The sequence below is a fragment of the Lactuca saligna genome, chromosome 3, assembly GCF_052625555.1.
Source record: "Lactuca saligna cultivar CGN05327 chromosome 3, ASM5262555v1, whole genome shotgun sequence".
Lineage (NCBI taxonomy): Eukaryota > Viridiplantae > Streptophyta > Magnoliopsida > Asterales > Asteraceae > Lactuca > Lactuca saligna.
The window spans coordinates 10,318,810-10,390,898 of record NC_136419.1 but is presented as its reverse complement, the minus strand read 5'-3'; the positions used below and the strand labels follow the sequence as shown (position 1 = coordinate 10,390,898).

The following is a 72,089-nucleotide window of genomic DNA, read 5'->3' as shown; positions in this document are numbered from 1 at the left end:
TCATAACACATTTCTACAACCCTATGAATCCTCACTTACCTCTAAGATCATATTTCAATCAGACTACCGGAACTTGCTATTTATAGCAAGTTTTGGAGCACGTGATGTGCGTCGTGCAGCGTACGATGTGTGTGTGGCTCTATTAGGGAGCTGCCACATGTCCTCTATACATTGTGCCACACCACCATTATCCTGACAGATCTAGACGTCAGAAATGTGCATCGTGCGAGATGTGCAACAGTGTGTCATGCATGAATCTTCATCGTGCATCACCATGGTTTAGAAAGTTATGTCTTCTGTGACTCAATCGTCGAGGTTGTAGCTAGCAACCGCAAGTAGGGTTGTATGTAATATATAGATTTATACATATCTTTCCTGCTCACTTAAGATTTAACGATTATAGGTCGGGTTAACTAAATGTTATTTAGATAAAGGATGAATGATGTCTCATTTAACAACGGTTGATGTGTAATCGTGTTGATAATTTCGCTTTACATGTTTCACTAGTTGTACTTGACCTCTCTCTCTCTCTCTCTCTCTATATATATATATATATATATATATATATATATATATATATATATATATATATAGTGGTTACTATGCTCGATTATCCTACCAAAACAAACTGTCTATATATATATATATATATATATATATATATATATATATATATATATATATATATACAGACAGTTTGTTTTGGTAGGATATTCGAGCATAGTAACCACTAGGTACAATGTTATCCTAAAAGTTTGGCCAGGGTAAAAGCTAGGTATAATGTTTCCTAGAAACTTGGCTAACATGACAACTAGGTACGCTGTTATCACTAAAGGTTGGTCAATGTAATGATTAGGCATAATATTATTTTTAAAAGTTGGCTAGAGTATCTACCAAACATAATACTATCATAACATTCTATGCATAGCTATATCACTAATAATTATACAATTAGCAATACTTATAAATAATGTAGTATTATAACATGTATTCCCCTCATAAAAGATTTGAATAGTGTAAATGTGGGGCCGCGAACTCACCTTGAAGCGTGCTTGACTACCTGGTGTGTGGCATTGGATCGCCGAAAGCTCAGGGGTCGTTCGGGAGACAGGAAGGCTCAAGACTCAAGAAAAAAGTGATTTTGTGATGGTGCGCAAAAATGATCTGTTGGCACATCCTATTTATAGAAGTTTTGGAGCGTGCGTCGTGCACCACTCCATGTGTGTTGTGTATGTCGCTCCACCATCGAGTTGCCAGATGTATTCCTTACATTGTGCCACATCACCCGTATCTTGACAGATCTAGACATCAGAAATGCGCACCACGCGTGAGGTGTAGTCGTACGCGTGTGATGATAATTCAGTTTTCTAAATTTCATAACTCTTGCACACGAGCTTGTCTTCCAACATTCATTATATCACTGCTTAGGCATCGATGTGTACTACAACTTTCTTTTTGTTCGTTTCGGTTAATTCTTACTTCCATTTTCAGCCTGCATTTTCTACTCGCAATGATTTTGCAAAATCACAACTCTCTCAGGCGACATCTATTTTTGACGTTCTTACTCTTAAAATTCCTATTTTAAGGATTATTACATTTTTCCTTTTGGTGACTTATGCTAGTAGTCAACCGTTTTTTCTGTAAATTTTGAGATTTAAATCTTTTGTGTGGTTAGTTGTAACATTTTGTTTCAAGAAGTTTCTTATTCTAGGATTATGGACAATAAATGGAACAATTAAACGTCTCAGGCTTCAAGGGAATGGGGTTTAAACCTTATTGGTTGATGATAATGTTGGATAAGTGATTAAAGCTTTGGTTTGTGTCATGGAGTCAAAGGGTAAAATCGAAAAAGTGATGTTTTAGACTTCTTTCATGAATTCAGGATTTTATTTTGGTGTGTTTTAAGTCAAAAGTAATTAGATAGGGATGTAGGGACTTTCAATACCTTTCCTTGCATATAATGAATGTCAAAAACAGAGTTGAAACGAAGAAGTTATAATTGTTTGAAGTTGGAGTGAAATTTGGTGAAAACTCGTTCTTAGTGGGTAAGAAGTAGTTCTCATGACATGAAAGTCCTCATGAGGTGAAAATATATTCTCACGACATGAGAACTATGTAGCCCAAAGCCCACAAATGTTTTAGGGTTTTTGAAGGTATTTAAAGGTAAGGATTCATGTTTTCGGGTATTATCTTAGCCTCCATCATATCTAGAACCTCTTAGGAGAATCCCTAGCCTCTATTTTCAAGATTTGAGCCTCCCCTCTCATCTCTCATCCATTTTTGGAGTTTTGGTGGTTTTAGAGCAATGTTTTCATGCAATATTGATCCTTGAAGCTTGGAAATTGAAGATCTCAACTTTCATCTACCTTTTAGACCTCTGTAGGTTATAATGTTCCAAGCTTGACTACATTTCATCTTTGGATCTAAGTGTATTTAGTATTTTGGTCCATTTAGTGAGTTTTGAGTGAAAGTCAGGAATAAAGTTTGCATCTTTATTACTCTCCAAGGTCCCTATAATATTTTATGTTTTAGATCTGGACTCCAATACCCTTTGATCAATTTAGAATGTTTTCTTGGACCTCATGGACTAGGAAAGTTTTGATCTTTTGCCTTCCCTTTCATCCATGCAAGTTATTTTGGTCATTTAGGCCATTCTAGTATATTAAAGTTTAGATATTGAAAGATTTAGACATTATTATCGAAGTTAGAAACGTTATCCATGTAAACATCATGTCGATTCAGATATGAAGGTTAGAGACTTTGACTTAATGGATTTAGCCGAGAAAGATGCATTATTGGTCCCTTTTAGACTTAAATACTAGATCTTGGTTGTTTGGACCATTCTAATGTATAAAGTTAGAATGTTTATCCTTTATGAAGCTATTTAAGAACTAGATCTGAGATTATGGGCCTTGGTCTGAAGAGATTAAGAACTTAATGACGATTTTGGCCTTCTGATCAGAAGCCACGATGTGACATAGAATGTGTCACGACGTGACGGTGTCTAAAATTGCGATTGTTTTGTCATTACATTCTCACAATGTGACCAAGGAATGGTCACGGCATGACATTGACTTTGACTAAGCTGACCGTTAAGTTTTTGACCAGTTTGACTTTTGGTCAAACATGGGTAGAATTGAGTATTTGACTAAGGATTGGTCTCAGTTTGGTTTTAAGAAGTTTGGGTTGGCTATTCTTATGTTGAGGTAGTTGTTGGGCTTCTGTTGAGTAATTCAGGTGAGTCTCTTCACTATACTCGTGGGTTGAAGGCAGCAATGCGTGTCCACTAGAGTATATCTATAGGATGCTAGTTGTCTGTGTGATACTTGCATGTTATGTATGTTGGGCGGGGCACGTGTTACAGGTTTAGCCGAGGCCCGTTATACTCCTTGGACAGGGCATGTTATGCAAGTTAGGGCGAGGCCCGTTATACTCCTTGGGCGGGGCCTGTTATGCGATTTAGAGAGAGGCTTGTTATACTCCTTTGGCGGGGCCTGTTATGAGAGTTATGGTAAGGCTCGTTATAATGATTATGTGGGGCCTATTATGCGAGTTAGGGAAAGACCCGTTATACTCATTGGACGGGGCCCATTGCTTGTATGGTATGTGGTATTTTGGGGAACTGAATAATGCTTTGTGCTTACGTTTTATGTTTAAAATGTTTTCAAGTACTTATGGTTTCAAAAGAAAGGCCCGACTTTATCCCACCGCATCCCCTGGAGAATTATTCCGCTTTGACCGTTAATGATTTTACTCGGATGTTTTGAGAATACTTTGACTTTGATCGTCTTTTGGAATAATGAATGAATGGTTTTGAATTATTTTAAATAAACTTTTCTCGGTATTTTTGGGACATTACATTGATTTTTATATATTATAAAAATCATATCTCCTTCATGCTAGGGCGAAGTTTTACGAATTTTATATTTTTGGAATAGCATTGAAGCGTACATTCCAAAGGTGTTAACCTGCTCATACGATGACATGACTTTTTGCACACTTATTTCCAAGCCTATTAGTCGAATAATCGTATTTGTTAAGGGAATAATCAAATATATTTATTAATATATCGAATTATTACATTATGGCCCTATTATATTTATTTGTCTACGTCGTTTCTAACGACGATCAATGATGTTTTTGTCTCAGTTGTCTCTGAAGCCATCTTTTTGAAGTTTAAAGTAAGGAGAAGCTTATCTTGTGGTTTGTTAGCTTGATTCCAGTCTCAACATGGATCCTTGTTTCTCTAGATCTTATTCTAGGTCTTTTATGATATTTTTAGTCCCAATCTTCTTTTCCTTGGAGTTTAAGTGTACTCCAGAGCCTTTGGTTGCATATTTTGGCTTCTAGACCATGGTGTTGGTTGAAAAGTGGTCTTGCGTGAATCATTTTGATGTTTATGCCTTTGGTGCAACAATTACGAATTTTGGATTGGAGATCTTGACTTATCGAGATGGCTTAATGGATAAAATTGGAAACTTTATCCATCAGGACCTTGTGAAGATTCAGATATGAGCTTTAGAGCTCTCGGGTTTAGGAGTTAAGAGCTTAACATGTTAAGTTGTCCATGTATAGTTTCCACGACATGGCGACTTGCTTGCCACCACGTGGATATTGTTCCGGTCGTTACTATGTTGTTTGGATTCTGCCACAACGTAGTAGCATGTCTTCCATGATGTAGTAAGTGGTTTTTTTTATCGAGATCAAGTTGAATGACCACGATGTGGCCATTGGCTAGCCACGACGTGGAAGGCAGTTCGAGTTGACTTTGATCATTGCTTTTGATTTGGTTTGACGTTTTGTCAAATGAATAGTTTTAGAAGTTAAACTAAGAGTTTATCATGTATGATTCATTAGGAGGTGTGTAGCATCCATATTTTGATCGTGTGAGCCTGTTAGTTGTTGATTGCGTTCATGAGGTGAGTCTTTTCACTATACTATGTAGGATGCTAATTGTCTTTGTGACAATTGCATGCAAGACCAGGGTTTAGGCCTTGTCATTTGTATGAAAGACTAGCGTTTGGCCCCTGAAATTTGCATGGCGAACCAGGATTTGGCCCCTAGCAGTTGTATGGAAGACCAGTATCTGGCCCCTGACACTTATACAAGTAAAGACCATGATTTGGCCCATGGCAGGAAGTGATGGTAAGACTATGATTTGGCCCATAGAATTCACTTCAGTTGAAATGAAACTATTATGTTATGTATGGTATGTGGTATTTTGAGGAACTCACTTTGATTTGTTCTTACTGTTTATGTTTAAAACCAAGGGAAAAGGTTCATCTTGATCATATTGCATCCCCCAAAAATTTATTCTGCACTATCTATTTGATACACTCTAATGTTTATGAGAATTTTATATACATTAGTTGGTTTTGATTAAATTATTGTATGACTTAGTGATTTAAAAATTTAAAATTTTTACTTAGTATTTTTGGGACGTTACACTATATCTAGTTTATAATAAAGTTAATAAAAACATATAAACTATAATAACTTTATATAAATTATTTTTAAGTGATATATCTACAACTAGTTTATATAAGACATAAACTGCACAACATAAAATGACATATCTTTAGTGACAAGTAGTTATAGAACTTGAACTTCAAACGTTAATATTACGAAAATGTAAATTATGTATCATAAACAAAAAATATAAACATGAATATAACGTAAATGTTAATAAAAACGTAAATAAACATAAATACAATGTAAATGTTAATGATAACGTAAATAAACGTAAATATAAATGTAAATGATAATGAGATCGTAAATAAGTGTAAATATAAAATGTAAACGTAAACGTAAAATGAATAATGCATGTATCATCCCCCAAAATCTTAAAAAGTATAAAACGAGCCATAGAACACACCCTAGATGTGTGAAAGTTGATATCTCGAGAATCAAGACTCAATTCGTATGTTATTGGATTTTGCTCGGGGGACTTATTGGACAAACCAACTTCACATGCTTACTAATCTACTCAACGGGATCCCATAAAAGTAACTTTCACAACCAACAGAGTTTCCGGAGTTAGCCATAACAGTCGTCAGAAAGTTACCAGGCAAAGTGGCATATGACTGCTCTCGTCGCTGGTTTGCGACAGGGGAAATGATTTTGTCGGCTGGAACACATCGGTGAAGCAGCATCTTGGACAACAGGGGAGCAGGAGGTAGTTTCGAGGCTAAGAACGACGACATGAGGCTTGTAGAGGGCAATAGTGGTGAGCCTCCTCGACTGTTTTCTTCATTGCTGGAGAGTTGTGTTCATCAAAAAGGGGGAAGACATTCAATCAGCAAGGTGGAAAGGGGGTGTTTGCAAGGTGGAGTAAGGTGGAGGTCTAAGTGGGTGACGGAGGGGGTTGTCTCGGTTATCTGGTGGATGGAAGTGCCTCACCGTCGATGGTTCAATTCCTGGGGACTAGAGAGAAAGAGAGGGAGGTAGAGTGAGAGGTGTGTGAACTGATTTCATGGTTGATCTTAGCTATATTTTAAAGCCAAAATCTCACCAAATGTGTAGTCTTCAATGTTATGTGTCACCTCGGGAAACGCACGCCAGATTTTGGTTTCGTAAATTTTTTCCAAATATGCTAGATGATTATACCGAGTGTGCTGAGTTCAAATATGTAAAATTATTTCTTGAACAATAGACGATACTATGCCTAATTTGCATTTAAATTTTCAATTCGGTAACATTTATAGTTTTCTTGCTACGGCTGTTTTTACGAAGTTTCAGAATTTAAAGCTACAAATATTCCGAATATATATTCAAATAATAGCTTACAGCCTTCAAAAAGTATGTTAAAAATATCCCAACGAAGGGATACAATGTTCGTTCTCAGGAAAATCAGTTAAATATTGATTTTATGACCGTAAAAATGGCACAACTTCTTCATACGATCTCTGTTTTCGACGTTCTTTATATCCACGTAGTCGTAAGAACATATTCTATGCAATTTTATCATCAATTTCTTCCAAGTATAATCAATGCATAAATTTTATTTTGTCACATTAAATAGTACTTATTTGTATGAATTGTGTTTCGTTCTTTAGCGTTTGACATAAATTATAGACAAAAAGAGTATTACAAATTCAATTATGAGTATAATGATTTTAATTGCATTTAAAAGTAAAGAAAACTATACAATAGGTCCTGTTTTAAGAAGCATCACAGTTCCTTGACCGGCAAACGTTGACCTATTTTTACCGTTTGTTACAAAATACAACTGATAAAATTTAAATAATAAATCTTTTTTTTTGTTTCACTTTAATGTTTTAAGTTGTGATTTGATGCATTTAAAATAAAAAGTGCTTACAATCTTCACAGGGAAATAATTTTTTTTTTACTAAAAAGAAAATAAAATAGACTAAAGAAATTGATAAGGATAACCCTCAAGTAATTCAAAATGTGCGACACATCTCTGTGTATGTGCGCCACATGTTTCAAGTTAGATAAAAAAATCTCTATATAGACCATCCCCTTTAACCTAAATAAGGAGTCAGATTCCCTATCTTAGACGATAAGAAACCTCAAAGTTTCGGTTTTGAGAGCATAGAAGGTTATTTGAAGGCTGAAAAGGTGACATAGAGTGTGAATCTGAAGGATCGAGAGCAAAATCATTACATCATCACATAGTTTTCTTTATTGACTATATTTAGCACACTATATTAATTACTTTATGTTTTTTATTCTAGTTTAGGGCATAAAAACTCTTTTCTTTTGTTTTGAAGAAGATAAACTATAATCAAGTCATTTTTTCATAATCGTTTCTCAGTTTGATTTAGTTTAAACACAATTCCTCTTTTGTTTTCTTTAGTTCAACTCATAGTCATATTTTCTGAACTAAATCATACTCATGCCCCTAGATTTTAACACCCCTTCTTAGCAATTTTATATTGCTATACAAATAGGTGCACTTGCCCAGTTGTGTAATAGTTCCCAATTCTGGTAACATCGATTATGAATTTAAGACTAGATTTATACATCATGTTTTTGGATTGGTTTGTGCACATCAACAACTTAACAGTTGATGTACACCTAACATATATGAGTGATTAAGTTAAAAACTAGGTGACATGATCAATGATTTATTTGGTAATTCCCACTAAGTAGGAAATGGCAGCAAATTCACTATCTCAGTTCAGAATGCAACTCGATACACTATATAAGTTAACTTAACATGAACCATTTGGTGAATGTCTACATAGTAAAAGCATTCATAGGGCCTCTATAACATAGTCATAAGGTATACCATTTTTCCAATTTCCCATATCTAAAAATCCTATGGTTGAGATGTACCAATCCGATGCAAAAAAAACCCACGACTTCAAATATATCGTTAAAGATGTGTCTTGTCTTTTAGGTTTCATATTTTTACATGATCCTTTCAATCACCGTCCCAATATAAGGGATGAGATCACCATAAAGCTCCCATCTACAAAAACATTTGGATATCATCATTTAACACTTAAAATTAGTTACATATCCATCAGAATGATAATAAGTTTATAAATATTTTGTTACCTCCAACGTCACTACGTTGAATATCTGTACACTTGTTGAATCACCTCACGACTAACCTTAATGATTGTCGTTATAGGTAAATCCTTTCTACCGATTGGTAACATTTTCACAATAATTTGAGTTTACATTGAAATGAACTTTAAGGAAATAGGCCAATGCCCATATTATAGTACCACTATTGTAAAGAAAAACAAGTTCAACGTGGTTAACTATATTGTAGAAAGAATTTTAAAGTCTATACAAACACAAGTAAAATTCAGACATTTTATATGTGTTCCATGTCTGCCTATTAGATGCATTTTATATGCATCTATTAGCACATTTTTGTCACTATCTTCTTTTAAAATGCTAACTATTTCCCTTGTTTTGTTATAAATTGTGTGTTCCTCATTATGTTTGTAGAAGACCCGTACTACTCAAATATTTTTTATTACGACACATAGCGGATGTATTGATGGAGCTTTGGAGCTTGGAACTAGCAGAGGATGCTGAGGAATGTTTGCAAGCTGATTTAATCGAGGAAAAATTGACGTTTCGGACAAAATTCAAGAAATTCAATCAAATTATTCAGAAAATTGATCGAATTATTCAGACATTTGATTAAATAAATGTTTCGAGGATTTATCAGTTCATTTTCATTCGGATAAAAATGAAAGCAGAAAAATTCGATCAAATTTTCCAAGAAATTCGATCGAATTAAGTCTTCGAAGTCAGAATTTCAAAAAAGTCAGAAAATGTGAAATTCGAGTAAAAGTTCAATCCGAGCAAAAAAAATCGATCGTGCCAAAAAAATTCGATCAAATTTATAACCCGAATCTTCCAGGCGGTACAAATAAGCCTCCTTAACATTCCTACAACCCTAAATTTTGATCATTGGTGATTCCAGACAACTGAGAGGCGATTTTCAGAGAATTGTAACAACTTTCTTTACTATGTATTCAACTGTTACGATACTACATGAAGTCATCCATGTAACGCCCGGGTTTTCAGGGCTAAGCATTTTTGTCAATGTAATAGTCTAGATCAACTATTGTAATTCTTTTTGAAGTAATAAATATGAAATATTTGAGTATTATGTGAATTATGTGTGTTTATGTGTTTATTATTTAATTATAAATGTATAATTAATAAAAAATAAAAATGAGCGTCAAAATTAAAGTGTGAGATAATCACGATATCTCTACATAAAGTTGTAGAATATGTCTCAAGGTTTCCGTACATATAAAGAATGCCGAAATCCGAGCTATAACGAAGAAGTTATGGCCCGCCGAAGTTTTACGGCAAAACCGGCACGACACGAGGAGACGTAAATAGTGAATTTATGATAGAAGACTTTTTAGCCTTAGAAATCTAAACAAAAGTCGTAGAATATGTTAAACTAAGAACATCGATAAAAAGAACGCCCAAATCTGACTTCGTATGAAGAAGTTATGATTTTTCTAAGATTCGGCTTAGCAGTGCACGGCCTGAAACTCGAATTTTAGTTCGAGCGGTTTTTGGCTTACGCAACGTAAATGAGAGTTGAAGATCTCATTAATAGGAAATCAACGGTAAAAAGACAGACAAAAACAGAGTCCGTATGCAGAAGTTATTAATTTTACGCAGACATTTAACAATATAATCTCCTTGTACTGTTAAATTTAAGATCGATCGAGAATTAGCTGACGGTGTCAAAATGAAAGTTGTAGATCTTATTATTACCTACGCGTGGATATAAAGAACGTCAAAAACGGTGGTCGTATGTGAAAGTTACGGATTTTAGAAGTCGGAAGTGTGCTGTGCGAAAATGGGTGATGTGGCACAATCTTGGCCATTGCTTTCTCCCCAAGGCTTGCCACCAGATGGTGACATGTGGCACCAAGTTCAGCCACATTTCACCCTATAAATACCACCTCTCCCACCCTCATTTTCTTCACACCTTTCCCATTCTTTCTTCTCTTTACTCTCTCTCTCTCTCTAGAACCTCTCTCTAGCCCCGAAATCCCCCGAAAAGCCTAGGGAACCTCCCTAGCACGAGGCGAAAGCCCCGGAGTGCTCGAAGGCTTTGAGAATAAGAGCTTTTCGGCTCGGGAACGCTGCTCCAAGCAAAGCCCGGTTTTCTATAAAACCCGCTGTAAGTGAGCTACGCCTACGCTATTTTTAATATAACTTTTATTTAATTATAGTAACGTTATTAGGAACTTATAATAAATGCTTGGGCTATTATTATGGGTTATATAAGTATTTTTTTGACGCTTATATAATAATAATAATAATAATAATAGTTAGACTATTAATTAGTCTCGACGAATAATAAACTAAACTCTAGTGGTAATAATACTAGGTTTCGTCGAAGAAAAAATTCTTTTTAAGAAGCGAAGCGCTGTCTGAGTTCGGAATCACCACCTTTTCCGGTGAGTGCATAGTTACTTTCAGCTTACACATATATATGAAGTATTTTATATAAATTACGTGCTATGTGTGCATATTATCTAAATACTTGCTATCTGCGTTAGATGAACGTTGTTATACATGTTTTCAATGATTTAAACTGTATATGTATTTTATATCTACGAAAATGTTGGGGTAAAACATGGGTAGATGTAATAGGTGATGTGTGATAAAATGATGAGAGGCCTCGATGTTGTTGTTGTTGATCCAGTCATCTAGCGGAGTATAGATGACGACCACGGACTCTTCTAGACAGTCCAGTGGAACACTAGCAGGCTCGCAACCTGTAGGTGTTGTGAACGATGTGTTCACCGGTGTACTCCATCCCCCACATGGTTGCCTATTAGGACATTTATTGCTGAGGAATCCCCTTAGCAGTAGTGTTCATCCCGATGATGATCCTTAGGCTAGGTCCCTTATGATAGGTGTTTAGGGACGTAAAGTGAGGATAACGGGTAATCGGGTTATTGTTGATTGATGAAATTAATAAACTTATTTATTGTGGGTTGAAAACCCTATGTGCTCACCAGGCTCCCAAGCCTGACCCACTCAGTTTTATGCATTACAGGTAGTGGCGAATGAGCATAGGTGTGATGTTTTGGACGAGGGATTACGGATATAGGCCTGTAGATATAAATTAATGTAGTAAGGCTTATATTGTACTATTTATACTTTTGATCTGTACGAACATGACATCCCGAGTCTTTTAATGAAATACATTTCTATGGAAATGCTTTTGATAAATCTTTATCATATTATTGTTTTGGGACAAATTCCGCAACCATTTTATTAAAAGATAACTCTGATTTTGAAGTAAAGTATAAACAAAACCGGTCTTTTCTGGCCGTGATTTTGGGGATGTCACAATCCACCCTCGAACGATTCTGCCATTCTGGTTTGGGGGTGTGACAGAAATGAATATATGAAGCAAATCCGTTAGGACATGCTTAGCTAGAAGTTCAACATGTTCAATCACATTCTTAGAGAATTGTAACAACGAAATTTTTAAACAAAAATTTCATTTTAAAATCGCATACTTTTCATAACATATTGTATAAAAATCTCGTTTATTCAAATTACAAAACACACCTCCATTAATATTCCAGGATCCTCGAACATAACTCTTTCTCTGGTGTGTACAATCAAGCCGGTGCCGTCCCGCGATCTTGAGAAACCTGAAACACATAACGCATAACACGGTAAGCGCAAAGCTTAGTGAGTTCCCCAAAATACCACAATCAATCCCTATATATTTAATTAGTCTCTTTTGACCACAAAATTAATTCCAAATTAATTATTGATCGATACCAATTAAATAATATGATTTCATATTAATATATTATAACTTATAATATATTAATAAATCATACATATCCTTTTCTCAAAGACCAAATTGTTCCGGTGAAGTGCAACTCAAATGGACCATGCTAAACCGGGTCAAATACATACAAAATATAGTTATGGACTTAGACACCTTATCCAGCATGTACATCATCGAGAATACACTTCCATAGATTTTCATTGATACAGTTTAAGTAATCTTTCATCCTATCTGCCCACTGATCATAATCCTCAGAAATCAGTATCGGAATTTTCGTAGATGAACCAAGGAGATGAGAATAAGATGTCATAGTATTCATGTTAAAGTTCATCATTGATGTACAAACAATTCTTGAGAAAAGCTTGAATTTAAATGAGATCAAATAGCTAAAACACTTGTAATTCACCAATCGAACACTCGATTTAGCAACTAGAATGCAGAATCAAATCATAACAAAAATCAAATATGATTTTATGACGCAAAAGAGCGGAAAATTGAAATTTAGAACAAGACTCAAAACTTTTGCAAAATATCAAAAAACATATCAAATTTGTGTGATACCAAATATAGTTGTAATGAAATCGAGAATGAATAATAAGATCAAAGTAAAGTATGATCGATGAGCACAAGATGTAAATAATATCTCTTTGGCTCAAATTAGCTTTCAATGGAGTACAAAGTGTTTAGACAAGATTACAATGATAAGCTCAGCAAAAAGTTCTTATCTACTCAAGTATACTTCCCTATTTATAGGAAAGATGAAAGCGAATAGAAAATACAAAGGACTAGACATTCTCAGTTTCGAAATATAAATGCCCTTGTAATAAAGTTACAAATTAACGAAACATGATAATGACAATCGACACCTCACAACTAAATTTGTTATCTACAGTTTATGAAATAGAAAATAACATCCTCACTAAAAAATCAAAAAAAAAAAATATCACTTGTCCTTTTCTCCTTCATTTAGACACATGTTATTTTCTAAAATTTTTGAATTTTCTATTTTCCACTTATCATTTTATTGTATTTTTTATTTTATTAGATTAAAATTCCACATTTAATATGTAAGATAATATATATGTAAGGTATTTAATAGAAATGATTTATATATATAATGTATTAAATGTATTAAAGTCTCATTAATTTTAATAATTAAATTTTTTTTTTCATTTTTCTTATAAATTCAAAATTCTCAAATTGTTAAATTTTCATATTAAATTTTTTTTTAATAAAACTCATATAATACATGAGTCTCACACCTAATAAAAATAATAAATGATAGATATATTGGTCATTTTCCCTCAGACTTAATGTTTGATTTTTTTTAATGAGTTATCATGAAGAATCATTGGTGCAAGATGTAAGAAAGCTGGCTTGAAAAACCATTGATACAAGATTGAAAACCACATAAACATAACCTCTGGTTTTTTTTAAAAAAAAAAAACTCAACCTACACCTCCAATTAAACCATAAGATCCATTTCTATAATTTACTCTTAAAATTATACAAAATTAAATAAAAGATACACATGCAAAAGAAAACGAAAGCATGGGAAGGAAAAAGGTGTAAAGGGAAAAGTTGGATAGTTTGACTTTTGAATTTCACATGGAAGATGGACCACCTCTACCCAAACCCCATCCCTATCCCCTATGTCCCACTCTACTTTTTGAATTTAATGTAGCTTATCTTCATCTTCTATTAATTTCATTTATTCGTATCTTATATATTTCAATCTTATTTATCTAATTTATTTAAAACGTCCTTGCAAAAAATTAACATTTTTTATTTAAAGTAGCAAAAACATACACCAACTAAGCATACTCTTAATGCTAAAACTTGTGTCCATGAAGATACTTAAACCTTCTGCCACTTAGAAGAACGACACATTTTCGATACCCTTAATACCGCTAGGCTATAAGACATTTTGCTCTAAAAAAAAAAAAAAAAAAAAAAAAAAAAAAAAACATTGTATAAAATGGTTAACATTTAAAAGAAGCACAAAAACAAATTCCTTTTAAAGATATAATAACAACTCATAAGAACGTGTTCAATTTACAACCACATGAACAACACAATTTTAAAACAATTGCACTTGAATTGAATCGTCTAATCTTTTTGTCACGTCGAGGTTTTGTCACAAAAGCCAAACTTCTTATACCTCTTGGAAACCTATCAAAGTAATAAGACTTTAGAGGTTTGATTTTCAAACTTCTTAATAGCTCATGTTTCAACATTTTTGTGAAAGTTGAAGGTATGATTGGTTATTAGCAACCATGAACATGAACATGAACATGGGTGTTGAAAATACATGACTTGCTAAACAATACCATGCTTTAAGGTTTGGTTTAGCTTTTGAAACTTAGCTCCAATACCATGTGTTCTGTCGAAATCACTTATCTGCTTATTTTATATAATTTTATATAATTTCTTCAAAAATATACCCAACATATGTGACGTACAAGATAATCGACAACACATATAAATCGACGTACGCGTTGCATCAAAAGGACTGAATCATCATCTATAAATGATGCAGGGCTAAATTGTACCTCAAGCATTTAGACTTGTACGTTGATCGAAGCCCTAATTTCAATTCTTTACATTTAATATCGTCAGCTTTATATATATATAAAAAAAAAAGATGGATGAAAAAAGGAGTGGAAGCAAATTTCTCCTGAACAAGACCCATACCACCCTATGATAAAAGCAAAATGGAGACCACAAACACGCGTGGCACTCTTCGGATTGATTGACCTTTTAATATTAGTAGTTAACATTTAACAAGGGACAAAAGGTTAACTTTTTTGCACAACTAAAAAGGTGCCCATTTCAGACTCAAAATGTAAACCAAAAGATCGCCTTGCTTTTGACCTTGAGATCATCATATTTCGTAAAGTCAGTAACTTTTTTTCTCAAGGATTACAAAGACTCAAACTCATAATAACTATTACAGAAGATGTTTGCATGATATGTTATGTTAGAGACAAATGATAAACAAATACAGATTATATAGGGCTTATTAACCTTGTAAAACGACAAATGTAGTATTCTTTTTTTATTATCTTACAAAAATAGGCTTTTTGTTATGAAAAATCCAGTATTTCTATAGACACTAATACCCTCTTGGGTTTTGAATGGCAATCATGTATACCAAGGGCGAGATGGTCATTTCCCCTAAAAGGACCGTCGATAATATTTAACATTTGCAGCTATAAATAGACCAACAGGAAACCAAATGAGCAGAGATTTGGGATTTCAAACTTGGACTTTTTCCTTCGTTCCATTTTCCCACAAGAGTCAAAAGCTCCCAGTATTCTTCTTCTTATTCTGGCAGGAAATTCGATTCCAAAAACCCTTTTGTTAGATTCACATCTAAAACTAGTAAATCCATCGAGAATCGAAGCCAGCAATTCTCCTGTTTCCTTTGTTTTTTTTTTTTTTTTTTCACTCTGTTCTTGATTATTCCTCTGTAACATCAATTGCACATCATGCAACAAAATAGTCAATATAATGACATCGGGTCATCTCTTTCTAATCTAATTTTAAGCGGTGGAAATGGCAGCAACACCCTAGATTCAATCTTCACTCACTGTTCATCATCTGTGCCTTCGAACTCAATTCATCGACCACTAGGGTCCTCAGTTTACCTGAAACAGAGAGATTTGCTCCAGAAATTCTCCGAGCAAAATTTCGGGAAAAAAAGTCTGTCGAATTTATCTACAACGATCCCAATCGGGTACCCACGGCGTTTAGATTATTCCATCAATCCATACAAAAAGAAGCTTTACAGAGGAGTGAGGCAGAGGCATTGGGGTAAATGGGTGGCGGAGATCAGACTACCTCAAAACAGAATGCGAATCTGGTTGGGGACGTACGAGACAGCTGAAACAGCGGCGTATGCTTATGATCGGGCGGCATATAAGCTACGAGGTGAATATGCGCGATTGAATTTCCCAAATGTCCAGGATCCGAGTCAATTAGGGTTAATCGGAGATGGGCAGAGGTTAAATGCTCTTAAAAGTGCGGTTGATGCCAAGATTCAGGCCATTTGTCAGAAATTAAGGAGAGAGAAAGCCAACAGGAAGAAGAACAAGAACAAGAAGAAGAGCGAGAGTGAGGATGATGAAAGAGAAAGAGAAAGAGAAAAAAATATGAAAATAGAATATTCTTCTTCGATTTCTTGTGTTGGGGATGAATTAATGTCGTCAACAAGTATGTCTGAAGATGGGTTTTGGAAGGGAGAGAGTTCACAGTGTTCAGGGTCCGGCGAGTCAAAGGTGGTGGCAGTAGGTGGTGGTGAGTCGGAGTTTGAAGGATGCTCTCTTGCTCGCTTGCCTTCTTATGATCCAGAGTTGATTTGGGAAGTTTTAGCAAATTGAGAACATCTGACTAGTTTAGGCCAAAAATTATTCGAATCGTTATTTAAAAGATGCACTAATTTTGGATATTACTGTGTCCCCATGTAAAATGCAGACTTGATGATGATGATGATGATGATGATGAGCTAATATTATTATTACGTATTTGTTTTTTCAGTAAAAGGTGAAAAGTGTAATATATTGGGGGAATTCTCAGCCACATATCTTGACTTGAGTTATCCCTTTTTAGTCTTGGAAATGTAGAACATTACTTACATATGAATATGATGACGACATTGTGGTCCTGGTGTGGTATGGGAATGTCTAATATCCACAGGCAAAAATGATTTGGATCTTTACAAATGTGCCCATGCCAACAGATTTCCAGCTGTTCATCGTTGGAAAGATAAAAAATTTCGCTTTCTGAATATGCATATCAATACAAATTTTCCCTAAAGTAGTTAATTGTAAGATCTAAGAACTGTTAATGGATGATTATCTGATTATGATCCTTCACAAATATCAATTTCCAAACACCCCTACAAAGACAATACAATTATCATACTCGTATGACGTTAATTTGTTGTGCATATATATGTAACCACTAACCTTACAACCCAGAAACAAGATTATACAGTATAGGAATGCATACTGAAATAGCCTCGAACTCAAACATGATCCGAAGCCAAACTGAACGTGAACATGAAAATGGAGACAAATATGGTGAAACGGCGAAACCTGAGATTTTTCGTCGGAAACCCATTGCCGGAAATGCACCGAAGTCAAGCAGGGAGAGGTTACAGATTTTATTAGGATGATAATGGCGCGAACAAATGGGCCTTCAGCCCATTAAGAGTTGGGCTACTTGTAATTTGCAAAAGTTGGGATTGGTCCGGTTATGGATCATTTGTGGCCTCCCTCATCGTCTTATCTATCCAGAGAGAAAACCTAGTCGTGTTGTGGTGCTTTCTTGAGTGTGTGTAACCCTTGGAGAGTAAATCTTGTGCTTTTTGGAAGGAAACTTAAAGGTTGAAGAGATTGGAGTGAGGAGGGGGCTTTGGATCCGACATCTACCTATTGTTAGCATCCATGTGGAGGTAAAAAGTTGCTACCTTGATCTCTATTTGCTTAGATCTCATCTTATGGAAGAATATGGTCACTTTTGGTGCAAAAATGGTGTCATGCTCGGATTTGGACTTGTCGTGAGTTTGTTAGGCGATTTGATTTGGAGTTTGCACCACCTATTGATATGAGCATATTTAGTTATAAAATTCATGCATTATCTTAATACTTTATGTTGATTTTATCTTATTTAATGAACAAAAGGTTCTTAATTAGTTTAGAATTTCATTTTTCAGCAACAATGACATGCTCGGATGGAAAAGGAAGCAGAACTAGCGTTTGGAAGCTTGGATCTTGGATTTTGAAGAAAGAAGAATGTTGTTGGATAGCTTGACCCCTCGTCAGTGTTTTGGCCATATCTCATGAATCGTAACTCTAATCGATGATATTAAAAATGTTCTGAAAATTAGACACAATTTCGGACGACTTTCGTGTTTTGAAAAAATGTTGATTCCAAATGGACTCGATGAGTTGGCCATCAACTCGACGAGTTGATCAGAAAGTTCGCGATCTTGACGCTGACTTGCCATACACAGGATTTTAATGACCAACTCGACGAATTGGTTCACAAACTTGTCGATCGGACCTGTTTTCAAAATTTATATATAGAAACGCTTCTTATTCGAACCCAAATTAATTGGGGAAGCTTTGGATGATTTTTGGAGGCCAGAAGGGTTCTTAGAGCTGTGGTTTTCGAGATTTCGACTTAGATATCAATTTGGAAGAAGATCAAAGGCAATAACACATTAATTTTATCTTAATCTTTTGCATGAACCATGTTTCAATCAGTAGATTTCATTTTTAGTTTGTTATTTGTTGTGGATATGAGCTAACCACTCATAACTTCTGTTTAGAGTAGATGAATTTATGAGTATGGTTTGATTTTGTGGTTGGATTAATTTAATTTGGTGAAATTTGTTTGGTTAAGCTTGTTAAAGATCATTATGTGTTGACATATTTTCTATTAATTATCAAGTATATTAAGTTGCATGAATATCCTCTTAATTGCTTATCTCATATAATTTATGTGAAAACAATATTATATGCCTAATATTAGTGAACATGAACCTAGGGATTAACTAGAAAATAGGTAAGTTAATGTGTGAGCTTGTATGACAAACAACCACACAAGAAGTTAATTGAATTAGTAATTTAATTAGCAAAATTACTAGTCTTATTTAACCCGAATCAATAAACTAGGAAACGTATTAGTTTAATCAACTGATCACTGCTTGAATTATTTTGTTTTCTAAGGATGAGTAATAGTGAACATGCACCTGATCACATTAATCGGTAGCCAATGACAAATTATTCCATTGCACTTGCTATAAAATCAACCATAGAAATAAGTTAGTCAAACCTGAACAGAAGTCTCTTTTATTATTGAATCTAGTTATCTTCTGTTCTCTTTAGTTGTTAAATTCCTTCGTTTAAGCGTTATTTGATTGCGTAAGTTTCTAGTCTTGCAAAACTAGAGAAAACCCCATTTCCATTACTTATTTTATTTATATAATATTAACATTTATTTTAATTGTTTACCATTCCTTGTGTTCGATACCCTACTTGCTTGAACTATCTTACTAATCGATAAGTACACTGCCTTTCGTGTGTTTATTTTGTATATAAGTTAGTAGGATTAAAACTAGTGCAGTTTACACACATCACCTATCGAGGTGCAACGACTAGTGAGGGAGTTTCATGAGCTACAGCAAACCAACGAGACTGTGGCGGAGATCACCACCAAGTTTCAGGTTCGAGCACTCTTGATCCCACAGTATGCTATAGACAAGGATATCAGGCAGACGAGGTATCATTCCATGCTGAGGGATGATATCCGAGAGTTTGTGAGTTTTAGAGGGTGCAAAACTCTGAATGAGATGGTGGAGATTAGGGCTGACAATTCTCGACATGACCGGCGACACGACACGAAATAAATGGGTTTGGGTTGAGTTTTTCAACCCGCCAACCTACCAACCCGTTTATTAAACGGTTAATATATAGGTTTCTCAAAAAAATAAATGGGTTGACCCGCCAACCCGTTTATATTTTTAATATATATATATATATATATATATATATATATATATATATATATATATTAGTTTTAAATATACTTATGTATCAAGTATTAATATTTAATAAGTATTATATAATAAGTATTATCTATGTTTGTATTAATGTTTAGTTTGAACATGTTATGAATGTTTTTAATTTTCATTTGGATGTTTAAGACTTAAGTAGTTAAGTGTCTAAAATTTGGATATGTTTGCATCAACCATCAAGAGTTTATTCATGTCTAATTGTCAATTTTATTTATGGAATCTGACCCACGAACCCAAATCTGAACCACGAACCTGCCAACCTGTGAACCCATATAAATAAATGGGTTGGCGGGTCATATATGAGTTTATGTTCCAAACCCGCCAACCCGTGACTTGTATATTTAAATGGGTCATGTGTGGGTTGGCATATTTTGACCCGCCAACCCGCAACACGCCAACCCGAACACGACACGATTGCCAGACCTAGTGGAGAAGGCCCGTGAGCAGGAGATGGAGTTGGACTTCCGCACCAAGCGAAAGCCTGATCAGGCACAAACAGCAGTAGGTCAGGCTAAAAAGCCTAAGTCCTCGGATTCTTCTAGTAGGGGCCAGTAGGGCCAGGTGTATGTTGGAATAGTATCTAAGGCTGCAACCATATTAGGCAAGTACTTGATCCGGTTGTGCATGGTCCTTTTGGGTTGTCTTCACCAAAGCAACTTGATTGGAGAAATAAATAGAGAAAGAGGTTATTATGATTTATTAATATGTTATAAGAATAATATATTAAAGGAGAAATCATATTTGTTTAATTAGTATTGGTCAATAATTAATTAGGAATTAATTTTGTGATCAAGTGTAATTAATTAAACTAGAGGGGTTGAATTGTAATTATGTGATAGTTGCAAAATAGGGAAATGGTTATCCTTGTTTAAGGATGGACGAATTCAAGGATAAGGATATCCTTAAAATCGTCCAAGGTCCAAGAGATAAGGGTTTTCAAGGCTTATCTTGTGGTTGCTTGGTGGGCAAGTAACTGGATAAGGATAAGGACTGAAACCCTAATCTAAACCCTATATAAAGACCCCTAGGCATTGGGAATTCGTGTACATGCTTCTAAGAAGTCCCAAGGACGATTTCCACCTCCTCCCTTCTCTCTCTATAGCCTCTCCAATTGCTTGTGGTGTTTGTGAGCCATTAGAGGCACTACACTTGTAGTGCTTGCTTTCAACACTTAGGGTTTGAAGATTTAAGTTGTTATTGCAATATAACAACAAGGGGTATGTAATCTAACCTTGTATATTAATTTCGAAAATAACATTTTTCTTTAGGGTTTTATTCTTGTGTTCATAATGTTGTGTATCTAATAGCAAAACATAGATCCAAATCTAGGGTTGCATGCACACATAGGTTGTTTATATAAAACCCATCAGTGGTATCAGAGCCTTTGGTTAACTTGTTTTCAATTAGTATTATTCAATTGTATGAACTTGAAAAATTAGTGTTTATAGCCAATAAACCCTAGGAGGCCATAGATTTCGAGATTAGGGTTTCCTAACCCTAATTTGCGAAAATCTTGAAAGGGTTTTTGAATCCTTTCCTTTTAATCCAATATTTCGAAATCTAGGGTTTGCAAACCCTTAGATTTCGAGATTTGCCTCCTTCCCCAAGCTAAGATCCTAAATTTTAGGGATTTGGATAATCTCATATCTTGTAATTATCTTTTAATGGTTAAATATGGTAATTAAAGATTTTGAATTATCCCATCCCATTATTTTCAAAATTTAGAGGGATAAAAGGGATTATGATAAGTTAATTGTTTAAATGGTAATTATCCTCATGATTTAGATAATCCCTTATGATTTAATAATTTAAATTAATAGTTTAATTTGTGATAATTATTAAATCAAGAGTTTTAATATTGAAAATTTTAATTTAAATGGTATTAAATTTCGAAAATTTTAAATTGGAGATTAAAAACCTAGTATTTTTGAAATGTTTAAAATACACCCTATACTATTATATTACAAGTTTAATATATATATATATATATATATATATATATATATATATTATTAAATCAACCCTGAAATCGCTACTTCGGCTGAAATGACAGCTTTTGAAACTCATGAGCGTGATGCAACGAAGGTTCATTGCATCATGATAGCCACTATGAACTCCGAATTCCAAAAGTCCTACGAGGACATGTATCCATAGGAAATGCACTAAGACTTGTTAAAGAGATACCACCAAAACGCGAGGCAAGAGCGTTAGGAGATTTCCACTAACATGATTTCCGCCAAAATGGGTCATGGAGAATCTCTTACCGTGCACCTGCAAAAGATGCAAAGGTATGTCGATCGACTTCGCAAGTTAAATGTTCACTTTGGGGAAGACTTGGCGATCGACATGGTGCTTCACTCTTTACCGCCGTGTTACAATCAATTTAGGATGACCTACCACATGAATAAGGAAGAGGTCACCCTAAGCAAGCTCCAAGGTCTCCTTAGGGTTGCTGAGAGCAATCTCAAGGACAAGTCCGTTGCACCTACTCCCAATCCACCCGTTGCTCCTGTTTTGGTCATTGGGCAAGGAAGAGGCAAGAAGAGGAAGGCTCCGTCTAAGAGCTACTGCAAGGGAAATTCCCGAGATGGTTCCTCATCTAGTGGGACAAAAGTTGATCCCACCAAGCCTACTTCTAACCCAAAGGAGGCAGAGTGCCACCATTGCCACAAAATAGGGAATTAGAAGAGAAGTTGCCCATAGTACCTGCAAGCCATCAAGGAAGGAAAGATCAAGCCGTCTTTCGCAGGTATATACACAATTAAATCTAACTATTCATCTCATGCTATTTCTTGGGTTCTTGATACCGGTTGTGGTTACCACATTTGTTCTAATGTGCAGGGACTAAGAAGAAATAGGGATGTGGAGCATGGAAGGATAAATCTAATCATGGGGAACAGAAGATCGTCGCCTGTGACCAAGATTGGAGTGTAGGTTAAACACAACTTGGTACCCATCAGTCTCGACTATTTTGGAAAGTATAAAGAAAGCTCAAAGTGAAGCTTCTGAGAAGAATGACCGAAAGGAGGAACGTTTGGGCAAAACGTTGGTGTTCGGTGTAAACAGTCATGGACTGAAGGTGTTCCAAGATCGGATTTGGATACCTAAGACAGGAGGAATCAGAGATCTTCTGATGGAAGAAGCTCACAAAACCATGTACTCGATTCATCCCGGTAGCACTAAAATGTATAGGGACCTAAAACCCTACTATTGGTGGCCGACGATGAAGCTTGATGTTGCAAAGTATGTGGCTGAGTGTGTGACTTGTGCAAGAGTAAAGACACAACATCAGAAACTGTACGGGAGTTTAGAACCATTGTCTGTGCCTATGGGTAAGTGGGAAGACATTGTTATGGATTTTGTCACTAAACTGCCCAGAACAAAGAATGGTCACGACATGATATGGGTGGTCGTTGATCGATTCACTAAGAGTGCGCATTTCATAGCAGCCAAGGAGAAATGGTCTATGGAGAAGCTTGCAAATTCTTACGTGAAGGAAATTGTGAGGCTTCACGGTGTTCCGTTAACGATTGTATCGGATCGTGATAGCCGTTTCACCTTGAGGTTTTGGAAAAGTCTACAAGAGGAAATGGGTACCAAGTTGTGTTTAAGTACAGCTTACCATCCGCAGACTGATGGCCAGAGCGAACGAACGATACAAACGCTTGAAGATATGCTAAGAGCATGTACCTTAGAATTCCAAGGTAACTGGGATGAACATTTACCTTTGGTAGAATTTTCCTACAATAATAGTTTCCACTCGAGCATTAAGATGGCACCTTACCAAGCTTTGTATGGAAAAAAGTATCGTACGCCATCTTGTTGGCTTGAGGCTGGGGAAAAGCAGTTTATGGGACCGGAGATGGTTCATCAAACTGCTGAAAAGTTGAAAATAATTAGGGTAAGAATGTTAGCAACTCAGGATCGTCAAAAGAGCTATGCTGACAAAAAGCGAAGACCGATGACTTTTGAAGTTGGGGATTCGGTTTTGCTTAAAGTCTCGCCGTGGAAGAAACTTATAAGATTTGGAAAAAGGGGAAAATTAAGTCCATGGTTTGTTGGACCGTTTAAAGTTCTTCAGAGGAGTGGGAACCAAGCTTACAAGCTCGAACTACCAGAAGAACTGAATAGAATTCATAACACTTTTCATGTGTGTTATTTACGGAAGTTCACGGGGGAAGTTCCTGACATGATTCCACTTTCGGAGTTGAGAATCGATGAGAACAAAAGGTTGATTGAAGAACCAGAGGCAATCGTTGACCGAAAGACTAAGAAGTTGCGACGCAAGATGGTCGAGTTAGTGCTTGTCCGATGGAAACACACGAATGGGCCGAATCTCACCTGGGAGACGGAGAGTGACATCATGGGTCGCTATCCGCATTTGTTTGTTGATGTGTGATTCCGGGGACGGAATCATTCTAAGGTGGAGAGAATTGTAACGCCTGTGTTTCTGGGCCTGTCATTAATGATGATATAATAGTCTTCGTTAACCTTTGTAACCCGTTTTAAAATAATAGAAGTGTATTATTTGAGTATTATGTGTTTTGTGCTTAATTGCTTAATTATGTGGTTTGATTAATTAAGAATAAAAAAATAAGCGTCAAAATTTAAGTGTAAAATAAACTTGATATTATTGGATAATGTTGTAGTAGTTGAAACGAGGTTTCCGAAGATATAAAGAATGCCGAAATCCGAGTTATAACGAAGAAGTTATGACCTGTCGAAGTTTCGCGACAGAACCGGCAACGTTGAATGATGTAAAAAGTGAAATTTACGTTAGAGCGATATTTAGCCTTAGTGATCTAAACGAGAGTCGAAGATCTCGTTGTTGGTATCGAAGCGATAAAAAGTTAGGCGAGAACGGACGTCAAACGAAGAAGTTATGAATTTATAACGAAATTTTCTGTCCCGGCCCATTAAAAATAAATAATAGAAATAAAGTCAAAATTAGCCTACGGAGTCTAAACAAAAGTTTTAGAGCGTAGTCTCACCTTCGCGTGGATATAAAGAACGTCGAAAACGGAGTTCGTATGAAGAAGATATGAATTTCCGAAGTTTATTAAATAATTTGTATTTAAATTTAATCTTTAATTCCGGTATTATCCGAGGACGAGTCATCGGACTCATCCGAAGTACGCCCCGCATACACCGAGGTATGTTGACACTCGCACTCGAGGACTTCGGAGACGTAAGCAGTGACGATTTCGGACCAGTACGCCCCATGTACTCCGAGGCTCCAGCCTCCTATAAATAGGATGCGAGGCTGCCGAGTTCTTTTGCTCTTTTTCTCTCTTCTCTCTCCCGTTTTGCATCGTTTTGCGTGCCAAAAGTACCCCGAAGCCCCAGTAATATTCCCGAGTCCCGAAGCAAGTTTCGAAGCCCCGAAGATCCTGAGAAGTGCGATTCCCGAGCCGAAGCTCTGTCCGCGAGAAGTTCGATTTTTGTAAAGATCTTCTAGATCTGCTGAGGATTACTACTTCTACAAGCCGTAGTGCTGTCTGATCATCTTCTGATCAAGTGAGTGTGTGGTTACTTTCTTCTAACACATAATTATTAAGTATTTAGTATAAAATACGTGTTATGTGTATATTTTGTTGTTATATGCGTGAATGTATATTCACTTTCTTCTATCTCACAGATCTGATTTATTCTCTATGAAATACGTGTTATGTGGGTATGCCTCATCTATTATGTGGAATAGGTATTGAATGAGAATATTATACAGGTTTTAAACTATGTATAAAAATATATATTTTTATCTACTAATATGTGTGTAGAACATGGGTAGATAGTTGATGCGTGATAAACAAATGAGAGGTTCCGATGTTGTTGTTGTTGATCTAGTTATTCAACGAGTATGGATTAGACCAAGAGGTTAGTTTTAGATCCGGGAGTATGGATCAGGTAAAGAGATAAAACTTATTATTAGTCCGGGAGTATGGATTAAGACTAAGTTAATTGTCCCTAGTCCGGGAGTATGGATTGGGCACAGTTATTGATCCGGGAGTATGGATCATATCAGAATTAGGGTATAGTTAATTGTCCTTATTCCGGGAGTATGGTTTAGGTACAATTATTGATCCGGGAGTATGGATCAGATCAGGAGGTTAGTTTTAGATCCGTGAGTATGGATCAGGTGAAAAAGGTTAGTTTTAGATCCGTGAGTAGGGATTAGGTAAAGAGGAAAATTTTAGATACGAGAGTTTAGATCGTGTCGTTGTGAGGATCGATGGGGTGGGATAAGAGTTGCCTTTATATGGTGAAATTGTACAAGTTTGAATGTTCTATATTTATAAATATATGATATAACATTGTGGGATGAAAACCCTATATGCTCACCAGGCTCCCAAGCCTGACCCACTCAGTTTTATTTGTGTTACAGGAAGTGGCGCAAGGGCGTAAGATGGATGAATCATGGAGTTGTTTTGTTTACAAGTCTGTATGTGTATATATTTGTTGAATGACTTGTAATGTTATCGTTTGTGCTTTATGGTCTGTATCGGAACATGACACCCTGAGTTTTGATTATATAATGAAAATGCATCTCTTGATGAAATGCTTTGATAAATATTATTTTATCATGTTTTGTTTTGGGAACAAATTCCGCAACACTTTTAAATCAAAAGGATTTACTCTGAAATTATTTTAAAAAGCATAAATGAAATCGGTCTTTTCTGGTCGTGATTTTGGGGATGTCACAGTTAAAGTGGGTTAGATCTGATCCCACATCGGCTGGGAAGGAGAACTAAGCATTCCTTATAAGGGTGTGGATACCTTCCCTATTACAACGCGTTTTAGAGCCGTGAGGGCAGCAGATCCCATAAGAACTCTGCAGTCAAGCGTGCTCGGGCGGGAGTAGTACCAGGATGGGTGACCCCCTGGGAAGTCCCCGTGCCGAGTGGCCCAAAGCGGACAATATTGTGATACGTGCCAGAGGGTGACGTTACAAATGGTATCAGAGTCAGGGCACGGGTCGATGTGTTCGACGGGGACGTCGAACCCTATAATGGGTGGTGAAAGTGGGTTAGATCTGATCCTACATCGGTTGGGAAGGAGAACTAAGCATTCCTTATAAGGGGTGTAGATACCTTCCCTATCACAACGCGTTTTAGAGCCGTGAGGGCTGCAGATCCCATAAGAACTTTGCAGTTAAGCGTGCTCGGGCGGGAGTAGTACCAGGATGGGTGACCCCCTAGGAAGTCCTCGTGCCAAGTGGCCCAAAGCGGACAATATTGTGATACGTGCCAGAGGGTGATGTTACACCATACAAATGTCCAGAGTGAGAGGAAAATCCAGACACTTGAGGATATGCTTCAGGCATACATGTTGGATTTTGGAGGGAGTTGGGATACATACCTCCCACTAGCAGAGTTTTCGTATAATAATAGCTATCATGCCAGTATCGACCGACCACCGTTCGAGATGTTGTATGGTCGGAGGTTTAGGACCCTTATTTGTTGGGGCAAGGTAGGGTACCGGGTCATAGGGAGCATTGAGGTGGTGCTCAAGACGACTGAGTTGATTTATCAGGTGTGCGACCAGCTACGAGTCGCACAGAGCCTTCAGAAAAGCTATGCTGATCGGCGCCGGTCGGATTTTGAGTTTCACGTGGGAGATTTTGTCATGATGAAAGTGTCACCATGGAAAGGTGTCATCAAGTTCTGGAATAGGGGCAAGCTAGGGCCTCAATATATTGGATCGTTCAGGATCACTGCCTGGGTAGGCAAGGTGGCGTATTGCTTGGATCTACCGGACGAGCTTAGTCAGATACACAACACCTTCCACAATTGTTTTTTGGATGACATTTAGGTGGACGAGAGCCTGAACTACATTGAGAGGCCCGTTGCGATTTTGGATAGGAAATCCAAGGTTCTTCGGAACAAGGAGGTGAAGTTAGTAACAGTGCAATAGCAGCACCGAAGAGGCTCCGAATGGACATGGGAGCCCAATGAGGAGATGCGAGATCACTACCCGGATATGTTTACATCAGCAAACTTTGAGGATAAAGTCTAGTTCAAGTGGGGGAGATTTGTAACGCTCGTTTCAGGTATCGAATGACTTTCAAAGTTCTAGGGTTTAAGGTTGGAACTCAACGAGTTGAGGAGATCCAACTCGTCGAGTAAAGATCATTTACGAGGATGCGGGACTTAAAACCTACTCGACGAGCCAGAAGGCCCCGAATCTATGAGTAGATACTATAAAGGAAAACCCTAATTTTCAGAGATTTGTACCATATTTAAGGATCTTATGGATCATTTGTGGCCTCCCTCATCATCTTATCTATCTAAGAGAAACCCTAGCAGCATTTTGGTGCTTTCTTGAGTGTGTGTGAGCCTTGGAGAGTGAATATTGTGCTTTTTGGAAGGAAACTTGAAGGTTGAAGAGATTGGAGCAATGAGAGGGATTTGGATACAACATCTACCTGTTGTTAGCATCCATTTGGAGGTAAAAATTTGCTACCTTGATCTCTATTTGCTTAGATCTCATCTTCTGGAAGAATATGGTCACCTTTGGTGCAAAAATGGTGTCATAATCGGATTTGGACTTGTCATGAGTTTGCAAAAATGGGATCTAACAAACAAGAGGTCAAGATGAGAGCTTTTTACCTCAAAAATGAAGCTAATAACAGAAGAATGCGAGATCCACAACCTCCTCTTGATTAGATCCACCAAACTCTTCCAATATTTCCTCCAAAAAGCTTAAGAATGCTCAAAATGGTCTCTCTCTCTCTCTCTCTCTCTCTCTCTATATATATATATATATATATATATATATATATATATATATATATATATATATATAACGCCTGTGTTTCTGGGCTTGTCATTAATGTTGATATAATAGTCTAGGTTAACCTTTGTAACCCGTTTTGAAATAACAAAAGTGTATTATTTGAGTATTATGTGTTATGTGTTTAATTGTGTGTCTTAATTTAATTAAGAATAAAAATAAGCGTCAAAATGAAATGTTATATAAAGCCTATATCTATGGATAATGTTGTAGTAGTTGAAACGAGGTTTCCGAATATATAAAGAATGCCGAAATCCGAGTTATAACGAAGAAGTTATGACCTGTCGAAGTTTCGCGACAGAACGGCAACGCTGAATGACGTAAAAAGTGAAATTTATGTTAGAGTGATATTTAGCCTTAGCGATCTAAACAAAAGTCGTAGAGTTCGTTAAATCGAGAGCGTGCATGAAAAGAACGCCCAACGCCCAAATCTGACTTCGTATGAGGAAGTTATGATTTTTCGAAGTTTCGACTTAGCGGTATGCAGCCCGAATACTCAAAATAGAGATTGAGTGATATTTAGCCAACAACTTCTAAATGAGAATTGAAGATCTCATCGATAGTAGTCCAAAGATAAAAAGACAGACGAAAACGGAGTTCAGATGAAGGAGTTATGAATTTCGAACAGAGTTTTTCTGTCCCCGCCTACTAAAAATAATATATAAGTAATATACTTATAATATATTAAAAATCAAGTCAAAATTAGCCAATGGAGTCTAAACGAGAGTTGTATAGCATAATCTCACATTCGCGTCGATATAAAGAACGTCGAAAACGGAGTTCATATGCGAAAGTTATGAATTTATGAAGTTCGGGGCGCGAAACCCCAAAATTGTTAGATACCACGACCTGGCAAGCAGTGCTACGACGTGGCCAGTCTTTTGACACATCCGGGAGTCCCTCAGACGCAACATGCGATGACGCGTGTAGTGACGACCAAGCCCACAACGTGGAAAAGGGTGTTACGACGTGGCAAGGGTAAGTTTTGCCCTATAAATAGATTTGAAGGGCCAGCCGAGTTTGGTTGCTCATTCTCTCATCTCTCACCTGTATTATATCGATTTACGTGCAAAGAAGTACCCATGAAGCCCCGATATCATCCCGAAGCCCCGAAGATCCCGAGAAGTGCAATTCCTGAGCCGAAGCTCTGCCCGCGAGGAGCCCGGTTTTTGTGAAGATCTTCCAGATCTACTGAAGAATACTACTTCTGCAAGTCGTAGTGTTGTCCGATCATCTTCTGATCAAGTGAGTGTGTAGTTACTTTCTTCTAACATATAACTATGAAGTATTTTATACGATATACGTGTTATGTGTATATTTTGTTGTTATATGTGTGAATGTATATTCGCTTTCTTCTATCTCATAGATCTAATGTGTTCTCTATGAAATGTGTGTTATGTGTGTGTGCCTCGTCTGTTATGTGGAATATGTATTGATTGAACATGCTATACAGGTTTTAAACTATGTATAAAAATATATATTTTTATCTACTAATATGTTGGGTAGAACATGGGTAGATAGTTGATGTGTGATAAACAGATGAGAGACCTCGATGTTGTTGTTGTTGATCTAGTTATTCAGCGGAGTATGGATAACGACCACATACGCTTTCTAGATAGTCTTGTGGAACGCTAGCAGGTTCATAACCTGTAGGTGTTGTGAACGATGTGTTCACCGGTGTACTCTATCCCCCTCATGGTTGCCTTTAGGATATCTATTGTTGAGGAAACCCCTTAGCAGTAATGTCTATCCCGATGAAAATTCTAGATTAGGTCTTTTGAGATAGATGTTGTTTTAGGGACGTAAAGTGAGGATAACGGGAATGGGTAATCAGGTTATTGTTGGTTGGTGAAATTAAATATAATTTATTTATTGTGGGTTGAAAAACCTATATGCTCACCAGGCTCCCAAGCCTAACCCACTCAGTCTTATTTGCATTACAGGAAGTGGCGCGAGGGCATAAGATGGATAAATCATCAAATTGCTTTGTTTACAAGTCTATATATGTATATATTTGTTGAATGACTTGTAATGTTATTGTTTATGCTTTATGGTCTGTATCAGAACATGACATCCTGAGTTTTGATTATATAATGAAAATGCATCTCTTGATGAAATGTTTTGATAAGTATTATTTTATCATATTTTGTTTTGGGAACAAATTCCGCAACTCTTTTAAAATCAAAATGATTTACTCTGAAATTATTTCAAAAAACATAAATGAAATCGGTCTTTTTCTGGTCGTGATTTTGGGGATGTCACAATATATATATATATATATATATATATATATATATATATATATATATATATATATATATACCACAAAAAGGGCAGGTTAGGGTTTCTTTCTTTGAAGTGTGGCCACCCAAGGCTATAAGTGCCTTTAAATAGGCTCCAAACCCGAGAATTTAGGGTTTCTCATTCTAGTGCCTACTCGGGGAGTCTACCCTCGGACTCGTCGATTAGTTCATTAAACTCACGTGTCAAACCCGCTTTTACTCGACGAGTCATAGCGCCAACTCGTCGAGTAGATCAATGGTTCTAATAAATAATTAATGAAAATAGTACTTCGTAATCTGGATGTTATACTTTTCAAAACGACTTGTATTTTCAGGGACTCAGTGAACATGTATTTGGGCAATGGATTTTGGATAATTGTTGCATTTTGAAATTTCATACATTATGTCATTTTTGTGTAAATTCATGAACATATACATCATGTAAACAATGTAAGTGTGTTATCTCAATGTATGATGTTTGGTTGCTATGTTTCATTCATATTCAATTGTTGTGGTATTATACAATGACGTCATCCACCCTCAGACGTTTCCGCCGTCCTGGTTCGGGGGTGTGACAAGAAGCTCCTGTGTGTTGTGCCTAACGCCACACGCGCACAAACTTTTTAGATTTTCAAAAACTTAATATATTCCTCATACAAGCTTCGTTTTCGATGGTCTTTATATCCACACGTAGCTATCGACGAATACTACAATTTTCATTTAGACTACTTAAGCTAATAGGCAACCAATCTCCGATTCACTATTTACAACACACGTGTCATATCGGTTTGAACACGAAACTTCAAAGAATCATAACTTCTTCATACGAAGTTAGATTTTAACGTTCTTTATACAGAATCACCATCACGATTACTTGAAATTTTATTTAGATTATTTATCCTAGATAATATTTTATTTTTGACGCTTATTTTAGCTCTAATAATTATGTTATTTTATAAACTTATATATATATATATATATATATATATATATATATATATATATTCACACATACACACAAAATTCGCATATACTTAAATGATTATTTTTTATTCATTCATAAAATTGTTATAATAGTTGACCGACGTTAATTACATATTTTATTAATGCCTAGTAAGAAAAGCAGGTGCTACAACATTGTATTAGGGTGATCGAGACTGCAAATGATCCAACCCTAGAGGCTTAAGTGTGTTTAAATAGCCCCAAAACCCTACAAAATCGACTAGCCCACTAGGCCGGAAGCGCGTCATCCTTTTTAAGAGGAGTTCTGTGCTTCTTGCGAATAATTCCAAATTTTTAGATTTTTAGCAAATGCGATAAATGGCTTCCTGCTTCGCCCCATCCTTCTACTTTCTTATGGACTATAAAGCCCTCAATTTAAGAGTGGAAAAACACCATCATAAATAGGATGTTACAAAGACAAAGATCTGTTGGTAACTCATGGTGCACCCATGATCCGACCAATTCTTGAGTTCTTCTGACCACAAAGGACTCTGACGGATCCATGAGAAACACAATGAGAAACCTTCCTAGCCACAAACACTTCAATGGACCCGACCCAAAACCTCGCATACTCGAACCACATATTCTTTTGACTCATTGTACTAAAATCACAAAAATCGAACATACCGATGACCCTCCAATTAGAACACAGTTCCTCCACCTAGGGTTTGTACCACCACCAACTGACGTCTACACATAATTAGTTAACTTATTAAGCATTTATTAGATAAAAATGTTTATTAGCTTATATGATGACCAAATTGAGTTTTTTTTAAAAAATGTTTAAAATTGCTTATATGGTGTCCAAAAAGCTATAAGCTAACAAAATTTTTTAAAGTATTTGAATTAACTTATATGGTGTAAAACACTATAAGTTAATAAGTTTTTATTTAAAAAATGTTTGGTTTAACTTTTATGATGACAAAATGCTATAAATTAGTAAAGCTCTAAAAGTGTTTAAATTAGTTATATATATATATATATATATATATATATATATATATATATATATATATATATATATATATATATATATATGATATGCCAAATTCGACATGTCTACATATTTAAAGGATAAATATTACTATAGCCCAACAAACTAACATGTTTTGGTTTAAAAGGTCACTTATGTTATTATTATTATTATTATTATTATTTTTTGCATTTTAAGGGTATGAATTCATATTTTTAGGGTTTAAAAGCTCCTTTTGAGAAAAGTTAAGGGGTCACCCAGTGAACCCCTTCTTAATCGGTAGGTTTAATTTTGCCATGTCACTTAATAAGATGCCAATTCATCAATCTTATTAACTACGATGACATGCTCCTTTTGAGAAGGGGTCACCCGTGACTGCCTCTACCATTCCCTTCACCCTCTTTCCAAAACTGCCACCATTCCACCAATGATCTTACACCATTATCGTCCACCTATCTGAAAAATGATTCTAGATGACTTCCAAGCAAGATTATCAAGGAACAAAAACAAAAACAAAAACAGGTGAAAGTGAGAATCCGACCATGAAAGCCTTGCTTACAATTACACATGGTGAAATCCTTACGAGATATATGATTCCTTCACCATTTCTTGATTCATTCACCGAATAAGATGTTTTTTTGGTCTTTTGTGGGTATTGTTAGTCCTTATAATGAGTTCGCTCATAATTCAATTAATCAAGGACTTCAACAGGGTCGAAATACCAATAGCACCTAAAAGAACGCAAAAATGGCAAGCACGGTAAGGCAAGAAAAAAAATAACAGGTTCATCACCTCTCTAATTCCATGGCCCTATACATGCTCATATTGTTCTTATTGCCCCTGCTATATACGTAAAGTCGTTAAAGTTTATTTGATTGGATATTATTCGGTTTCAAATGGTCCTAAACCTGCACCCAGTTTCAAGTTTATTTGATTGTGCCTATTTGGTACTTCAAAACATGCTAACAGGGGAAGAAGATGAGTTACACACCAACTGTTCGATGAAATGCTTGACAAAGAAAAAAAAACTTTTTTCAATGCTTATATGACAATTTCAACCACCCTTGACAACAAAAATTGATGAGGCTTCTACATAGTTTCTTATATAATAATTCTTAATTTGTTTTGTTTTTGCAAAAAAAACATCATTTTGAACTTGAAAAGTGTTTAAACTGCGTAGAAAATCATACTTTCAGTTTTGCAAATTTGTCTCTTCAATTGTTCGTCAAAACATATAGTATGGAACTCTTTTGCAACTGGTTAGTTTTGGGTTATTGGATCTAGATCTAGAGAATTTTGAGATTAGGAAAGATGATATAAAATCATGGAGTTCACCCTTCTAGATATAGTAGAATTTGAGTTATTTTGCATATTATTAAATTGTATGTTTTAATTATGTTGATATATGCTAATATCAAAAGTTGGATTATGGATTGATATGGATATTTCGGTTGAGAGGCATTCGTGGTAGATACAGTTAGGTTGAGAAGATAATTTGGCCAATGTAAATTTGAAGATCTGATTATAGATGTATGTGAGTATTTTAGAAGGGTTTGAGTTTTCCCTTTTAAAATTCCTAAAAATCAATGTGAGGGTTAATTCTTCAATCATGGAGTTCTTAAATTCATGGAGTTCTTAAAATCCATGTCATCAGGGGTTTTGGGGTTTTGAGTTTACAAATCGTATTTGACATTAGAAATTTATTATAACAAATCAGGTGCCAAAATTAAAAGGTAAAAGTAGAGTTTATATATTTATAACACAAAAAAATAACATAAGAAACCTTTTAAACTAAAACATGCTACTTTGTTGGGTTTCAATGACATTTTTCTATATTTAAACTAATTAGTATTTTCACATATAATATTTTATATAATAATATTAAATTATAAATAAGCTATAAAGGTTAGATTTTAGTGCAGGTATTATAGTATATTTATATTTATAAATAAATGAACCCTAAAAAACAACTTTTTAAAATGATAAAAATTCATTTTAAAAGTGTTTATCAGCTTTATAAATACTTTTTTTAAGTCGATTTGTTTTTTTAAAAAACTAACAACTCAATAACCAATTATCAGACTTAATCCAAAATAACTAAGTATATCGATTTGTTTATGTGGAGATTGTCATCTAAAAGTAATGAGAAAGGGCAGAGCTCCCGTTTCCTCCGCTTTCAAAATTTATAGCAATGAAAATACTGCCTAATCGAAACAGAACAAACCCCACCCCAAAACTTATTCGAAAATTCGTTTCTTCTGCATTCAAAATCAGTCAAAAATTTCACATCATATCAAGACATTGAAGACCATTAGTAAGTGTATCTACCCAGTACCCACCCAATCGCCTCAAAACCCTTTTGCATTTCTTCTTTTAGGATCTCCTGCTCTTCACCCACTTCTCTTTCTAACTGCATCGCTTTCTCTCCCGATTTGGATTCACCCCTGTCAGGGGAAACAAATTCAGGTTATTAATTACAAACCCTTTTGTCGACCTTTCGCCAGATTATCTATTTGATCTGCTAATTTCTTAAATGAATTGTAATTCTCGGATCAATTGATTCTCTATTTCTAGGTCTAATTTTGACCATTCTGCATGTGTACAGTCTAACCCTTGTGACATCCCGTTGAATTGAGTACTTCAAGTCTGAACATTGTATGCATATTCTGTTGCTCTATGAATCAGATAGTTATAGTTTGTTTTCAAGCTTTACTTTTATATCGGTATCCAAGTATTCTTCATACCTTAGACACCGCACTTATCGTACATCTGCTTCCAAATCGAAGACCTAGATGTTTGGATAGGTCTTTATCATCGATGCAAATATATTTTTTTAATATTCAAGTTGTGATTTTTACACTTGTAACACTGAAGTATATTACAGTTTTCAATAATCTCTAAATTGATCCCGATTTCTTATGCTTCCTAGGTTCAAATTGACGAACCATTTTCTATGAAGTTATTTCTGCCAAGTTTTTAGCTTCTGATGAACACGTGAAGGTCGATGATGGATATCAGATTGCCATATTGAAAGAGTAGATTCATCTTGTTAGCTGGCAATGAGCAGGTCACCTTCATTTACAGCCAGGACAGAATCCAATGCATACGTGGATCCAGAATCCGTACAAAAATGGATTGTTGCATTTTGCATAATTAGATTCGATCTTGAACAAGGTCAACTCATTGAAGAATGTTATCCACCTGGTTGTCTTACCCCTGAAGAAGAACTCGACATTGCTTTCAGTTCATTCCCTGATTCAGTATCCCAACACCATAACCGATCAAGCATCCATGATTCCATGTTCTTCTTCAGAACACAAAGGCGAGGGAATCTTCCAGGTGAAAAGACACATAAAAAACCGAATGAATCTCGATCCAAATACTTATACGGTTTTGTATTCAATAGACAAAGACACGATGAGAGACTGAAACGAGGTGGGGAACAGAAATCAGTAGTGATTCTTTCACGCAGTCCATATTCCAGTTTATTTAAACCTTTATTACAAATCATGGGTCCTTTGTATTTTGATGTTGGAAGGAAAGCCATTGATTATATTGCTGGTTCTATGTCAACATGGTCTTCACCTTTACCCGGTCAACTCATGGAGCTTCCTATAGGAAACGCAACACTTAAAGTCAACCTGCCACCTGTCCATAGCTTGTCATTTGATGGTGAGGTGGCATTTGAAGAGTCTGCTTCCTCCATGGCCCCACTTCTTCCTACAAATCAATCAATCCCACATGGCCTCTTTCATGATTCAGATGTTTTCGGGATTTTTCGAGGGCTTTTACTACAACTTTGGTTGTTATGGGAATTGTTATTAATTGGTGAGCCTATATTGATTATAGCACCAACACCCCCACAGTGTTGTGAAGCTGTTGCTAGTTTAATAAGTCTAGCTGCCCCACTTTTCATCAGTGTTGACTTTCGCCCGTATTTCACTATCCACGACCCGTATTTTGCCCGTTTGAATTCCCTCCAAGAAGGCGAAACTTTCCCTCCAATTCTTTTAGGGGTGACGAATCTTTTCTTCTTGAAATCTCTTCGTAATGTACCCCACATAGTCTCTGTTGGAAGCCCGGCTCCGAATTCGGGCAGGGTCGGGTTTTCTTCACGGGCATCCACGGGCAGGCTTTCGGGCAGGCCGGAAGGGTTTAACTTTCCAAATCTGAAGAAGTTTTCTCCTTCAAATTTGTTAAGTGCTGTGAAGTTAAGAAGAGATGGGCCACTTTGTCTTATGACAGAACACAAGGAAGCTATCTGGAGTAGTTATATGCCAATTACTAAACCGGACACATCTATTTTGAATAGGCTTGTTGATGCTGGATTGTCTCCAAGGGTAGAAGAGTCAATGTCAGTTGTTAATAATGAGATACTTCGTCGCCATTTCTTGGAGCTTACTACAAATTTTTTAGCTCCATTTGGACCATATTTTAGAGTTAATACGCCTTCTGTGGGGTCATCTCCTTTTCTTGATCCACCTCCTTTAACTGCTTTTGATGGTGATGAATTTCTTGCAAGCTTATCCACTAGAGGTCCTGGGAAGTTTTTATCCAAGAGGATGAGGTCTAATTGGCTAGATCTCTACAGGTAATAGTTTTTTTCATTTTCATTTGATGTTTTTTATCCTGTAGCATAATTTCAAATATGTTGATGTGTTGGAACATTTTATATAAAAGTTTGATGTGTACTTTTGAAGGCGATTCATGAAAGGGCATAACTTTAAACCATGGTTTCAAAGAAAGCGAGCTGTAGCTGAACAAGAACAGCATAGATTATGGAGGCAAGCAAGAATGCATGCTGACATCCGAGAATTCATTTCCAGATCATCTGAATTGGAAATTGTTGAGAAATTCCATGCAATCGAAAGGCATCTTCTTTTTGAAATGCAGGCATGCATCCTATCATATCGTTGACTTGTTGACTTGAGGCTATTTTTTTTTTTTTTTTTTTTTTGAAGGTATGAGTTTATATAACTGAAGTTAATTTTCCTGCAGCAATCTGAAAAGTTGGTTGATAATTCAGAGGCAACATGGCATAAACTTAAAGGAGATTTGCAGGTGGTTTTCAATGTCCTTCCTAAAGACATGCAGCATCTCCTCCTTATGAACCCAGAAAGAGCAACCCTTTTACAATGACACCTGTCTTTCACCATTGTTAGCTGTATGTCCCACAACCACAACATATGAGATTGAGATTTACAACTTCAAGACATGGTCTTTATTCTAGGTCAGTTGCTTGCTTATATATGGTGTTAAGTTGATTCAGAACTTACTGATTTTCATTCCTTCATGGAATTCAATGACATATATTATTATAACTATAATTGTTTCCATTTTGTTGTATAATCTTCATAACAAACAACATGTTTAAAATTTCAAGCAAACTGAACATGGTAATGGAATGTAATGATAAGCCCTAATAAATTTGGGCCTGGGGTGTTGGTGTTACAGATAACTTTGACCATTGTTTTAAGTTGATTCAGAACCTATTGGGCTGTTAATATTTTTTCTTTCTGATCTATATATATATGTATGATGTATCTCAGATAACTGAAGGCATAATCAACACAGTCAAATGGTGAATCATCTTTTTTTGGGTATTATAAGATAAGGTAACATGTATTATTATGTAATAGTTATTGCGATATGCATATCTACCGGGTTTGTGTTCTAGAATCAGATACTCATATATTCTTTAAACCATGTTCATTACTTTTTTTTTAGAATTTAGGATATTGGTTTTGTCATTTGTTAATACAGATGAAATGTTATTGTTATAATCTCAGGAATTTTTATTATTTGAGTTTCAATTTCCCCTCCAAATATTCTCATTCTTGGATTTTGTTTTTAATTCCCTTGAAAATGTTACTTTCTGTTCTGAGTGAGTACAACAAAAAGTTTAAATTATGTGAGAATAATTCTTTTTTTAATTTTGTATTTGGCTAAGGGCACGAAATAGCAATTCACTTTCATTTGTTTGTTTATCAAGGCATTGCACTTTGAAAATTCTACCAAATGATAGTATTGTATTATATATATAAAAAAAAATTCTTATTAGGATATTGTCATTTGAAAAATATATGTAATACTTTGTATTTGGCTATAACTAATGCAAGGAAACTTAAAGCTAACCTAATTACCCACATAAAGAATTTCAAAAAATGTTACATGGTTATTGCATATTATAGAGAACAAATTTCTCAATTGCAAGGGCCCGACACTTGATTTTTTTGTTCCTTTACATGGTTATTTTATTATTTCCTTTTAAATTTTAATAGTTGGATTTATACTCAACAAATAGATATTGTTACCCCTTTACCTAACCCAATAAGTACCTATCTCAATTCCGAAAAAGATATAATGTTTAGTTTAATACATAATTGAGTAAAAATAGTAAATTACTTATCAAAATATCTTAACGCAAACAACACTAAATAATTAATTAAATACTCAATATAAAAGTCTTTAAGGGGATGTGTGAGTAGTCATTAGGAACTAATTATCTTAGCCAACCCCTTATCTTATTATAGTATCTTGTCTTTAAAAGAAGTTTCGACTTTCAATGCATTGAGAAAAAGAAATTCATTACTCTCATGAAAAAAAATGTGACTTTCAAGGCATTGAGAAAAAACTTACCTTATTTCCCTCGTGTTTATGGATAGAATGCCAATGACGGCTCAGTTATCCTTTGTAAAAAGTAAAGAAATGATAGCCGAAACTGTTTTTTATGCACACACAATTAGTATTTTTTTTTTCTTATAATTTTTTAAAAATAGATGCGTAAAATAAATGAGTTTTTACAAACTTAAATGCATAAAAAAGAATAAGTAAAAAAAAAGTTAGAAAACAGCTTTATAAAAGCAAATTAAAAAAAACATTAAACTAACTGAAAAATATCAAAAAACACACAAAAAGTAGATAAGAGGACATAGTGAACTAGCATAAAAGAGTTCAATAATTATAAAAAAATTATTAAAAAAAAAAAAATTCATTTACTAAATTTGAAAGTAATCCATTGGCCAAATATAGAAATCATCAGAAACCAGAGTATCTTTTAATTAACTGTCATAATGCTACATTTTAAACATTTTATATATTATAAACTTACTGATATATATACAATAAAAAAGTGAATAAAAATAAACAAAAATATAATTGATTACCTCATAACTCATTATCCCTAAAAAATATCTATCCCAGATTTTTTTTTTAAATGTAGGAAGAAAAGACAAAAGGACGAAGAGAAACAAAACGACAAAAAAGGCATTAAAATTTCACAATGAGGTCGCTAACACTGAATAAAAAAAGAAAAAGTAAAAGGAAAAAAATAGAAAAGGAAAAGGGAAAACCTTAAAGTGGAAAGAGAGAGAGAGGGTCAAATACAACGTACTCGCCACAAAAATCCAAACCCCTCTTTAACTTCTCCCCTTAACCAATAGCATCACTTTGTTCCAATACTATTTTTATGTATAAACATTTTCACCCCTTCATTCATACTCTTTTGTCCCTTTACACCCCTTCTTCCCGTTTTGTACCCCAATATTTGTTCATTTCTCCCTTACACTATTCCAAAATGATTTTTTAACCCCTTCATTATTATATATAAGAAAACAAGTGCATCTTCATGTTCATGTTACGAGAAGTCTCCAATCCCAATATATTTGAATAAAACATCTTATCATCTACCACTCGGACAACATGTCATTTGGAATGTGGATTATTCATTGAATTTTTTTTATCAATATTCAACAACTGAACTATTATTTAACTTTGAGTCGTGAAAACTTTTATGAAATGTATTGTACAAGTTTTACAACGGGATTTGCAAAAATGTTTTTCCTGCGAGTCAACTTATGATGGTGCTTAGTAATTATAAACTTTTGAAAATTAGACCAGTTTTAAAAGGAGTTTGATTGAATTATTTATCGAATGCATTTGCTTTTTGGTGATAACGATATGTTGTTTTGTTTTGCATGCTTTAACAACAAAATGGTAACATGGGCCGGTGAAGTGATGTGTCAAAGAGTTCCGGACAATATAGCTCGATCATGTTGGGCTGACTCGCCAACACTTTTTTATTTTTTCATATTTGATAAATAGTTTATGTATTATTTTTCATTATCATTAAAATAATGTACAATTTCTCAAGACAAATAAATAAAATTTTGGAATCTTAAAACTCATTTAATCAGTTGTATGTTGGATCATTTCACTTTTAAGTGAGTTTTGTAGTTTTGATTTTTACTATGTAGAAGATAGATCGTATTTGGCAAAACTAGCTGATAGTTAGAAATTTAAGTTTTTATTTGTTATATGAGTATTCGGAAAAAATAACAGAGAACTTTTGAAATATATACTTATATAAAAAATCAATTGTTTAAAAAAGCTAAATCTATAAATATATTTTGGAAGGTAATTCTAAAAATTGATTAAAAAAACTTAATTTTTTTTCTTAAACGCTACATAAAAACTTTTAGATTTGAAATTTTTTTATTTAAACTAAAACTAAACGCTCGTAATTTCAAACAAAAAAATTTAATTTAATTTTTTTATTAAAAGCTAAAAGCTAAAACTGTTAAAACGTTGAATATAAATAAGTTGTAAAATTTTACACAGTGGAAAATCTGAATTTTGAATTTTGAAAATTTAGTAAATCAATATCTTTTTAATATTAGTTAAGCCAAAACACGAGTAAGTTGACACAATATATTCTTTTTTCTGATGAATGAATAAGCAAAATAAAAAATAAAAATAGTAAGTTGTTTTGAAACCCCTTTACTATAGGCGCATATAGTAGAGTTGAAAACTTCTTTTTGTCAAAATGCAAGGACTAAAGAATACAATGTTAAGTAGTATAGGGGTCAAACAGATATTATAACTATTTTAATATCACATGAAAATGGTGAAGTGAGAAAAGGGAGATGTGGATGAGAAAGAACCAAAAGCCAATTAAGGCACACAGACACAGAAACCCCCAATTGGTGATGTGATTATTCTCTCTCGGAAATCTCAACGCATCAACCGACTTTCGAGAGTTTTATTACTAGTAGTGATCAATTTCTGGTGACGGATCGTTCGACGGCCGTTTTTTTGTCGTTGTTATTGATATTTACCTTACCGATGGTAATCACCGGACACGACGACGGTACAGGTTCATCGGAGTACGATTACATTAGGAGACACCATAAGCATGAGGTTAGAGACAATCAGTGCACTTCGTCTCTCGTTAAACACATCAAAGCGCCTGTTCACCTTGTAAGATCTCAAATCTATTAATATAATATAACGACTTTTTTCTCCTTTGAGTACTTTAATTAAGTTTGTTAGTGTTTCGTGGATCTGAGCTAAAGGTTTCAGTACTTTTAAGTAATCTGAATGCATGCGTGAAAAATGGAGTATTCCAATTGGAAACTGTATTTTCTGTTCGTGATTTAATTGCTGATACAATTCGTTTACTCGTTAATTTAGTTGTCTATGGATGCAATCAAAGTGTGTGTTGTAACTTGTAAGATATGCTTCATGACTGGACATGCTTTCCTTGTCTCGGTCGTATTCGGGCAGCATGTATACGCCTGTCGCATTGATTGAGGATTTTTTTTTTCTTTTTTGCATTTATTAATTAGATAATGAAATTTCTAGACTTGTGTCTGTGTGGTTGCTTGCTTCCTCAAAGATATAATAAATTCCTTATAATGCTAAAAGCAAGGCTTACTATATGTGTTTGGTAGGAAATATTGCTTTGTGTGTATGACAACCAATCAGATTGCTTCCATTTCAACACTTGCTTGGATTATCATATTTACTCCTCTAACTGCTGATTTTGAAGCAAATATATATTCACCATGAAAATGCATTAGACACTTGTATTGTACAATCGCTGGATGATGCATTTTCATAGTTCTTGTCCTTTTCTGTCTACAAAAAAGAAAAAGAAACAAAAAACTACATAAATCATCAATGGCCGGAATATGCCAAAATCATTTTGGAATCCAAAGGCAGCAGCATACATAACACAGGACAAAAAATTTCTGGAGGTGCATCAGTGACAATGAAGTCACTCATATCTGGTCCCCCTCCTTGTCTCTAAAAGACAGAGAGAGACATATCAAAAATTGGCATTCAATTTTATGTATCTAAGTATCACTGCAATAATAAAGAAGCTTACTAGGTATAGTAATAGTAAATATCTAGCATTCTACTCTTCCACTTCCCAAATCTCAACATACATACACATCTTAATGAATACACAAGAGTTTATTATAATAATATATCATTCCATCCATTGCTCCTCCTAGCTAGCTAGATTAACCAAAACAACTAATCTAATCAGAGTGACCAACATAACATGTATGTATATATGTTTTTGAAAGGTATGGTCTTTGGTTCGGAGGTTTGACCAACCACAAAAGTACAAACCGTTTGTTAGTGGATGCAATGTGCAAGGTGAGCTTGAAATTGGAAGTGTGAGAGAAGTGAATGTCCGATCTGGACTTCCTGCAACCACAAGTATGGAAAGGTTGGAGCTTCTGAATGAAGAAGAGCATATCTTGGGGATGAGAATAGTTGGTGGTGATCATAGGCTTCGGGTAATATAAAGCTTTCTTTTATATATATATTAATATAATTTGGTTTGATGTATCATTAGAATTTAAAAACAAAACAAAAAAAATTGTACAGAACTACTCGTCAATCATTACACTTCATCCGGAGATTATAGAGGGGAGGCCAGGGACATTGGTGATTGAGTCATTTGTGGTTGACGTGCCAGATGGCAACACCAAGGATGAGACATGTTACTTTGTGGAGGCTTTGATCAAATGCAACCTTAAGTCATTGGCTGATGTGTCAGAACGATTGGCTGTGCAAGACCGAACAGAGTCCATAGTTGGAGCATGATGAATGAATGAATGAGAGATGGGAGCCGAGGTTAGTTGTTGCCATCTTCATCTTCATCTTCATCTTCATCTTCATCTTCTTTGTGCATATAGCATTAGACTTTGTTCCTAAGTGGATTTAAAAAAAAAAAAAAAAAAAAAACTATGGCTGATTGTGTTTCGTAAAAATCTTATTCCTCTTTGTGAACTATATGTTTGAACCTCATTCTCTAAATCTCTTTAGTCTTTTGTCCTCCTCCATCGCCCTATTGTGAATATGAATAAGTAGAATAGGAAATTTTGCAAATCCCCTTTTTGTAAAGAATGTTGAAATGTAGTGGTATTATCATATGTCATATTAATAATGACTATATGGTCTATGGAGTTGGATATTGGTTTGCTTAGTTGCTTATCTATACGAGTTGTTTTCCAGACGTGAAAACCGTGTTGGACGTTATGTGACATGTCACCAAAGTTTCTTGGAACTCACTAAGTAGGTTAGGTAGTTGGATTGAGTAATTGACAGAATAACTTCTATAAATACTTTGCTCCTTGTCTTGTGGTTGACTGTTTTCATTCAATGCAAATAATAAACTTTTACTTTTGTTTTCCAAAAAATGCTTTATAACGATTTACTCACAAAAAGTGGTGTAAAAGTGTATAAAAATCCCTAGGATTTATCCTCATTTAAAAAAAAAATATATTGTTAGTGTTGAAACCTCAAACTTTGTTAATGATAAAAAAATGACATTTAGTGAAGCTAATTAAAATATATAAAATAGCATAAAAAATATGTAGAAGATTGAGTTTTTATATAATAATAAAGAGTATATTTGAGAGAATTTAAAAAAAGCTCAATAAACTTGTTGAAACATTAGTTTGAGTAGTTTTTTATAACCTAATTTATAAACTATTTTTGGTTTGCCAATATGTCAATTTAAAAAAACTCGAAAAAGCCAAACTTGCTAAATATAATCTTCTTACTTTTTTTGGCAGTTAAATACTTACAACCCGTTCCCTATTTATTTATTTATTTTTTCCTCTGAAGTAGTTATAACAGAACCAACACATTGCAAGGGTCTACTGTCTACACCAAGGCACACAACAAGTACACAAGAATTTACATTCAAAGAAAAGGGAAACAACACCCAATTTGCCCAATTGCATCCCCTTTTTTTAAACTACATAAATACTAAGGAAATTACATTATCTACAACCATTGTTGGGGAAGAAAAAACTCTATTGAACACTCGTCCTTTCTTGCCATCCATACATAGACACCACAATAAGCCATGGCAAACGGCTAACAATAGTTTCCTTTTTTTTTTTTTTTTTTTTTTTCCCCGGATAATGCCCCCCTATTCCTCTACAAAATGGAGGACTTCTCCAACATATGCGAAGGTTTGACGAGAAATACTACACCATGTAGAAAGATCATAAATGATTCTTCACTTTATCTCATGAAATACTAAATATCACTCCACTCAAACTTATAAAAATATAACAATTCCTAACAAGCTCATTCGAAATATCAATCACAGTGTCACATGTAACCAAAAGTAATATCAACACCTCACAATCATTGCTCATAAAGAATATTCATGATGTCCCACATATACACCCCGGGTAGCATAATTATATTCCTCCTGTATATTCAATAAAAGTTATGATAATGATACTCACACATCTACTCACAAAGACTTTTAATAATATCTCATGTAGATGCTTACAAAGAGCATTATGCCAATCTTTCTCTTCCTCGTCTACAGTTTATTTGAAGTAGAAAGACAACACACGTAAACTTGTAACACTTATCATAGAGGATCTCATTAAATTTCTAAAAAGAAGGTTTTACCTTATTGTTTGTTTGCTTGACTAGATTGTTGCTTATCTTATTAAATTGCTTGCCTTGTCATAGAGGATCTCATTAAATTTCAAAAAAAAAAAGGTTCTACCTTATTGTTTGTTTGCTTGACTAGATTGGTGGTTACCTTATTAAATTGGAAGAGTGATATGATGGTTTATCATGGTCAAATACGGGTCATATCAAGGTTCTTAAACGATTTTTTTGTATGCCTATAAAATTCCCGCTACTAAAGTGAATATGGATGGAAACAATACAAAAGATTTTTTTAATAAGTTATGCTAAGGTTTGAGAGTGTGGCTTGGCAAACACCACACTAGGTGCACAATATGCCAAGTTTTGGCCCCCATCTCGGCAAGAAGTTGTCGAGTCTCTCTCCCCCTCTTCAATGCATTTGACCATTTTCATCGTTATAAATACTAGTAAACTTAACATCCATTTTTACTACATCAAACACATATCTTTTCAATCTCTACACAACCAAAAAACATGTCTTATTCAAACTCTAGAAATAGCGAAAAAACATCAACTTGAAACTACCTAAACATTCCATCATTCTACCATCCACAAATGAACCGACCTATTATTTAGCATCCATATTCCATTATCTTGCTATGGAAATGTATTATAGTCTATATCCAATGCAAATCGGCTACACTAAACCACTCACAACCATATTCGGCCTCTTCAAATGTGTTCTAGAAACTCAACTCCAACCCCAAACCCCACCCAAACCGAACTCAAATCCTAAAGCAAACCCAGACCCAAGGCCTAACAAAAAATGGGAAGGCCCCCAGTATACCTTGAATCCCGATAGAAAAGAAGGCATTGGTCGTTACATGGGTCGATATATCAAAGGATCCGATGGTCGGAAATAACCAAAAGGGGCCAACTTTTAGAGGCATGTTCTTAAATGTTTCCTTAAAGAATGAGTTCACGACTACCGTACGAAAGAATCAATCTACACCAAAAGGGGTAACACGAATAAATAGGTATTGATATTTGGTGGTTTACTTAACAACTTGGAAAGCCAATGGAAAAGTGGTGAAATATATGTTATCATTTTCAACAAGGCCTAGAAATGTTCCGAAAAGAACACAAGAGACCTTTTAAACATATTGAGTTATTGAATGTTATAAAATATCACCAAAATGATGACATATGAACATCTGAATCACATTTGCACCTATAGGTGGTTCGAAACTGTCAAAAACATCTGACTCTATTACACTACTTTAGATGCTCGTATCGGGATCGACCTTAACGACGATGACACATTTGTGGTTCCACTACCTTTCTGCCCAAAGGGAAGGGTCAAAGCAAAATGCAAAGGCAAAAGTTCAAATTTGGATTACCTACAATAGATAGGATTGGAGATCCCGAGCCTTAATATAGATTTGACCAAATATTTTGAGTTTGCTCAAGAAAACGAGTGTAAGAAATAAAATGCTCGTGATATGAAGTATTTAATGCATGATTTGAGTAACTATATCGGTGAAAAGTGTGAATTGAATTTGACAGTAAAAGCTAAAATTAGGAAAAAAATATAAAAAAATAATTTATTTATTTATTTATTTATAGTTATTATTATGTTTTAGAGTTTTTAATTTAATATTTATGTAGTTTTATTTTAAACTGATGAAATATTTATTTATTATTTTAAATAGATTGTTTAAATAAATAAAAAATTAATGTAGCCTACTATTCATTGTGTTACAAAGTATTAGAAGAAAGAAAATATTCGAACGAAGTGAAGTAAAGGTGATGTGACGTAGAAAATATTCGAACGAAGTGAAGTAAAGGTGATGTAACGTATTTTTAGAGCAGATTAGTTAAAACTCTAGTAGGAAGCTAGAAAACGAAAATGTTCAGATATATGGAGAAAGTCCCAAGAAACTCAAGACAAATTACTTTTCCTACTTCTTTTCGAAATCCAAAAATAAGAAAAATAATGAATATCATCAAACAACTCATCTTTTCTACGCTTTATCTTTCCGAAAAAGATCTTGTTGCGAAAACTCCAAATACACCAAAAAGTAACAACAATGACTGCTTCAAACTTCAACTTGGACTTCTAATCAATCTTTAACACATCAACCCAAGACAAAATCGAAGCCACAATTAGAGTTAGATATATCAGGGTAATTACATTCCATCAAGTTGCAATCATACTCCAAATCGGCTTTTAAAACGCTACACGGAGAGAAAATATGTTAAGTAGACTCCCCAACATACGAACATAAAGGGCAAAACAATTAATCTAAATCAATCCCTTTATCTTTAAGATTTAATCTTGTTGGAATTTTATCCCGCTCAATTCTCCGAATAAGGATATTTACTTTTATTGGGATCAAATGATTCCATATGGTAGCAATACGAGAGCCGATCAACAAGAGTCAAAGAATTTCCTAGTAGAAGAGACTGAAAAATCACTATGAAGCTCTAAATCAACAAGCAAGAGTCAAGGAATTTCCAAGCAGAAGAGCACAACTTACTCCATTGAGATTTCGGAACTCCCACTCTAGATAATCTACCAAACGCAACTAAAAGCTTCTTTGGCAAATTCCTATCAGCAATACACGATGTTGGTGAATGATCATGCACAAAGACACGATGATAAAGATCTTTTAGCAAGCCTAAACGTGTCCAAGAATCAAGCCAAAAACAAATAGCTAGCCCATTACCCACTTTTTTAACACAATAATCATCGAAATTAAAACCTTTCATTTTCAAATAATGAAAAGTGATGTGATATTGATGTGACAAATTAAAAGAACGACAACCATGACATTATTCTTTTTGGCTTAAAGATCCAAACCACAAAAGACTTATTTTTATCAAAATTACGGGGACATGGAGAGTTGATGAATGCGATACCTGGCATGGCCTTGACGCTATACCCGGTTTTCGCCTTACGGGGATCATCGGCCTAGGACCCGATTTGACGAGGGATACTCATCCTCAAACGGGTGGATCGACCTTGGGACAAATTTCCATCCCTATATGAGATCGTCTTTCTAGTGGAAACATATATATATATATATATATATATATATATATATATATATATATATATATATATATATATATATATATTAAATTCAATACCAAGTATAGAAAGGCATACCATACATGTATTATTAGATTGATAACCGTTGATGATCTATCACTTATTATCATAATTTTGATTAAAGTTGAATATGAATAATATTATTAACTTACCATGACAGTATCGGGTGTATAAAGTATATACAATGTTTATTATGTTTTTCTTTGATCAGACATATATCAACAAAAATACAAACTAAATAAATAATTAAAAAACATCACACGTTTATTATTTTGCATAGAAAATGAGTCTCATCTTTTGCAATCGACATCTATCCGTTACTTTATCAATGGAATTAGAAACAAATGGTGCATAGCGTACTGAAAGAAGAAGAAGACGACAGATGCGTGTAAAGGAAGTCTGAAACCAACTTCCTGTCCTCTCATTGCACAACCACCAAAATTCACCGTCGTCTCAGGTCTGCAAAACCTCTTCAGTCTCCATCTCTTTGCTTCCTTTAAGAAAATTCATGTCCTATTTTAAAATTTTCATCCTCATTGCAAATTTTCCGGACAATTCTCCTTGTAAACCAAATACTCCATCATTTTATTCATACGTATGGTTTGATTTCACCTAATTTACCGATTTACATCCATCAATTTTGCGCGAGGAGATAGGATTTGAAGTCTCATATATAGTATTCTGATTTTATTACAGGTGAGAAAATGAGGATAGGATGTGTTTGGGAAACATTGGCATGCCTCACCTCTGCAATAATGGTCCTGAATAGCTGCACGACGGCCGCCGGCGAAGTGACGACGTGTTCTGGAATTGTACCGATGGTGTACAGGAACGATAAAATATCGATAACGGATTTTGGTGGAATTGGAGATGGTAGAACGTTGAACACCAAAGCATTCAATGAAGCGATTTACAGGATTAAGCATTTGAGGAGGAGAGGAGGGACGCTGTTATACATACCTCCAGGAGTTTATCTCACACAGAGCTTCAACCTAACCAGTCGCATGACTTTGTATTTGGCTAAAGGTGCTGTTATCAAAGCCACACAGGTATATATGAATATGATGTTTCCTCAAATCAAATCACTGTTCTATCTATCCTCATTACAGTTTTTTTGCTGTTCAAATTGATTTATGAATGGTTACACTAGTCAACCAAATTCCATTCCGATTTGAACCAAACCAAGTTACAATTTGATTATCAAAACATTTTGAGTATTAACAGTTTGAGTTTTGAAGTTTAAATCCATGGATTATTTAATATTTTGTGGCTTGGTAAACTCGAATAATAAAAATAAAATAAATCATTTAAATGTAAACTAAAATTCATAAAAATCTACTAAGAAAAAAAATTATAAATTAGAGAAAATTTTACATATATATAGACCAAAATAATTATATCTGAATAGTAAAAAATAATAGTATGACCCTACTTGTACTTGTATGTGACTGAAAAGAAAGCAGAGAAGGGATAAGGTAAAGAGAAGGCAATTGCTATTTTTTGTACTTGTATCTGAGTAGTAAAAAATATATAGATCAAACATTTTGATTCTTTATACCATTTTGCAATAACAAAACTAACAAAAAATTGCATACATTTCAAAATATTAGACTGTTTTTCCACGTGCAGCCCAAATCATCTACGAAATCTTTCATTTATGATTTTGGGTAATGCGAATCTAGGCTATTCATTAATCTTGCTATTTAAAAAAAAAAATGATTGATAATAAGTTTGTATTTATTGTTATGGTATTATTTATGTTTCAGAACACTGCAAACTGGCCTTTAATCGCCCCTTTGGCATCTTATGGAAGAGGGCGAGAGCGTCCTGGAGGAAGATATATAAGCTTTATTCATGGCGACGGCCTCCATGACGTAATCATCACAGGTAAATATTCCATTTACATCTTTTTATTTTTTATTTTTAAACATGCAAAACTGTTTTATTAGGTGAAAATGGCACAATCGATGGGCAAGGTGGGGTGTGGTGGAACATGTGGAGACGAAGAACCTTGCAATTCACTAGACCAAATCTCATCGAGTTCAAAGACTCTCGAGGCATCATCATCTCTAATGTCATCTTCAAAAACTCACCCTTTTGGAATATTCATCCTGTTTACTGCAGGTAATTTTCCCCCACCCCATTTCTTATATATATTTTTATCAACATATGTATAATTTTGAACTTAATATTTCATATATGCAAACCAAACAGCAATGTTGTTATTCGGCATGTGACCATATTAGCTCCACCCGACTCTCCAAACACGGATGGAATTGATCCAGATTCAAGCTCCCATGTCTGCATTGAGGATTCCTACATCTCAACAGGAGATGATCTGGTGGCTGTAAAAAGCGGGTGGGATCAGTACGGAATTAAATACGCTCGGCCCAGCAACGATATCACGATCCGCCGACTCACCGGATCCTCTCCCTTCGCTGGAATTGCAATTGGAAGCGAAACATCTGGTGGGGTGTATAATGTGTTGGCAGAGCATATAACTCTTAAAAACATGGGAATTGGAATCCATCTAAAGACAAACATCGGTAGAGGTGGAATCATAAGAAACATCACTGTTTCTGACGTTTATATGGTCAATGTTCGCAAGGGAATCAAGATTTCCGCTGATGTGGGTGATCATCCGGATAAAAATTACAACCCGAATGCCCTACCCGTTTTAAAGAATGTCAGGATCAAAAATGTGAGGGGCAAAAAGGTCCAACAGGCCGGTTTAATACATGGTTTGAAGAACTCACCGTTTACAGATATTTGCCTCTCTAATATCAATCTCCAAGGCCCTATAATAAACGTTCCATGGAAATGCTCTTATGTTAGCGGAGGTGCTATTCAAGTTAACCCGTCGCCTTGTTTAGAGCTTATCCGTACAAGATACAAATGTCGTTGACCATGAAAGGTTGAACAATGAAATCGAAAGAAAATACGAACTTGAATTGATATGCCAAATTCAAACTGATTATCACATTGAAATAACCTTTATACGTTTTTATTCATCTAAATATGCCACGACATCTCTCACGGATGCAAAAAGTACATGATTGTTGTATACAGAGACAAGTGATTACATCGTATGATAATTCAAACATGCTTTTAACGTTTTGTAATATAATAGGCATTTATATAATACACGCAAGTGATACATACCTCGATCATCGAGGATTCATCAATCAAAAGTGTGCTTCAGAAACTTGCCGATGCGCCTCATGAAACCGCCTTTGTGCTCTCTCTTCTCCTTATGGTGGCGTGAAGAAGCAACCATATTCTCGCGGTTGAACATGAACTTTGGCACGAATTCTTCATCTCTGTCATGGTGGTGGTGGTGGTGGCCGTACTTGTGCTTGAACTCCAGCCATTCTGTCGGAACCTTATCGCCGAATGCTTTCGGATCGAAAGTGTAGCTCTTGCTAGATAGGATCATATCGTTTCCGTAAGACGTTTTTGTCTGAGGGAGCATGAACGTCTTCTGAAATTTCCGGCATGGATGACGTCGGACAAACCTGAGTGGGATCCGAGAAGTTTTATCAAAAAACTGACGTTTGATCGGAAGTGATCTTGTCAACCTCGGACGCGGCGTTGAGTCAATTGTTTGAGTGTTCTCAGATTCCGGCAAGCGATCATTACTGATAGTTTGATCTAAGTCCGATTTAGGCTTCTCGATTGAAAGATGAACGTCATCTAACTCGGCGACAGCGACAGATTCTGCGGAAGACTTTGAGGTAAACGTGTCTAAGCCGATCCGAGCGGTGGTAAAGGAGAATAACAAGAACGTGAAGATGGTGAAGACGGCGATCTTGTTCTCCATGGTTATCGAGTACGCCTCTGTGAGTGTGTGAACCTGAGGAAAAAGAGAAAAGGAAGAAGCTGAGGTATAAGAGGGAGGGAGGTGAGTACGTGAACTGCATATCAGCCGTCCACGTGGTTATGTATTTGGTGGGGAGAAGATTTGTGTGCCGTTGGATCCACCGAGGGGAATTGGAAAAAGAGTCGGTAGGAGACTTTTCCCTCCGCGTCCCATTCCTTACGCCATTGTATTTCCGAAACTTATAATTTTATTGATTAAAATTCCAGAAAACAATGTATTTTTAATTATCGTTATGATGTCGTTATAAAACGTTGATTTACTAGGATTTGCATTTCAAAACCCCCCCTAAAAATCTGATTAACTTAAATCAACTAGAATGCTTTTTAATAGGGATAATCACAAAAAAGAAATGTATATTGATTAATTTTTCAATATCGATCATGAAATAATCATCGATTTTACATTTTTACCAGAATAATTTTGTGTTAGTGAAACTGGTAACGAATTGTATTCATTATGTATTGTTACTTTTATGATTTCGGTATTAATAATTAAGATTTCCAGGTTTAATCCGTTATTTTGATATGTACACAGTACACAAGTTAGTATCGGTTACTTTGTTATATTTTAAACATCGAGGAACTTAGATGACATTTAACAAATTATTTTGATGTTGTGTTTTCATTTCACTTTTGAAGTATTAAAAGACATAAGTTTTTGGGACCATATTAGCATTTTTTTACTCTAATAAATTTGAGAGAGTAAAATTGCTTTTTTTTTTCTTATTCCAAAAACAATTACAAAGGATCCTTTTATAGGACATAGGACATGAGACTAAAGATAATTACATAAACTAGATAAAGATCTAATCCTTGTTCAACAAGAAAACGTAAATGGGTAAATATAAGGAAACTAAATAATTTCAATAATCTCTCTCAAGTTGGATTTTATAGATCAGGAATATCCAACTTGCTAAGAAGAAAATAAAAACGATTTGTACCCAAAGATTTAGTGAACAAATATGACATTTGATAATTGATACCCTAAACGAATAGCACATGGTTTTATTTCTCCATTTGTCACGAGTTAATAAAATAATAATTCATCTCAACATGTTTGGTTCGTTCATGATATATTGGATTGACTGCTATGTATTTGGCTGTTTCATTGTCACACATTAAATGAATTGCTCCAATTTGTGTAGCATCAAAATCTTGGAGTAACCATCTTAACCAAATTATTTCACACACCGTGTTTGCCATGGATCTATATTCTGCCTCAGCTGACGATCTAGCTACAACACTTTGTTTCTTCGTTTGTCAGGAAATGGAAGATCCTCCCAAACTAATAAAGTAACCATTACAAGATTTTCTTGTAGATGGAAAACTTAACCAACTAGCATCACAGTAAGCCATTAAGTTGAGGTTCCCAGACGAAGGCAAAAATAATGCTTGTCCTGGTGTGGTTTTTAAGTTGCGAAGCACTTTATGTGCTGCATTTAAATGACTTTTTATTGGTTTACTTAAAAAACTGACTTAGTTGATTTATCGAGAAAGTTATATCTGGGGGAGTAATTGTGAGATAAAGCAACCTGCCAATTAATCTTCGATATTGTTGTAACACCTCAAACCTTAGCCCAAAATTTTCATTTTTAAATTTACCAGAATTAAGAATTCACAACAAAGTTATCAGTACATAATTATCCCAAAAAAACTAGTATCACAAATATCAGAGTTCATAAACTGTCTCAGTAGTAAAGCTCCCAACGAGTTTGTATAATCAGACCTTCGCCTTCTGCGGTCCTCAGAAGTACCTGCAACATATAAATCAACAACTGTAAGCATACAACTTAGTGAGTTCCCGAAGATACCACATACATCACAGCATAAATAAACAACTATGAGTTATCAGCAACCCTGAGGACTATCAGTAGCCCCAGTGGGCTAACAACACCCTCTGTGGGTTATCGGCAACCCTTGAGACTATCAGCAGTCCCAGTCACATATAAACCGCATAGCATAATCATAACAACTAGACCCAGCTGGTCAGTACAAATACAACAATTCTACCAACACAGGTACAAATAAGCGAGGAGACTCACCTGATACTGACGACAAGTAAATCTCACGCCTGAACTGCCGGATCTAGACTCCGCCTAATCAAATAAATAATTAACCCTAATTAATAATTAAGGTCCAAAGCCCACTTGCGTGTCTAAATCCCACAACTAAATATTCTAAGGGGAAAAAAGACTATTTTGCCCTTCTCATGGTCCAAACCCCCAAATCTTGACCAAATGCCAAAAGTCAACTGCCCAGTGAGTACGTTAGGCGTACCATTTCTTATGTGGGGCATACAACGAAATCAACATCCATCGGGGGTAGAACTAGCTACGTGGGGCGTAACCAGTAGTATGCACGGCATACTCCGTCTTTCTATACTTCCACCAACTTAGTGTCTTAATCCTTAAGACAACTAACCTAACCTCATATCTAACTATTCTAAGATGTCTTAATCCATAAAGTCATTGGCTTTAAGCCTTTGCATGGCTAGGAAGGACCCAATGCAACAACTTTAACTTTTAACACACTCTAAGCTACTTTACTCATGCATGAACCAAAGGGATTGATCAACCAACCATTTTTATGAATCCATAGGTCCTAAAATGCATGAAAGGACAACTACAATTTCCTGGAGTGCTCCAAACTCATAAAGGTCTAATCTAGGGGACAAAAGTTTATGAAACTTCAACCATAAAGATCGAATGAAAAACTTTCCAAGGTAAAGACTTTATACCTGAAAATGATGCACAAAGAGGAAAGGTTTCTGGATCTTCAAGCTTGCAAGTACCCACTCCTTCTTCTTTAGTCTCCTTCTTCCACTATAAGCACCAAGAACACTTAAAAACTTGCAAAAGCCTACACAAGCAACATAACTCGGGATTAGGGTTTTAGGGAGGGTTTGGTAGCTGATAAGGATGATCAAATGAAGACATAATATTTTTTAAATAGGGCAACCTTAAAATTAGGGTTTGAAGTATTGGCTAGTACGCCCGACGTACCACACGTACGCCTAACATACTAGCTAGTAATCCGCGATCTAAAACCGCATTAGTACGCTCCGCGTACTCTTACGTACACCCTGCGTACAACCAATTTGCAAGACCTTCTCTCCAAGGGACCAAATGTGTCACTTTTGATTAAGATTCAATAATTAATAAAAGTACCTAAAATCGGGATGTTTACAATTTTCCCCCACTAGAATCAGATTTCTCCCTCGAAGTCATCCTCAGGAAATAGTTTAGGATATTGATCATGCATCTCAAACTCGGGCTCCCACCTCCACTCTGAACCTCTTCGGTGCTGCCACTGAACCTTGACCAGGTTCACAACTTTATTCCTCAAGGTCTTTACCTTCCAATCCATAATTGTAACTGGCTTCTCAACGTAGTTTAAGCGATCATCGACCCGAATGTCCTCTAAAGGGACTACAACTGTCTCGACAACTATACACTTCCTCAGTTGGGAAACATGGAAGTTACCATGAATCTATCTCAGCTCCTCTAGTATCTCCAACCGATAGGTCACCTTGTCCACACGAGCCAAAACTCAGAAAGGACCAATGAACCTGGAGCCCATTTTGCCCCGCTTCGTAAAGCGGATATCACCCTTCCAGTGTGACACCTTCAAGATTACTAGATCTCCCACCTGAAACTCTAGCTTAGAGCGTCGTCGATCTGCATAACTCTTCTGGCAGCTCTACGCTGTCAGCAATCTCTATCGAACCTACTGTATAAGCTCAGTCTTCTTGTGCCCTACCTCCATGCTTCCCATAACCCTCTATCCCACCTTACCCCAACAAATAAGAATCTGATGTATGCTTCCATAAAGGAGCTCGAATGGGTGTATAACTGATACTGGCATGATGGTTATTGTTATAAGAAAACCACCTCTCAAACATAAATCTAGGCTAAATTCTCTGCAGAAGAGCTCTCAATAATGGCTAAGAAGTGAGCACTCTTTGTCAAACGATCCGCTATCACCCAAATAATGTCAAAACCCCTCAAAGTCCTCGGTAACTTTGTAATAAAATCCATGGTGATCTGCTTCCACTTCCACATGGAACCTCTAGATGCTGCAACTTTCCATGAGGGCGCTGGTGCTCGCCCTTGACCTTCTTACAGGTCAAACATCGCTATACGAACCATTCCACGTCTCTCTTTATACATGCACACCAATAATTATGCTTCAGGTCGAGATACATCTTGGTAGCCCCTGGGTGGATAGAAAATCTAGATTTGTGGACCTCCTCCATCAAAATCTATCGGGCCCCATCCGCATACGGTACCTAAAACCACCCATGAAGGGTCAAAAGTCCTCGGCCATCAATATCAAAGGTTGAAATCTGACAGATCGCTTGCTTATGTTTCTGATTTTCCTCTTTTATGGCCTCCGAATGCACTTCCTTGATGATCTCTAAGACTGGAGTGATCACGGTCATCCTCATGCACATATCCCTAATTGGGGCACTTTCCGCCCTCCGACCCACATCATCGACCACCATAATGGCCTTGCCCGGATGATACAAGATCTTACAGTCATAGTCCTTCACTACATCCAACCACCTCCTTTGCCTTATATTCAAGTTAGGCTGATCCATAAGATATCTCAAGCTCTTATGGTCCGTGTAGATGGTACACTGAACACCATAGAGATTGTAACATCCGGGATCCCAGGTATAATATTTAATATTTATTTTTTTGAATTATGAGAAGTAACTCGGCGAGTTGATGCGTAGACTCGCCGAGTAGGGTCGTGATTGTTCATCCGGGTTTGCATTGGACTCGACGAGTCCACGCTGTTTAATGAAACCCCAATCCTCCGGGGTTGGAGCCTATTTAAGGGTACTCTTAGCCTCCCATTGCAGCTACCAGTCCCTTGAGAGCACCCTTAGTGATCTATATCGTTTGGAAGGAAGGAGAAGCCTTTATTGATCTTTCTTTCCTTGGCTTGGCAAAAAGAAGGTGATCAAGAGCAAGAGGAGGCTGAAGGAGGTGTGATTCAAGTGGTTTCAGAGTCCAGAGATTCTAACTTGAGGTATTCATTCAAACTTTCTTCATTTTTGGTATTGAACTTAGAGATTAGGGTTTTCTAACCTCTTGTGAGGATGTTTATGTGAAGCAATTGGTCCCTTATCGAGTCTATGCTTTGGATCTGGACTCAAAGAGGTTCAGAGACTTCAATCTAGTATGCTTTATGGGTCCTTGAGGGGTGATTGGACTTAGGTTGCCATTTTTGGGACTAAATCACCATTTGATGCCATTATGTATGTATATAAGCATCAAGTTTCGAGCTTTACATGATTATATTGATTGGAAAGGTCAGATCTATGGAACTGAGGAACAGATCTGACCTCAGGAGGTCAAAAGAATCTATGCATGGCATGTACTCGCTGAGTTGTTCTTAGGACTCGACGAGTTGAGTCAAGGTAGCCCCGCGATTCATGCCTGGGGACTCGTCGAGTAAAAGGAGGGACTCGATGTGTTAATTGGGACTAAGGAGTTAAGTGGAGACAGGTGGACTCGCCGAGTTTCCCAAGTGCACTTGCCGATTCGGGTCAAAGTTGACCGTTGACTTTGGTTGGATTTTAGGGTTTGGTCAGCAGCGAGGCCTTTGGGTCAGAAAAGGGGTAAAATGGTCTTTTACCCTTCTGAGGATGTTAAGAAAGGTTAGAGTACAATCATATTTATGGGAATATTTGCCTTATGTGTTTAGGCAGAGGCTAGATCGCATTCCTACCGAGTCAGTGATTTACCGAGATATTAGAGGTGAGTCTTCTCACTATACTATACCCGGAAGGGTGTTTATGGGTGACCGGAAGGTCGGATATGTTATAAGAAGTATGCATTGTATGTGATTAACTTAACTGTTGTATGTGCTATGTATGCTATGCTTGATATGGGCCGGAAGACGTTATGTTATGGGCCAGAAGGCATTGTGTTGTGGAACGGAAAGTCGACGCTGGTAGGACCGAAAGGTTTAACGGGTTGGGATGGAAGTCCCCTGAGACACATGGACCGGAAGGTCATGGTCTGGAAGGGCGTATGTGTGTAAGTAGTATTTTGGGGAACTCACTAAGCATTTATGCTTACAGTTGTTGTGTTATGTGTTTCAGGTACTAGCGAGGACCGTGGGAAGGCGCCGGCGTGATCTGTACACACTGACGGAGGATTTATGATCTTGGGATTTATATGTTTTGTATTATGATATGATACATTCAATTTTTATGACTTGATTTGAATGAAAACATGTTTTAAGAAATGAAAATTTTGTTTTGAAAATGCACGTTGTTACAGAGATAGTCGCACCAAATATTGAAGGAAAAAACTATCGTCCCCAACTCTAAATCATGTGTGGGATACTTCGTTTCGTGAGGCTTCAAATGTGTCGAAATGTATGCTATCACATGCCCTCTCTGTATCAACATGACACCCAATCCTGGAATGGATGCATCATAGTAGACTACACAGTCCTTAACTCCCTCAGGGATGGAAAGTATCGGTGCCTCGCACAATCTCTGGCGAAGAGTCTCAAATGATGCTTGCTGCTCAGGCCCCCAACTAAAAGCAACATCCTTCCTTGTCAACCTGGTGAGAGGAATAGTGATGCTTGAATAATTATGCACTACTTTATCCTACTAATGTAACTAATTGTCACTTAAGGTAGTGTACCTTGTTGAAAATAGTATAGCTCAATAGACAGGTATCGAACACATGGAACAAAATGCTTAGGTAATTTTTATCTACTACTAACTAAACTACTAATAAATTTAGAAAAAGGGTTTGATATTGTCATATTTATGCATACTTTTAGGCAATATTTGAATACATTTTAAAACATATTTTTGGTTATTTGCATGGAATAATGGTACTTATAAGATTAAATTGTATTTTGCATCCAAAATAAGTCATCTTAAAGAATAAGGACTAAAAGTGGAAAAAGAAGAAACTTTGGAGGCTTGGAAGATTAAAGAAGATAAAAATCATAAAAATAGTTGTATCCACGTCGTGGATATCACTTACACAACATGGAAAAGGGAAATTATGGAAGATGAGTATGTGCAAAGTCGAAATCCTTGCCCGATAAGGATTTATCCAGGTCCACGGCGTGGAGCACTATTCCACGACGTGGAATGTAATTTCATGACAACTATAAATACCCTTGATCTCTACGAATTTAAGAGGTTGGCTGGTGAAAAAAGGTTTCCAGAAGTCGATGTTCAGAAGGTTAGAAAGCTAGGAAATTGGTTTGAATACCAAGGAAGAATAATAAGTTCACAATTACTTTCTAGTTGTAGTACTTTACAATGTTTTTTATTATGATTTGTTTGTGTTTATTTGTTAGTATGAGTAGCTAAATCTAGCTACTTCTGTTAGCTAGATGAAGTTGGAACTCATGGTTTGTTTATAATAACTTAGACTTTTCTTGTTGGTTAATGTCTTGTTTTTGATTGATTATACCTAGCATGCTTAAGTTGATAATAGATTGCTTTAACATCTTATTATGTGTAGTTAGTGACCATTAATCTCTATGAATTTGAATACCTAGTAATTTAGTGAACATTAGATTATTAGAGCTAAGATTGAACGAATCTTAGATAAGTAATTGAAATATTGAATTTGGTTGTGCTGGAGAACTCATATTATGAGCATAATTGTGTTTCTTAACTCAATCTTACATAGATCCAATTCTACTTAATAGTTAATTATGTGTTAAATTATGTGTGACAGTGCATAGATCTACATGAATTAATTCAACATTAGTTAACTTGGAATTGAATTGTTGATAATATTTAATTGGTAACCAATGGAATTGTAATAATTAATAATTAAACCATTGAGGGAAGGTGGATTCAAACTAACATAAGTGTTTTTATAATTTGATTGAATAGTTGTTGATAAATTAAGTTCATATAAACTTGCAAAATTAGATAAAAACCTTTTTAATCAGTGTTTGAATTTAGGTTAATTTAGAGTAATTATTTTAGCTAATTAAATTTGTTCCCTGTGTTCGACCCCAACTTACTTAAACTACACTACAATCTGACTAGGTACACTGCTTAGGTGCATATTAGTTAGTTAAGTTAGTTAGGATATAAATTTAAAACTAGTACTTTTGTGCCCGTCAAGTTTTTGGCGCCGTTGCCGGGGAACGATTTATTTGATTGTTTATTTATTTGCTTTGAGTTAATCATTCCTTGGGTAAAACCTGCAAAAAGTTAATTTTCTGCTTTAAATTTTGTTTCAGATCTGAGACCACAACGTGGACCTTAAGTCCATGACGTGGGTTCAGTTAGGAGAATATTTTTAGTATTTTTTTTAGTTTTTAGTTTTTGTTCTGATTTACGTTTTTATTTTTGTTTATTTTTTGGTAGTTCTTGACCAGAGGTTCCAACAAACCTTTGGTACCACCACTTGAAGATCCAGAGTTGGCCCTTCACAAAAAGACGGATAAAAACGTGAAAGAAGACCAACCACCAAAGAGATCACCATTTAAAGACCTTAAATCGGTTTTTGGGAAAAAGAAAGGAAAGAACGTGGGTGAGTCTAGTAGTCAAAGGAAGGAAGAAAGCAAATTAGAAATCTTTGAACAAAATCTAAATAAAAAAGAAACTGAATACGAGACATAACCTGAGCTTGAAGAAAGTAAACCCGAAGACGAGCCAGAAAACGAGATGGCAGACATTGCTGATATGTCCATGGGGTCGTACATGAAGCATATAAGAGACAACGTTGGTCCCAGTCTAGTACAACCTACAATTCCCGCCACTGCAACATTCGAGTTGAAAGGACACATTCATGTTGCACTTAAGGATGTACCATTTTATGGGAAGGATCATGAGGATGCTTACAAGCATTTAGATGAAGTCAATTACATTGTAGACTATTTTAATGTCCCGAATGTTCCAAGAGAGACTGTGTTGTTAAGAATGTTTCTCGTTACTTTTAAAGGAGCTACAAGAGATTGGTTGAATACACTTCCACCTGGTGCAATTACTACTAGGGCACAAATGCGAGAGCAATTTTTGGAACAATTATGCCTGATGGGTCTTATACAAACAATCCTGTGTGTGCATGCAACCCTAGTATTGGATCTATGTTTTCACTATTAGTTATACAGCTTTATGAACACAAAAAGAAACCTGGCATGCTACTATAATTTTCGAAATTCATATATAAAGCTAGAATACATACCTTTTGTTGTTATATAGCAATAACAACTAGTTCCTTGAATTTCCTTAGCTCTTGAAAGCAAGTACCACAAGTGTAGTACCTCTAATGGAGTCACAAACACCATATGCAACTTGGATGAAGAGGAGAAGAAAAAGAGGCACCAAAAACGGCTGGAAACCCTAATGAGAATCAGTTGTCCACGTTTTTGGGGCCTAAGGGTCCCTTTTATACATGTAGGCTATTAGGGTTTACAACTAGGAAACCCTAATCTGATTGCTTAGGCCCTAAGCAGCCCATGGACTCCTTAAACATATCCCTTGGACGATTTCTAATGGGCTTCCCATAGAATTCGTTCAACCTATATATTATTAGGTGATCCATAGCCCAATTATAATTATCTTATAATTACAACTTCAGTCCCCTAAGTTTAATTAATCTCTTTTAACCACAAAATTAATTCTTAATTAATTCTTGACCAATATTAATTAAACAATATGATTTCTCCTTTAATATATTATTCTCATAATATATTAATAAATCATATTTAAACCTTTCTCTCCTTAAATCATCCTACATATTGCTATGGTGAAGGCAACCCAAAAGGACCATGCTCATAATCGGGTCAAGTACATACCAAAACAGTTATGGACTTAGACACTAATCCAACAGTCTCCCACTTGGATAAGTCTAATAACTATTTTCCGTATGACTTCAGAACCTGATTAGCAATCGTAGCTTTCAAAAGCCATTGTCAACTCTGATCTTATCAGATAGCGTGTCCTCTAGATAAGGGATTATATATTCCTCCATTCTCAAGATATCGTATAGACAAAAGACATGAATTTCAATCATTCTCTCTATACTATTTCCCGACTTCCGATTCATGACGATTGATAACAGACTACAATTGAACACATCAACTTAGTCCCGGCTTGGCCAAGCGCTTAGGTGTCATCACTAAATCATCGAGAGGCCCACATATATCGCTTTTATCCCACTTTGGGTAAAAGGAATGGATAAACTTCGACTCAAATGCTCGCTTGCATTTACTGATCGAATCACACACAACAATAAGTTTTATAACACCAAGTTACTGGTGCGTTTACTTATTATCAATGTGTAACTGACCAACAAATAACAACTCACACGTCTCGGTTTCAAGAATATACAATATTATCGTCTCACTAATCACTCGTGATAAAACCGTGAAGTGATCCAAGTGAGCGTGGGTTTAATCCAATACTTTAATCTTATCAAAGCACTCACGAACTCTGCAGCAAACTTGTGCCATGTCTAAACACTTCAGACAATCTACAGACAGATTCATGACAGTCTTTATTCATACCTACTCCCAACGTATGACCAACTGTGGATGTTTGAATAACCTAGTTATTCTGGAAGTCAAAACATGCAAATTGAAACATAACAACAATACTTAATCCTATATGGCCCCAAACTTGTGAGAGTAAATAAAACCCTTCTATTTATCCACCATATTGATTACTCATTATTTATCATTTAATGTTTCGGATAATCAACTCATTGCTTGAATTACAACAACAATTGTCCCATGCTCTAAGCATGCACACCGTGTTTCCTATGGTCCATGCTTTGTGAAATAGATCAATTGAACACATTTCCAATCATTCTCATTTCACAACTCCATATTCATTTTCATAAGTGTAAGAATATCAAATTCTCGTTACTTATAGAATATGCTAGATCTTAACACTTTATGCAACGATCCCTTCATAATGTCACTGCACTATTGCCAATGATATTACAAAGTCTTCTATCGGAGATTGTTACAAGACAATTCCTTAGATATGATGTCTCTCACTCAAAGTACATTCCTTTGAACATCCTTTTGCATAAAAGTTTCTAATCTAGACAAAGATTTTCAATATTTACTTCCTAATATGAACACGCTTCCATATTTTCCTCATGACAACCCATTCTTAATAGAATCTTTTCTATTTGTAATGATGTCGATATGGTCCATCCAATATGGAAACATTTCCATATTTTCCAATACTATACTTCCAACTACTCACAAGTGACCAATTCTCGTCGAACTTTGGATTGTCCTTTGATAGTTGTTTAATTATTTTAGTCAAAACCAATTCTAGTCCCTTTTTCCCTCTAAATGCGCTAGACATTTGGAAAATTTTAGAATGGTAAAATACTATAGCATTTGCAATCGATCCTATACCCAAAGCGTATAGGACACGATGCATAATGTCTTACATAAAGATATGATACTTTACCAATCTTTTGCCATAATATTTTATGTGTCATGTTCTCATAATTCGAACTATGAAGAGGGATGCCGTAATCATAATCGTTTTAAGAACACACAATGTATCCTTTGACTGAAAATATTAAAATTTCTTAATCTAAGCTTTAGATTTTGAAACGGAGTATAATATTCTCTCCCTTAATTATAGCAAAACAACTTTTCAACCCATGCAACTTTGCAAATTGAATCTTTGTTTTTCTATAATTAATATTGCTAACTTGCAATACTTTCCATAATAATCATACAATCATAACTTTTATGCTCCCACTATCATGATGATTACTATAAAACATAACACTTATGCTCCCACTAGCTTCGACATGTATTCATAAACATCTTAACTTTCAGAAAGACAATAACTATTGAATTTCTTAAGTCCATGTTTCTAATACTTAGTGCTTTGATAATCTTTTATCAAGGCTTCTTGAACTTATACACCTTTGCCTTAGATAGTTCATATGTGTGTCTTAACAATTAAGACTAATTGCCAAACCTCACAATTCAAATTATGGAAAGGGATACCGTAACCATGATCGAATTCGAGAATGCAATTTTCCAATCACTATCTTCTTAAAATCTTTCTCAGTGAAAGCATTTCCTCACAATCATTTTCATGAAGGAGGAAATCTTATGACACTTAGATTTAAATGGTGTATTTGTTTCTATCCATGTGAATTTGTTAAAACCAAAGTTTATGATAAATTCAAACTCATATGGACTGACCTTTCTTAATCTTGATTTCTTGTCTTATGGTAGCACAGCTACCCACCACGTCTTCTAAGTAGTTAAGCAGCTCACCCTTTCTTATCAATGTACTTTCATTGATCAAGGTCCTTGCTTTTTATGCATTCAAATGAGAATTCATAGAACTCACATGCATAATTAACTCGATTGGATTGGCACAGAATCAAAATAATGTCAACACGATAGGTTGTAAACCTCAACTCGTGCGCTAGTGATGATCGATAAGGTTTATTTGATTTGTTCTTGGAACTTTTTCAAAACATTAAAACTCCCACTGACCTCTTGACATATATGATTCTCTTTGTCAAGAAACATTTCTTGACAATCAAATATTCAAGAGTCAGTGCAGTTATTATCAAGACAAGAACACTTCACAAGTTGGAATTTGTTAAAACCAAAGTTTATGATAAATTCAAACTCATATGGACTGACCTTTCTTAATCTTGATTTCTTGTCTTATGGTAGCACAGCTACCCACCACGTCTTCTAAGTAGTTAAGCAGCTCACCCTTTCTTATCAATGTACTTTCATTGATCAAGGTCCTTGCTTTTTATGCATTCAAATGAGAATTCATAGAACTCACATGCATAATTAACTCGATTGGATTGGCACAGAATCAAAATAATGTCAACACGATAGGTTGTAAACTTCAACTCGTGCGCTAGTGATGATCGATAAGGTTTATTTGATTTGTTCTTGGAACTTTTTCAAAACATTAAAACTCCCACTGACCTCTTGACATATATGATTCTCTTTGTCAAGAAACATTTCTTGACAATCAAATATTCAAGAGTCAGTGCAGTTATTATCAAGACAAGAACACTTCACAAGTTGGTCCTAGTTGGTCTTTGTCTTATCCAAGACATCACAACTTACCAATCTCAAATGTACAAGAATAAGAAAACTTTTCCAAGTTCCATATTTGATGAGTGTTATAAACCTACTTAAAACTTTTCACTCAATGTCACAATCTTGACTTTAAGACTTGATATTGGAACGAAGTGTGATTGACTTCTTGATTTAACCATTTCTACAATACTTGATTCCTCTTCTTAGACATGCAATTGCACTAAGACTCACTTAGAGGATCTATTGAGACATGGTTCTTAATCTTTAAGACTTATCATAAAACACAATAAAAGGTACTCTCCCTTCTTCCTAGAAAAGAGAAACTTTTATCTTTCTGCCTACTCGATTCTTCTTTATTCGTTCTACTATTCATTGAAACTCTTTCAATCAATCTCAGAATTACACTTAATCTTATAAGTATAATCACATTTACTAAACTTTAGTAAATCATGATGAATATCTTTGTCACTCTTGTGGTGGACTTGATCAACGCACAACCTAGTGTACTTGATCTCCTAGTCCTTCAACTGACACTTTGCCAAAGAATTAGTCTAAGTTTCCCAAATGTGAAAGTTTTCCATTCATCATACAATACACATTGCATGATTCGAAGTTTTTGTCCAATTGAAACTTGGGCGATGAGAAAGTGTCCCTATTTGGTACACTTTTGACATTTCCATAATTAAGAATCAAATCCATTTTGCTAATAATAGAAGTACATGAACATCAATTTTTCATATATTTCATTGTAAGGAAAAATAAATAAGACAAAATCAAAATTTATTTTATTGCGGAAAAAACTTGTCCTTACAATGCAATTCAACTGAAAAACTATGTTAACAATCTATTCTAACTCCAAGTTGTAGCTCAAGAATCCATTCTTCAAGTAATGCGATCAAAATCCATTCAGATTCAGCTCACTTCTTTTCTCAAGCTTCCTTTCTTTTCTTCGATCCTACAAAACATCAAAATGTAATCTTATCACATCATGTATTAAGAATCTAGAATAGGAACTTAAAAGAGTTAGTTAATGGATTTTACCTGAAGCAGAGCCACACGTCTTGACTCTCCCATCTCTTAGATCTCTCAGGTAATTAGGGTAGCTTCGTCTCCAATGCCCCTTCTCTTGGCAATAAAAGCAAATAGGCTCCTTTGGCACAACACATCGGACAATCACAGACTTAGTTCTTTTTGGACTTCCAATGTTGCCAGTGTCCATTGAAGTTTGGGAGTTTGATTCACTAGACAAATTTTCTTGACCAGCACGCCAAATCATTGCTGATTCAGCAGCTATAAGCAAATAGGTGAGATCAATTAGGGTCACGTCGTGGTCCATCATATAGTACTCTCTAACGAACTCACTATATGATTCAGGAAGTGACTGAAGAACCCAGTCAACAGCCAACTCACTTGAAATCTCGACACCCAACATGTTTAACCTATCAATGTATGACTTCATCTCTAAGACGTGCGCACACACATGTTTCCCATCTTCGTGTTTACTTGCCAAAAGGGCTTGAGTGAACTTGAACTTTTCAAGCCTTTGAACTTGTGGGTCAGGGAGAATAAATGGAGGAGGTGGAGGAAGTGAAGCATGACTCTCATTTCCTTGATCGTATCTCGGAACGTCATCTTCATTTGGAAAGCTTGTTCCAAAGGATTTGGGAAGACCATTGTAAGATTCAGACATCTATAAAACGGGAGAAAATTCAAGTTAAGTTGATTAGAATTCTTGATGCAACACCCAAATGAAACATCAAACTAGGATCCAACACAATACTCTACAACCTAGAAGAGGGATGCCGTAATCTAGTTGCAGAATATTTGAAGGTAGGTAAATGACGATTTACCAATTTCCACCATGAAAAACGAAAAAGAAGTTTAAGTTTTAAATGAATTGAAACTCCTAGATCTTTTGAGACTCATTGAACTCTTCAATGGCATGTTTAATCTCGATTATGCCCTACTATTCGTGACTGGGATGCCGAGGATCACAAACAAGGTGTAAATAACCATACGAATCACGTGGTGCACCCAATGCTACTATCACCTAATCAATGTGCCGGTTAGCCACACACGCTCCATTGATCTATGATAAGCATCGATCCACCCTTTGCCACCAATGTCATCCCCAAATTAGTGTGTCGGTTAACCACACACGCTCCACTAACGTTTGACAAGGGTACGAAGTGTAATTCCATGGGTTAGCATACAATTTCACATTTTGCCTAAAGTAACTATGATTTGGGAATTTGAAAAAGCATTTAGTTACTTTGTACTTCATTATATTTATAATGGAAGGTTTCTGTCCTATCCTACCCGTTCGGCTAACGACCCTCCACTAGTCAAGAGTGCGGTGGGTAAGAGTGGATACCCATTTAATCGCCATTTTATAGGCAATTTCCTTAAACACCCCTTATAGACTAGCTTCGTGAATGAGGCCTACTAACGGTAAGACTGAATTTTTAGTTATACATATATAATATTAAACTTTTAATGTTATATATAGTATAAGGGTGTATTTTACACTTTTAAAATACTAGGTGGTTTAAATTATACTTTTAATTAACCAAAATCATTATGGATTTATTAAATCTCTTTTAATTATACACTTAATTAATTTAATAAAACCATAAGGGTTTAATTTGAACTTTTCAAAATCAGGGTTTTGGAATTTAGACTTTCAAAATTAACTTTTAATCAACAATTTAAATTCCAAAACTTGAGGGCAAGTTTTGAAACTCTTCAAAACAATTAGGTTTTAATCTCACTTAAAATTTTCGAATTTAAGACATTTAAATTAAAATTTTAAATATTAAAACTCTTGATTTAATAATTACCATAAATTAAACAATTAATTTAAATTATTAAATCACAAGGGATTATCTAGATCATGAGGATAATTACCAATTATACATCTAAGATATCCTAATCCCTTGAATCCCTCTCCAAATCTCGAAAATAAGGGATGGGATAATTCAAGATCTTTAATTACCATATTTAACAATTAAAAGATAATTACAAGATATGGGATTATCCAAATCCCTAAAATTTAGGATCTAACCTTGGGGAAGGAGGTAATTTTGAAATCCAAGGGTTGGATAACCCTAGATTTCAAAATCTTGGAGGCTAAGGAAAGGATTTGGGAAACCCTAGCAAAAATCGTCATCTAGGGTTTTGCAACCCTAATTGCGAAAATTACCTAGCCTTTAGGGTTTATTAGCCATAAACCCTAATATGTCAAGTTCACAAATTTGAATAAAAGCTAATTGAAAACAAAAACCAATGTCTCTGATACCACTGATGGGTCTTATACAAACAATCCTGTGTGTGCATGCAACCCTAGTATTGGATCTATGTTTTCACTATTAGTTATACAGCTTTATGAACACAAAAAGAAACCTGGCATGCTACTATAATTTTCGAAATTCATATATAAAGCTAGAATACATACCTTTTGTTGTTATATAGCAATAACAACTAGTTCCTTGAATTTCCTTAGCTCTTGAAAGCAAGTACCACAAGTGTAGTACCTCTAATGGAGTCACAAACACCATATGCAACTTGGATGAAGAGGAGAAGAAAAAGAGGCACCAAAAACGGCTGGAAACCCTAATGAGAATCAGTTGTCCACGTTTTTGGGGCCTAAGGGTCCCTTTTATACATGTAGGCTATTAGGGTTTACAACTAGGAAACCCTAATCTGACTGCTTAGGCCCTAAGCAGCCCATGGACTCCTTAAACATATCCCTTGGACGATTTCTAATGGGCTTCCCATAGAATTCGTTCAACCTATATATTATTAGGTGATCCATAGCCCAATTATAATTATCTTATAATTATAACTTCAGTCCCCTAAGTTTAATTAATCTCTTTTAACCACAAAATTAATTCTTAATTAATTCTTGACCAATATTAATTAAACAATATGATTTCTCCTTTAATATATTATTCTCATAATATATTAATAAATCATATTTAAACCTTTCTCTCCTTAAATCATCCTACATATTGCTATGGTGAAGGCAACCCAAAAGGACCATGCTCATAATCGGGTCAAGTACATAACAAAACAGTTATGGACTTAGACACTAATCCAACAATGCCCACCATCAAAAATAACTAAACTCGAGAAGGCAATAACTAACTTTGAACAAAATCCGGGTGAATCACTTTATGAGGCATGGGAGTGTTATAAAGGGTTACTAAGAAATTGTCCTCAAAATGACCTTAACATGCAACAAGAAGTGTCTATATTCTATGATGGAGTAAATGTGATGACGAGGCAACTCCTTTATTCTCAAGGACCACTAACTAAGAAAAATTTGGGTTAAGTAAAGGAATTGGTTGAAGAGTTCTTAAAGCATTCTCGTGAATACCATAATCTAATACATGATGGAGCTTCTGAAAAAAGGCATGATGAAACAAATGTAGTGATGAAGGAACATCAGAATATCATGAAGCAACAACAAGCTTTGCTAAGGAATCACTAAGAATCGATCCATAATATTGAATTCCAACTAAGTCAACTAACTACTCTCGTACAAGACAAATTATCTCCAAAAATCCTCGAGAAAAAGCCTCAATCGCATGTCATAGTAATAAAAATAGAAGAGGATACCATTTCTGAGCTCCTTGAAGCACTAGAAGTCGATCCATCTCAGTATGAACCAAAGCCAAATAAGTCTAACTCGAAGAATATAAAGTTTCTGAAACACTGAATCCACGACATGGAGATCCAAGTTCCACGATGTGGATCAGGTCTGACCAGAAAAATTTGGATAATGTTCCTACTTATTGTCATCCTTTATTGTTTCCTTCCTGAGTGGTGGTTGTCGAGGCCAACACAAATAATAACCCTAATTATTACACACTAAAATAGTATATAGTGGTAAAGGGATCGAATCCACGGAGACTGGTTCAATTTGATAACTCTATGAAAAATCTCTTTGTAAAATACTTGGAATATGACAATAAATTGAAAATGGGGGTTTTGATGTTTTGAAATACTTGAAACAAACTAGAATTAACTATGATTTAAATAGACAATTGCAACAAAAATAAGAATTTGATGTAAAATCAATAAGGGAAAGATAGTTGACTTAAAGTTTTCTCACTTTGACTTTTGATGAACATATCATTAGAATTCAATGGTGCAATACTTGTTTTTAATCCTCAATTTGGCTATAGTAATCCAAGGAGCTTGAGATTACCTAGACTTTTCTTAATTGTTGAAATGGCTAGAGAAGCTCATAACAATTTCCTTAGTCAAAGTCACTAATTCCAAATAGCATGTAATTAGTGAAAGTCAACTAGCATTAAGAACCAAAAAGTCACCAAATCCAAGAGGGGTCAAATGCTTTCACCACCATGTTGGAGGAAATGTTTTTATGATTGTGTGAAGCAAAAACAACACAAAAATCATTTGTTGCTTGCTAATTTGAGGATCCTTTACTTAATCAAGAAATTAGCCAACTAATCACCACAAACACATTTAAACTCATGAACTAAAACATACAAGTAATGATAAGATGTTAAAACACAAAACATTTCCATAAAGATTCAAGAACATGTTCATGGATTCTTCAACATTCAACAAAAGTTCAAAGGATTAACCAAAAGTCAACCAAGATTAGCTTAGCCAAGCATGGCTAAACCCAAAGAAACAAAGTTAGAGAAATTTGTACCAAACATTAAGCAAGAATCAAGAGGTAAAAATATGATGTTCTTCAAGGGTTCTTGGCCTTCAAAAGTCTCCAAAACTCCAGAGAGAATCTTCAAAAATCGGATGTCCAAGAGTATGCAAAAGATGGGCACCAACCTTCCTCAAATAGCTCAAAAGAAGAATTTCCGAAATTGCCCCTGCATGAGGTTGCGCGACCCGCGTGCTCTTGCGCGGGTGGTCCCTGGATGTAGCATCTTTGAGGTTTTGGGCCTCCATAGCTTAGCCCACTTGGCCCAGATCGAATCCAATCACCTCTTAGCCCATTTTCTTCAAGTTTTTCTTCATTTTAAGCCCAATTTGACCTCTCCAAATCCTCCAAAGCTCGTGAATTCGCCCGATTAATAATTTACGTACGCTTGAATATTCCCCCGCATCTTGGAAATTTAAAGTTTATTTCTCTCCAAGTCTTCAAATAATCATCAAGATCACTCCATGCATCATCGCCACTACCCATCAAGCCCAACATCATTTTTGTCTACCAAATCTCATCGCCTCCTATATGTCCCGAACACTCCCGCTCCGCTAGACCCGAAAACCTGCAATTATGCTCACAAGATTCGAGAGTACCTGAAATAGTCATAAAATAACAAAAAGGAAAATATGCATGGAAATTATCTAAATTATGAATGAAATATGCTAAAATAAACTATAAAAAGAAGTAAATAAAATGAAGCTATCAAATCACCCCAAGCTTAAACCTT

The 72,089-nt window shown here is 35.4% G+C and overlaps 4 protein-coding genes and 1 non-coding gene across 6 annotated transcripts; 4 read left to right on the top strand and 1 right to left on the bottom strand.

Moving 5' to 3' along the window:
- Positions 1-15,528: 15,528 nt before the first annotated feature.
- On the top strand, positions 15,529-16,950 carry LOC145034432 (Integrase-type DNA-binding superfamily protein). The gene has a single exon (XM_078982843.1). It carries the CDS (start codon positions 15,769-15,771, stop codon positions 16,657-16,659), a length of 891 nt encoding a protein of 296 aa, XP_078838969.1. The 5' UTR covers positions 15,529-15,768; the 3' UTR covers positions 16,660-16,950.
- An 18,098-nt stretch (positions 16,951-35,048) lies between these two features.
- LOC145034431 (polarity axis stabilization protein) lies at positions 35,049-38,722 on the top strand. Its single transcript, XM_078982841.1, has 5 exons — positions 35,049-35,375; positions 35,839-37,500; positions 37,610-37,802; positions 37,908-38,139; positions 38,459-38,722. The coding sequence occupies exons 2-4, from the start codon at positions 35,969-35,971 to the stop codon at positions 38,046-38,048; spliced, it is 1,866 nt and encodes a 621-aa protein (XP_078838967.1). The 5' UTR covers positions 35,049-35,375; positions 35,839-35,968; the 3' UTR covers positions 38,049-38,139; positions 38,459-38,722.
- Positions 38,723-41,815: 3,093 nt separating this feature from the next.
- On the top strand, positions 41,816-44,190 carry LOC145034430 (abscisic acid receptor PYL8-like). Its single transcript, XM_078982840.1, has 3 exons — positions 41,816-42,167; positions 43,283-43,498; positions 43,590-44,190. The coding sequence occupies exons 1-3, from the start codon at positions 42,033-42,035 to the stop codon at positions 43,806-43,808; spliced, it is 570 nt and encodes a 189-aa protein (XP_078838966.1). The 5' UTR covers positions 41,816-42,032; the 3' UTR covers positions 43,809-44,190.
- Positions 44,191-49,023: 4,833 nt separating this feature from the next.
- Positions 49,024-52,827, top strand: LOC145034429 (putative polygalacturonase). 2 transcript variants are annotated; one of them, XM_078982838.1, is made up of 5 exons: positions 49,024-49,177; positions 49,417-49,769; positions 50,487-50,607; positions 50,670-50,844; positions 50,935-52,827. In XM_078982838.1, the coding sequence occupies exons 2-5, from the start codon at positions 49,425-49,427 to the stop codon at positions 51,623-51,625; spliced, it is 1,332 nt and encodes a 443-aa protein (XP_078838964.1). In that variant the 5' UTR covers positions 49,024-49,177; positions 49,417-49,424; the 3' UTR covers positions 51,626-52,827. The 2 variants fall into 2 exon arrangements, with proteins under 2 accessions (XP_078838964.1, XP_078838965.1); XM_078982839.1 differs by lacking the exon at positions 49,024-49,177 and adding an exon at positions 49,184-49,315.
- Positions 52,828-69,787: 16,960 nt separating this feature from the next.
- Positions 69,788-69,894, bottom strand: LOC145038131 (small nucleolar RNA R71). The gene has a single exon (XR_013679197.1). It is a non-coding gene; the product is annotated as a small nucleolar RNA R71 (small nucleolar RNA).
- Positions 69,895-72,089: the final 2,195 nt, after the last annotated feature.

Bases quoted from the DNA above. Each gene is read 5' to 3' on its own strand.
- LOC145034432 (XM_078982843.1), top strand. From the start codon at position 15,769: ATGCAACAAAATAGTCAATATAATGACATCGGGTCATCTCTTTCTAAT.
- LOC145034431 (XM_078982841.1), top strand. From the start codon at position 35,969: ATGAGCAGGTCACCTTCATTTACAGCCAGGACAGAATCCAATGCATAC. The intron at 37,501-37,609 runs GTAATAGTTTTT...GTACTTTTGAAG, and splicing joins AATTGGCTAGATCTCTACAG to GCGATTCATGAAAGGGCATA. The intron at 37,803-37,907 runs GCATGCATCCTA...ATTTTCCTGCAG, and splicing joins ATCTTCTTTTTGAAATGCAG to CAATCTGAAAAGTTGGTTGA.
- LOC145034430 (XM_078982840.1), top strand. From the start codon at position 42,033: ATGGTAATCACCGGACACGACGACGGTACAGGTTCATCGGAGTACGAT. The intron at 42,168-43,282 runs GTAAGATCTCAA...TGTTTTTGAAAG, and splicing joins TCAAAGCGCCTGTTCACCTT to GTATGGTCTTTGGTTCGGAG. The intron at 43,499-43,589 runs GTAATATAAAGC...AAAATTGTACAG, and splicing joins GTGGTGATCATAGGCTTCGG to AACTACTCGTCAATCATTAC.
- LOC145034429 (XM_078982838.1), top strand. From the start codon at position 49,425: ATGAGGATAGGATGTGTTTGGGAAACATTGGCATGCCTCACCTCTGCA. The intron at 50,608-50,669 runs GTAAATATTCCA...CTGTTTTATTAG, and splicing joins CCATGACGTAATCATCACAG to GTGAAAATGGCACAATCGAT. The intron at 50,845-50,934 runs GTAATTTTCCCC...CAAACCAAACAG, and splicing joins ATTCATCCTGTTTACTGCAG to CAATGTTGTTATTCGGCATG.